Source organism: Mesoplodon bidens (assembly GCF_964165515.1).
Source record: "Mesoplodon bidens genome assembly, chromosome: 14".
NCBI classification, from domain to species: domain Eukaryota; kingdom Metazoa; phylum Chordata; class Mammalia; order Artiodactyla; family Ziphiidae; genus Mesoplodon; species Mesoplodon bidens.
The window spans coordinates 15874296-15946117 of NC_138170.1; the positions used below are offsets into that span (position 1 = coordinate 15874296).

Genomic DNA, 71822 nt, shown 5'->3' on the forward strand with positions numbered 1-71822 from the left:
CTTGTTTGTGCTTCTGGTTCGGACAGCTAGCCCAGAGAGATCCAACTAAAACACAGTGTGGCAGGAACTGTGAGAGAAATGGAGGAGGGCACGTGTGCCAGGGCTTGCCTGGGGGAGTAGCCCTCGCATACCAGCTGGGTTTGCAGTTACTTCCTGGGGGGTCCTGATGACATATCTGCTTTGTGTTCATGTTTCAGCAACCACCTTGGGGCTGAATGTGACAAAGCAAGAAGATGGCCAAGATTAGCACCCAATACTCCCACCCTTCCAGGACTCACCACCTTGTGGTAAGGACCACGGACAGAGATCTCGATAGCATTGAGAAAGGCCTCAGCAGGTAGGATGGGCTTTTAAGTTCATGCCTGGAACAGGTTATTTTCATAGCTGATCTAGACCTGGGGGAAAGACTGCCTTAGCCTGTGGGCAAGCACGGGTTGGAGGGCGGGGTCTGTTCACAGCACTCCTTCTAACTTCATTTTCCATGTCCCTTACTCCTCACAACCCACACTGAAGTAGTTTTTATTCTCATTTTAGAGATGTGGGAAAATGAGGCTCCAAAAGTTATATAACTTTTGTAACTTTTCTAGAAGGCAAGAAAATGAATATTCATATGCAGCAGATTAAATTCTACTGTAAAAATGTCCCCAAACTGCCACACTTTCCCTTGTATACATCAAACATTTATCGGGCTCTGTCTGTGCACCAGCCACTGCCCTGGGCATTGGGGTGGAGTACAGATCAGGTGCACTGTCCCTCACTTCCAGGAGAAGGCCAGGACTCAGCTGTGCTCATGTACCTGGGGGGAGTGGGCCGTGCCTTGCCAGCAAAGCCATCGGCCCCATCAGTGACATCCCGACACAGGCAGCCACATAGAAACCTGGGGCCTTGAGTTCTACTTCTAGCCCTGTTCCTAACTTACTAGTAGACCTGGGAAAACTCACTACCCCCTCCATGCCTCAGTTTCTTCAACTGCAAAATGGAGCAGCAATGGGAAATGGGAGAGTATCTATTTGGTGCAAATGGACTTACATTCTTATGTTTCTTAAATTCTCAGTGAGTTGATTGAGTTGAACAAGAAGAAGCTTTATTTCCAATATTTATGTTATTTTTGTCTCACATATATAACACTTAAAACCTCCCTGCCATGAAAACTGCATATTACCTGATGGCCAGTGCAATGACAGTCCCTCAATCCTCTCATCCCTGGCACTAGGCCCTCCTCCATCGTTTCTCCTCACTAACTTATATATGTCACTTCCTCTCTCAAATGCACATTTGGTTTTTCCTACATCTAGGTGCTTTGTCCCAGCTCCTTAGCAACTCGGCTAATAAGTGATAGACAGCAATTTCCCTGTCTTTGCAAACTTATGTAGTCTTTGGACCTCCACCCTCTGGGATTCAGGCAAAGGAAGGAAATCTCAAAGCATGGCAACAGATATTCCCTCCAACTCTTTTAAGTTGGTGCTCGGACCCAGGAAATTTGATAGACTCAGGGGCATCAGAAATTCTCACCCTACTCAAATTTCTCCCTCCTAACTGGCCGACTGTCAATACTTGTGTTCCACAACTGAGGACTCCTTCCTTTAGGTTAAGGCATTGCCCTTATTTAAAAGGAAGAGGAACACTATTAGAACAGTTGTCTACTATTAAAACTTAGGTGTGCATTAATAGTTTCTTTCCCACATCTGAGCTAATAAAACCCCCTGAAGAGGGGCTTCAAAGAGGATTGTGGTAGAGGGGAGAAAAGTCCCAAGCATGGAGCACAGCAGGAAGTCAGGCTCCCTGGGCAGCATCAGGCTCCTGGGGTCTTGGGCCCAATGGGAGAAGGAAGAAGCTGTTAGGATCAAGAAGAATTTGCAGCAAATGGAACTTTTCCCCATTGCTCCCTTTTGCCTCGAGCAGGACAAAACCAGAGCATCTCGTGGAGCTTCCAGAGTCCCTGGAGTCTCAGTCTGGCTCCTCCTGGTGAGAAGGCGGGCCTGGCGAGTGGGCTGGGGCTCCTGCCCAGAATGCTTGCTTGACCCGACGCCACCATGAGCCAGCTCTGCCCGACTCATCCTGGCTCGGCCTCGGCCGGTGGCCGACAAGCTCCATCTGGCTTGCAGGCCGTTCAAGAGCCTCTGGCTTCCGAGAGCCTCGCTGTGGGCTCACACTGGGTCCGTGCACACTCCGGGGATAGGTTGTCCACACAGCCGGTGCTCTGACGTGATGCTCTGGGACAGTACTCTGCCATCTCACGGGTGGGCAAATGCCCTCCCCTCCCCCACCCCCATCCCCAGGCCAGCGTGGTGACCAACAGCACAGGCTCGGGGTCAGACTGCCGGCTTTGAAAAGTGGCTCTGAAAAGCTGCTCAACAGCTGCAAGCCTCAGTTTCCTCATCTGCAAAATGGACTAGTACTGACCTCAGGGCAGAAATGAGGGTAAAACAGGGTAAAGCTTGGGGCACAGCCCCTGCCACGCAGCGAGCGCTTAATCGGTGCTCACCGCGGGTCTTGGAGATGCTGCCCCTCCTATGGGCCTTCTCTGGCGTCCCAGCTGAAGCCTCCTTCACCTCCTCTGACCTCAGATGGCCCCAGCTGTCCCGACATCTGGAACGGGCCATTTCCTGCCTGTGCCCACATCAGGCTGTCTCAGCCTGACCACTAGCCGAGTCTCAGCAAGTTCCACGTGGGACCATGCCCAGCTACATACGTGGTAAAAGCTTGTTGACAGATTAGTACAGAATCCCGTGGAAACACTTGAGAGGTTTCAAAAGGAGAGAGAGGAAAAATGCCTCCTTCTTGAGAAGCATTATCTCATGGAGGCAGGAGTGGGTTAACAGACAGAAGTTTCCAGAATGGCTCCTTAGCATCACCAAAGATTGAGCATAGGAGTTCAGGCTGCGGGGAGCAGCCTTGGGCCGGAAGGCCGGGTCCAGAGCAGCCCGACATCTGTCGATTTACAGACTAGTTTTCCCTGTAAGATTGATTTGAGCAAAGGACTCTGGCACCGTCACATAAAATTTTTAAAGTTTCAAATCACTATTTGCAGGGAGGAAATGGTGTTTGAACAAATCGTAGATCTTTGCCTTGAAATTCCAATCCTTTTAGAAAACTTTTGGGAGAAATAATCATGAATGTGTGTCCTTAAATATTAATCCCTCTTTATCCTCAGTGATATCACACAGCTGTGCTGGGGACATATGCATTGGTGTGGTCCTTTGCCGAGTGCCCCCCAAAGCAAGGAGTATCATTTCCCCGACCCCTGAGACATCCCGCCTCCCAGGTCTTTCACCAAATTAGAGACCCAGGTTTCTGTTTCTCTTTTTAAATCATTGGGCCTATTTTCCTAGTGAAGAGTCATAAGGAAGGATGAGAATGTTTCCTTTGAACAAAAAAATTAAGTTGATACCTTGAAAAAACCAGAAATAAAAATGTCTTGAATTTTGCTTTTTCTATTTAGATCTGTTTGGTTGACTCAGTTATTTGAGAGCCGTCTGGCATATTTTTGCAGATAATGCAATAGAGAAAGACTTCACAGTCTGCCACAGAGAATTGCAGCTAGGACCGAGGGCACCCCAAACCCCAGATCAATCTCCTAGTGTAGCTATTTTAGGCGAGCTTTTGGGCATAAGGGGTTGTGTCCTACAGAGAAGGAGACTTCTTCATGCTTTACCCTGAACAGAGCCCAAAGCAATTACCACAAAAGAAAACCATTTTCAACCTGCTTCCCCAGGACCCCAAGACAAAAATGCAGTGACTTCAGTTCCCTGGTCACATGTGGCCGGGGCAGTACCTGCCCATCACTCTAGTTCCTCAGGGCTTGAGAGCAGGAAAAGTAAAATAAGGTATCATTTTCTCCACCCTTGTTCCAAAAGGCCACTTCTGTTTCCTCTTATGTCCCCAAAGTCACTGAAAGAAGACACCAGATCCACAGAGCACAAAGTTGATCACCAGTTCCCGTTCTGATGAGAACCTCTGTTCCCTCCCAGTGGCGAAAAAGCTTCACCTTGTGGGCATTAATTCCTCTGTATAAATAAACTCAGAAGATGAGCTTTACAGGTTGAAAATGACCTTGTCTTTCAAAACAGTCACTTCATTTTGTTACACCAGTTGCCCTTGATCTTGCTGGTTGCTAACTTCACAGGGCTTCTTCCTGCAAAGGCACCATCACCACGGAGAACCGGAGACTGTGGGTAGAAGGCAACTTCAGGTTGTCCTGGCCTGATCTGCTTGTTTTACAGAGACTGAAGCCTGTCGAGTCCTGAGCCACCTCCCGGCCGGACGGTACCTGGCCCACACTCTCTCCTGCCTGTGTGTTTCCTTGGGAGGTTCTGGATCCCTGATCTTGCACTGATTGCCAGAAGTTTCTCCCTTTTGGCAGTACCTGTGTGTCCTTGGGGACACAAAATATCACCTCAGACATTTGGTTCCTCTCCTAGCCAATCTCCCCTTCCATTTACCTCATAAATCAGTTTCTCTGAGGAATAACTAATTGGGTTTGCTATTTAAATACCCCCAGGCATTTAACGAGGGTAGAGACTATGGAGATGGAAGAAAGACAGCAGAGTAGAACTCTGGGCATCAAGAAACAAGTGGGGAGATGCATCAAGAAGAAAAGGCCCCTCGGGTCCCTTGAACTTACATCCTATAAGACCCTTCCTATTCTTCACAGCTAAATGTGCCTTTTTGGACTTGGGTGTTTGACCAATACTTAAATCAATATGAAATCAGTTTTTCCTTTGTTTTCTCTTCGAAGACCAGGAAAATTAAACTCAGGGAGGGTAAGTGACCAGCCCACAGTGCACTTAGTTAATAGGTGCTGGGGTAGGGATTCAAACCCAGGCCTCCGGGCTCCCCACTACGCCGCCTCCCCTTCACGTAGGTGTCAGAGGTCCAGGCCACTTGGAGTAGCTCTCACTGCTGCCAGCTGCAGGCCTGCTTTGAAATCTGGGGTGAGTTCTGCCCTTCTCACCCACCCACAAGCCCTGATGTCATGGGCATTGAGTCCTTTGCTGCTGATGCAAATAAATCTGGTCTCAGGATGTACCCCCCCACCCCCCCGCAATGAACAGAATCCAGACTAGGCTGGGCCGCCTGCTCGGTGCCTAGAGCTCCCTGAGGAGGGAGCTGCTGGTGGGGCCAGAACACCTCGTCCTGGGATTGCCTCTAGACCTTCCAGGCACACATTCTGTGGCAGAGCTAGAGCCCAGTTGTTAGTTGTTGCCCACATCCCAACTCCCCACCCCCAAGCATGCCAGCTGCTAGGATCCAGGCACTGGAGAGATGGACTCACTTGTCCCCCTGCCGCCGCCGCCTCTTGTAAGTGACCCGGGTGCCTTGCAACATGCATTCCCACCTTTGTAGTACGCAGAATATTAGAAGCGCAAGGGTATTGTAGCTTCCTAACTGCAGCAGGGCCTCTGGTAGGGTCTCTCACATGTATAAGGATGAGGTGTGAGTGGTCTCTTATGAATATAGAGAATTCAGTTAGGCGGTTTGGAAATTAAAAAGCCATACCCACATTAATGCAGCCAGGGGAATCAGAGCCATGTCTCTAGTGGCATGCCACAGGGCTCAGCTCTCAGCCGTGTCCTGTTCAACTTTTGCTTTAATCAGTGCCATATATGAAAATACAGAAGGCAGATTCATGGAGTAGGTGAGAGCAGGCTTTGAAAGGAGATGGAATGGCATACAAATCTCAGCTTTGCCACTTGGCTGTGTGACCTTGGGGAAGTTACCTAACCTCTCTGAACCTCAGTTTCCTCATACAGTTTTTATGTGGATTAAGTGATAAAATGTATGTGGCTGACATACAGCAAGCAGTCAATAAATGGTGTGTACTTTGGGTATCACATCTGTGAATGAGACGGAGTTGGGAGGACCCTGCATACCAAGTGACCCAGATAAATGGGAGAGTCCAATACTTATTTCCAACAAATCAATGGTACATGCATAAGACAAGGCCTTCTGGCTTAGCAGCAGCACATGTTCTAAGAGATTGGGTTTTGGATGACGGTAGCTGGTGATGGGGCACCAAAAGCATGTCTTGGGCTCCAGTAACAGCAGGGTGGTTCTCAGTCTCTGTGCCCAGTCAGGCAAGAATACAGGAAGCTGCTCACAGGAGAATGACCGTGACGGGGAAGAGACTTGAACCTGCTGAGGACAGGCTGGGTGAGCTGACGCGTCTAACCTGGAAAAACGAGGCAGCACGGGTGTGAGAGCCGTCCCTTCGTGGGAGGCGGGCTGTTAGAAGATGAAGTTGCCTGACTCCATGTGGTTCCAGCAAAAAAAAAAAAGTGTATCCTCGATATGGGGAAGCAGAGGGAGAGAAGAACCTGCTGGCAATCAGGGCTGTGCAGAGAAGACCTGGAGGAGCCATGGAATGGTAGTGAGCTCCCCCCGCTGGAGACGGCAGGGAGGTTGTAGAAAGGAAGAGGCAGCGGCTCGGCGGCTGAGATACGGGATTCTGGCTTCGAATCGCTCACTGGGGAGAGAGAGCGCCTTTACCCTGACATTAATTCTTGCTTGCTTCTTCCGCCGTGTTGCCACCTTGTTAAGAAGGCTGATTAGGCTGGAATAGGTCATGTGATCGAATTAATTTGTCTTGCCTGGGCTCTTCAAGACTCGTAGAATGAAGTGCAGATCCCTGGAGGCCAATGCCTGGATGGCTTTTAATCAGGCCGATCAAACTTCAGCCCTAGGAAGTTTCAAAAGAAAGGGAAAAAAGGAAAATTACACCCCAGCAGGGAGGTCTTATTCCAGGAAGTTCAACCAACACGAGGCTCTGCTGATGCTCAGACTGAGCTGTGGACACCTGTCCTGTGGGTGCTGTTGCTTTTCGCCCTCAATTGCACAGGTGAGGTCCCCGCCCCCCTTGCCTCTGCGTTACAGGGGACACGGGTTAGGGCTCGGCAAAAGGTCACAGCAGAAATGGATTTTCATTTGAAAGCCCTACACAAATGCACGTGGAGGGCTAGGCCAATTCCTTACAATATTGCTGGACCCTCTTAACCAGTGGGCTCCTGCAGTACCTACACACTACGACAGAGGGCAAGGGAAGACCTCTTGAAGGAGGTGGCACTTGATCTGACTTTAGGAGATAGGATTTCAGTATGCAGAGATGTGTGTGAACCACCACCCTTGTTCTGGAATCCTTGCATGGAAACAGCTGCTGTGGCTCCCGGGATCTCCCCCCGACCCCAGTGCTCTAATAAGGACCATTTGCTGCTGGCTTGCCCTTTTCACCTGGGCTATGGGCAGTAGCCTCCTTGTCATAAAGGAAAGGCCACTTTCTCCTGAAAGCCAGGACCTGCTGGCTCCTGCTGGAGTATGAACTGAAGTGGGGAGTTCTGGGGTGAGGATCTGTGATAGTAGCTTTCCTCTTTAAGCAGGGCATCTGACCATCTCAGTCCTCAACGTGTCCAGGAGGTTGGAAATCAATGTCAAGGATGAGCTTGAAATCAATTTCACTTGCTGCATATTTGATTTCCTAGGACCCACTTACCATGTGAGGAGATGCCGTCAGAACTGCAAGAAGACATCACCATGGAGACCAGAGGACTGGCTGAATCCAAGCGAAGCTCCTTCACCAGCCAGGGGCCCGCCAGGTAACCGACCAGTCTCAGCCCTCACCTTGGGAAAGGGCAGACAGAGGCAGAAAGAAGGTAGACAAGTCTCAGGAAGACATGGTGGTTGAGGGTAGGGTTGCAGATTTGGAGAAGAAAGGGGCAGGAGAAGCGGAGTCAGAAATCTATCAGGGAGTCATTTCCTCTTGGGTCAGGTGTTCCGAGCTCAGAGAAGTCTAAGAAAAACTGCCTTTATCTGAAATTGCTCTCATAAAAAGTGATATTGAGGTACTTGCTCAATTCTGGAAGAATTCAAGAAAAAAAAAGCCAACCAGAGAAGTTTCAGAAAAGAATTCAGAAGAAAGATCAGCCAGCCATGGGAGACCGTTGGGTGGGTCACGGTGGCATACAGAGGGCAATCGTGGCTCTGTCGGAAATAGCCCCTGGCAGGTCCTCACTCATATGGGTCTAGACTTCATAGCTTATGTCCTCGCAAAAGTATTTGAAAGATTGACTAGGCTCCAAGCTCTGTCTCCCTTCTGATAACATCTGTCCTCTGGCTTCAGTAGCTGTACCACCTGGAGGAAGTCATTTCACCTTTCACGTCTCATCTAAAGATGCATCTAGTAACATGAGGGCTGCGGCAGAGCCCAGTGCTGCCTCACGACGGGCGCTCAACAAATGTGGGGCTCATTATTTCCTTCCACTGATTTTTTTTTTTTTAACCAAAGCCAGAGTTTCATACAGTCATGTGTTCTACAGGTTTTGCTTAAGAGTATTGCGAAATGTTAATTTATCTATTTATTCTTCATGTTTTTCATTGTGGAGGATTATTTATTTCACTCGCCACTTATAGCTGGGCATTTAAGTGATTTCCAGTGTTTTTTGTCTTACTAATAAAATATCTTACTAATAAGAGGCCTGTTGACCGTAAGAGAACACCTTCAACTAGCTCAAATGAAAAGGGTAGGGCTGGGGCAGGGGCTGGTATAAGCTAAGATCCAGGCCACCTTGTGGAAACGGAGCCAGTGGGGCTGGTAAGGGGCCGTGGGGAAGCAGCTGCCTTCCCTCTCGTTTCTCTAGCAGCATTTCATGATCTGTGTGCTTTTTTCCTGCGTGCCTCCTACGTTTCTGGCTTTCTCTGCTCACACCTGAGCAGGCACAGGCTGAAAACAGCCTTCACCATATGATCTTGAGTTGAAACACCCAACCCCACCTTGGAGTGGTTTTTAGTTCAGAGGCTTGAGTGACTCTGTGGGTCAGTCGTCCATCCCCGAGCCTGTTGGCTGAGGCTGGAGCTCCGGGGAGTAAGACCTTGCTTCTCTCCCTCAGCAGAGGGAAGATGTGGGTGTGGGGAGTGTCAGAGCAGAGAGGTTGGGCTGGGCAGGCACCTTGCCATTCATCTGCAGCAGCCGCTGTAAGCATCTCTGTTCATGGGATGTTCCCTCACTTCAACTTATTCCCTTAGGCTGTGGTCACAAGTGTGTGATGGGGATCAGGGTATGTGACAATTCATGACTCCATGCCAGGTTGCTCAGAACCGATTTCTTGGGGACAGTGGCATGCACAGTGGGTGCCCAGTCAGGAAAGCTGAGCTCCAAGAAACAGTTGAGTCTCACTTTCCGTTACCCCCTGGCCAAGACGGGGAAGCAAGAGGCAGGGCTGAGGGAAGCTTTTTTACAGAAAACTGAAGCTAAGATGAGCTCTGGGCGTGTGGACTGCCTGGTCTCGGGTGCTTGAGGCCCGGGTGGTGTCCGCTCCAGGAGAGAGGTCAGGGCACATTGCAAAGGAACTTCTGCACAGGGCTGGGGGTAAGATAAGAGTTTGTATGAAGAGCAGTTCATAGGACAAGGGTTGGGGAAAGAACCTAGGGTGTATCTGGGTGCTTGTTCCTTTATACTTCGCTCTGGATTTTATCACTATTCGGAAATTGTATTTTTTACTGTTCCTGTGCTTACCAGTCGTAACAAAGAGCTCTACATGGGGCAGAGGAAAGATGAGCAGAAAAGCTTGCTAATGGCCCATTGGCAGGGTCACGCCTTTGATGGAGTCCAGGTGTTAAAGGGACAAAGCCATAATGAAGCAATGTCCCTTATGGAGGAAGCTCCGTCCCAGGTGGCAGAGGTGGAGGGAAGAAAAGGCTCTGGCGAGTGGGGGCAGGGGGTGGCGTGCAAACCTGAGCCCGGCCCTGGGACCCACATCCTGCCGGCATCTCTGCCCCTGCCCCAGCCCTCTGGGAGGGGGCTTCCGTCTCCTTCCGCACCGCCCTCGCTGCGGGTCTGTGCCCTTCCAGGTTGTCACGCCTCATCATCTCGCTGCGCGCCTGGGCCGCCAGGCACTTACGCCACGAGGACCAGAGGCCTGACTCTTTCCTGGAGCGTTTCCATGGATCCAAGCTCAAGGAGGTGTCCAGCCGCGAAAGCCATGTCCAGTCCAACGCGGGCAGCCAGGAGCCGCCAGACAGAGGGAGAAGGTAAGGGGGGCGGGGCTGCCTGCCCCAGACCGAGAGGGAAGCACCTGCTGCCCCTTCCGTGCAGCGTGGATCCCGCCCCCCACCCCGGGGTGGCCGGGAGCAGGAAGGGGTCTGTCCTGGGGGAACACTGCATGCTCTAGGAGTCTCCACACGAGCCCAAGAAGCCCTGCGGGAGTGGAAACCCTTTAACCAGAGCCCCCAGCCTCATGGGCAGCTGACCCTGTCCTCCGCGGAGCTCCCGCTAGCGCCCCCTGAAGTTGGTGCTCAGAATCGCACCCGGGACGCTAGCCTCACCAATCTCTCCGTTAAAGGACCCTCATCCTACTCACCTTGCACTGTGACCCACCTTGCTAAAAAAAATGGGCCTTTTGTACCACGAACCTCAGAGAGTACCTAGATGGTACCCACAATTTTATGGATGGGTATATGTACATTCTTCTGGGGAAAAGGTCCAAAGTTTGGTTAGAACTTTCAAGGGGAACCATCCTCGCCCCAGGTTGGTTTAAGAACCGTGGGGAGCACAGTAGGTGGGAATAGGGTGGGGGATGAGGAGAGTGTCTGCTTTTTAGTAGGAGAAGGGTCTGCAGAACAAGGGCTCTGAGCACCTTGCACGGCCCCCTGCCCGGTGGGGAGCTTGTGGCTGGTGCTGTCTGGTGCCTGCAAGTAGAGAAGTCTGCAGGGGCTGGACTGACACCCCCCAATCCCCCTGCCCCCCCGCACAGAGCTGCTGCCTCCCCTCCCCCCCCTTCTCGTGTTCTTGAGAAGTCACCCCAGCCTCTGGTGGGCGGGGAGACCACTGGCGACCGTGGGTTGAATCCATTGTCGCTGAACAGCAGAGGGTCTCTCTAGGACCCTTGGGGCAGTTGAGGGAGAAGAGGTAACACGTTCAGGGGAAGCAGACCTCCTCTCGGCCTCACAAACAGGAGGACACTTGCTCAGAACCTGTTCTAAGGAAAAAGGGGCTTGAAAAAGATCTTTTGGCTGAATTCTCTAGGTTATGCCAGGGTTTAGAAGACGTAAAGTGTGAAAAAAGAAGCATGATTGTTGCAGAACAGGCAGTCCCTGTATAATTGGCTAGAGAAAATGCTGTCTGTTTTGGAGTCAAAGGAACAGAAGGGCTCGGTTGCGGGCCCCTCGAAAAGGCAAAGAAAGCCCCTGGGGGGTAAAGGCCATGAAGCCTCAGGGGAAACAGATGAATCTTTCTGGAGCTTCGATTTTATTTCCAGATTTGGGGCGGGGGGTTATGTTTATTATAGGTTATGCAGTGCATTGCAAAATGTACAAGATGTACAAGCGTATTTAAGATAAAATATGAGAGTTCAAAGAGATGTCTTGCCAGAGACATTAGGAGACCTACATTAGTCTCTGCTGGGGAAAGGTGTGAGAATCTCTGGCTGAGAGGCGGAGGCCCAGTGGAGCAGCGTTCTCAGGCTCCCATTTCCCATGAGCTTGGACTATAAACCCTCGGGCTCCCTAGGCTGTGGGAAGGGGACCGTGGAGGGCCTGGGTGCTGGCTGGATGTGTGCAGGGCCACCCCAGGTTCCCAGGGCCAGGCATCCCAGGCTGTGAGGGAGCACCAGGACCATGAGGCCCACATGCTGTTCGCTGCTGAGCCAGAAAGACAGGAGGGATAGCAGCTAAGGACGAAGTGGGGGTGGAGGAGGAGGAAAGAGTGGGGGGGGGGGAAGGAGGTTTGCTAGCAAGCCAGCCAGGCTGGTTCAGTTCCTTTTAGGCAAGCAAAGACTTCCATGGCTTAATTGATCAAACTTCTTCTCCACAACTTTAGACTCATGGAGATGAACATTAGACTCTGCCCATTTCCCTATGTGACCAGATTAACGGAGGGTTGACCCCATCAGAACCAGGCCCCAACTATGCCACCAATGCCTGGTCACTTGCTGGAAGGTTCAGAGGGGGCAGGTGAATGCAAAGGTGCAGGATGGGAGCAGATTAATCAGGGAGGCTTCCTGCAGGAAGAAGACTGAATTTTCAAGGCCAAGTCCCATCAGCAAAGCAAAGTGTATGCAGAGATGGGTCTTTGTTCTCCTGTGGGTTTGGCCCGATGAGATTATGGCAGATTATGGTGCAGCTCACAGGCAACTGCACCCCAGAGAGCTAAACTTTCCTCCATAATCTCACAGTTTTGATTCCCCAGGGGATTTTTAGATGATCTGAACCAATCCTGAAACAAGCAGTTAGAGCCACATCCTGGGTGGGGAGAGGGAGGCTTGGGAGGGATGAGCAGAAGTACCAAAAAGGCATTTGGCTGGATGTTCAACATCATAGAACAGGTGCCCTGAGAGTCAGGCTGGAGTGTCACCAGCACCTGGCTCTGGGCCCCAGGGTCTCCTGTCCTGTGAATGGTCTGCAGTCACCACAAACAGGCAAGCTGCCCTCCAGCCCTGTGAGGCCAGGCTGGCTTTCTAAAACCAGCTGTCAAAGATGCGAACTGGCAGGTGAGCTCAGGGAGATCATGCCTTTTCCTAAAGAACATCACCAAGTACCGCCCAATCCAGCTTTCAATAAACGTGCTTGGTTGTGAAAGCAGCCCCCACCTTCTACCAGATTCTCACATAGATCTGGGGTGGCAGGCCCTGCAGTTCTAAGATGAACGTGGGGCAGGGGAAGGGAGAGGATGGGCTGAAACCTGGGGCAGCTCTGCCCAGAGTCCTTTTTTTTAAAATTTATTTATTTATTTATTTTTGTCTGTGTTGGGTCTTCATTGCTGCGTGTGGGCTTTCTCTAGTTGCGGCACGTGGGGGCCACTCCTCATTGTGGTGCATGGGCCTCTCACTGTCATGGCCTCTCTTGTTGTGGAGCACAAGCTCCAGACGCACAGGCTCAGTAGTTGTGGCTCACGGGCCTAGTTGCTCCGCGGCATGTGGGATCCTCCCAGACCAGGGCTTGAACCCGTGTCCCCTGCATTGGCAGGCAGTTTCTCAACTACTGCGCCACCAGGGAAGCCCCAGAGTCCATTTTTTGCCCTGAGAACTGGAAGCGGCCCCTGTGATGGGGTTTCCAAGGGAAGGGCCCTGTGACAGCCACATCTGCAGAGGGGGCAACAAGTTGCTGCTGCTGCTATGTCCATTCTGGTCCAAGGAGCTTGGCCTGTTCACCCAGGAGCACCCGAGGGCAGGCGCCATGCCGGGTGGTCTGTGTGTCCCCCCCATAGCGCCTGGCCCACTTCCTGGCACATGCTAAAACTGGAGGACATTGAGAGGAATCGAGGCTAGGATGCGGGATGGGATTCAAAGAGTTAATCCTCAGTTATTCAGAAGCCTCAGTTTACCCAGGTGTTCATCCTTTCCCCTTCACCAACACTAACTAGTCACAAAAAAATGTCTGTCCCTGACAATAACAATTCCCTCTCTTCAAGCTGTGTGGAAAGGCCCGTGAGACAGGGGATGGGAGTCCCAGAATAACCACCTGGGGGCAAAGGGTCCCCAGCAATTGGACTTGAGTTCAGATTCCCATGCTGTGCTCTCTTTACCTCCCCGCAGTGACTGGCCCCTGGCCAGAAGCAACACCAATGCCTGCAACAGCTCAGAGAAGGAGTGAGTACCTCGGCTCCCTCCCGCTCCCTGCGGCCAACCGCCTCCCTGTAGACACCCCAGCTTTGTACTGCTACTTCCCCCAAACCCCACCAGACCATTCTGGGGTCCTGCTCCTTCCACTGGAAACCCGTCCCCATGGACAAATGGGGAGAGGGACCTGGTCTGTGTGACTTCTTTGGGCAGGTCATTTTATCTGTGTGTCTCTCATTGTTCTTATCTAGAAAGCGAAGGGGTTGGATCGGTAAACATTTTCAGTGCTAACACCTCTGTTGCTATGTATCTGAAGATGCAAAGCTGGAGTCCCTTTACAGAGCAGTGGATAATCTCCTTCATGATGAGAATGCACTTTCCATTCTACATCCTCAAGCTCCTGTGTGCCAGTGAAGTGCCCTTGTCTTAAGGCCAATTCCGGCCAATTTGGAGGGCATGATCAGGACAGTGGAAAGAGGAAATTTAAATAGTTCCGGAGATTAGCCTCTTGAAACCGTGACCCACTGTAATTCCTTCCCACCCCCCGAGGCTGAGGTGGCAGAGCAGTTTGATGTGTGATTCTGGCAACATCACCCAAGAGCCCAAGCAGACAGTGTGCGTATGTGTGTGACCATATTTGTGTGTGAACACGTGTGCGTGTGTGCCCCATTCTCCTTCCTTTTTGGAACACCGTGGGGGTAGGTAGCGGAGGGGGGTCTCAGTTGGAGCTTAGAGGAAAACCATCAATATCGGCCAAGAAATGCCAATTTCTTGACTTCCAATTGACTGAGAACTGTGCCGAGGCTTTTTCTTGTTATTTCCCTTTGTTCTTCTGATAGAACTTCTTTCCATTTCCCTCCGTGAACCTTAGTTGCATTTTGGGGCTTTTTTGTTTGTTTTTTAAATTTTTTTTTTTTAAGGGCTTCAAATGCTTGGCTATCTATCTATCTATCTATCTATCTATCTATTTATTTATTTATGGCTGTGTTGGGTCTTCGTTTCTGTGCGAGGGCTTTCTCTAGTTGTGGCAAGTAGGGGCCACTCGTCATCGCGGTGCGCGGGCCTCTCACTATCGCAGCCTCTCATTGCAGAGCACAGGCTCCAGATGCGCAGGCTCAGTAGTTGTGGCTCACGGGCCTAGTTGCTCTGCGGCATGTGGGATCTTCCCAGACCAGGGCTCGAACCCGTGTCCCCTGCATTAGCAGGCAGATTCTTAATCACTGCGCCACCAGGGAAGCCCTAAATGTATTTTTTTAATTGAAGTGAGTTTACAATGTTGTGTTAGTTTCTGGAATACAGCAAAGTGATTCAGTTACACATACATATATTCTTTTTCAGATTCTTTTCCATTATGGTTTATCCCAGGATATTGAATATAGTTCCCTATGCTATACAGCAGGACCTTGTTGTTTATCCATCCTATACATACTAGTTTGCATCTGCTAATCCCAAACTCCCAGTTGATCCCTCCCCCGTCCTCTCCCCCTTAGTTGCATTTTGTTTACATAAATTGGGACATCAAATCCAGAGACCCAAATGCCAACAGTCAAGAAAAATGAAATGATTTAATCTGCAAAATGATAGCTACTGTGATATGTGTTTGATGCCCTTGGAAACCTGGTGTTGAGTCCCGCAGTCAGGCAAAGGCTCAGGGCACCAGAAACCATAGGTAGAGGTCTTGTGGGTGGGTCTCCAGGCTTCTCCATCCTGGGGCTGGGATGTGGGCAAGGATGGTGTGGATGCCGTCAGCTACATCAGGCTCTTATAAATCTTTTCAGATGGGCTCGTATCATGGGTCCACACTGCAGCCAAGGACTGAGGGACAAAATTGGGGGCTGCCCCCAAATGGAGCCACCTGGGTACAAAGATACAGAAGTAATTCTTATGGACACCTTCCCCCATTCTTCCACCACATTTCTAGCATTTTCACTTAGTCCCATGGGTTTTGAAAATTTCTTTCTCCCGATCAATCTGTTCTCAGCCAAAACCAGCCTCGTTTTGTAGCTCTGTGTAGGTCCCCTGGGGCAGTGCTGGGTGGATTCTGGGGCACAGCTGGATGGCACGGGGTCTTCCCTAGGCCCTCAGCAGGTTGGTAGCCAGAGGAAGGTCCAAAGCTTGTAACCGGGGGCCACAAATCCTGAACAAGGGTGGCAGAGCCTGGTGTAATTAAACTCCCGATAAGCTTGTGGGCAGCGCCCTCTGCTGGTGTCTTGACATTAAGACTTCAGCTGCAGAAAGACCAGTAGATTCAAGAGAACAGAGGATGGGTGAGTGTCCTTGCTCTTCTCATTTAAAGATTCTAACAACTTTTGTTCTTAGTTTATTAATATGCTCATTGTCAAAAACTAAGAAAACACAGAAAAGCACCCACGAGCATACACCCATAAAAAAGTACACTTTATGTTAGCAGTTGAACCCCATTATCAGAGACAACCCCTCTTCACATGTTGGCAAATATCCCTTCAAATTTTCTCTAGGCATATATATATTGAATAGATAGATACATGGATACATAGATACACAGATACATAGACAGATGCAATATGTTTAATATATGTACTGGTTAAGAGCATTTGCATCCCAGCTCAACCACCTAAGAGCTTTGTGACCTTGAGCAAGTTACCTGACCTCTCTGTGCATCAGTTTCCTGACTTGTGAAATAGGGATTGTAATTGGCGTCTTACAGTGTTGTGTTAAGACTAACTGTTCTAATACATGTGAAGGGCTTACAACAGTGCCTGGTTCGTAGTAAATGATCAATGAATATTGACTACTGTGGGAAGCAGAGTAATTTCACTACCACAACCTCACCAAAAATATTTCCATCCTAATCCCTGGAACCTGTGAGTAGATTATCTTACATGACAAAGGAGACTTTGCAAATGTGATTGAATTTAAGGACCTGCAGATGGAGAGATTATTCTGGATTATCCAGGTGGGCCTAGTGTAATCACATGAGTTCTTAAAAGCAGAAGCGGGAGGTAGGAGAGTGAGTCAGAGATATGAGAGGGAAGGAGGAGAGATTCGCAATGTGAGTGGGACCGTCCTGTCATTGCTGGCTTTGAAGATGGAGGAAGCGGGGAGGGAGGCATGAGCCACGGATGCAGCAGCCTCCAAAAGCCAGGGATCCATCTATAGCCAGCAGGAAAACAGGGACCTTGGTCCTGAGCTTCAAGGAGCTGGATTCTGCCTGCAATCCCAGTGAGCAGGAAACATTCTCCCCAGAGCCTCCAAAAAGGAACACAGCCTGAGGGCACCTTGATTTTCATCCAGTCAGATTATACGACTTCTTCCAATCTCCAGAACTGTAAGAGAATAAATTTGGGTTGTTCTAAGATACTACACTTGTGGTAATTTGTTATGGCAACAGTAGAAGATCAATAACACAGCTTTCGATCCCAGAAGTGGAGTGCTGCTGTAACAAATACCTAAAATGTGGAAGTGGCTTCAGAATTGACCCTAGGCAGGATCTAGAAGAATTTTAAGGAGCATGTTTTTGTTAAAAAAGCCTAGATTGCTTTGAACAGGTTGTTAAAAGAAATATGAATGTTAAAGACTCTACCAGTAGCACAGGGAGATCAGCTCGATGCTTTGTGACGACCTAGAGGGGTGGAATAGGGAGGGTGGGAGGGAGGGGATATGGGGATATATGTATATATGTAGCTGATTCACTTTGTTGTACAGCAGGAACTAACACACCATTGTAAAGCAATTCTACTCCAATAAAGATACTAAAAAATGGGGAACAATCATCAGAAAAAAAACTATCCCAGTGAGGGTTCAGAAGGAAAAATGGGGAGCATTACAGAGAAAAACCTAAGTTGCCTACGTACGTAATACCTAAATGATTGAAACAGACTATTAGTAGAAATCTGGACTTTAGGGGTGCTGCTGGTGAGGACTCATAAGGACGTGAGGAGCAGGCTATTAGAACCTGAAGGAAAGGGGATTCTTGTTTAGTGGCAAAAAGCTTAGCAGGATTATGTCCCACAAGTATGGGGGAAGCAGAATTCGTATGCAATGAGCTTGAATATTTAGCTGAGGACATTTCTAAGCTAAGATACTGAGGGTGCAGCCTGGTTTATTCTTGCTGTTTATGGTAAAACTTAAGAAAGAAATTGAGGGAAGAACTGATAAATGAAAAGGAAACAAGACTTGATGATTTGGGAAGTTCTCAGCCTGCTCAAATGGCAAAAGAGAATAAGTTTTAAAAACTCACTGTCAGGGGCTTCCCTGGTGGCGCAGTGGTTGGGAGTCCGCCTGCCAATGCAGGGGACACGGGTTCGTGCCCCGGTCCGGGAGGATCCCACGTGCCACGGAGCGGCTGGGCCTGTGGGCCATGGCCACTGAGCTTGCGCATCCGGAGCCTGTGCTCCGCAGCGGGAGAGGCCACAGCAGTGAGAGGCCCGCGTACCACAAAAAAACAAAAACAACAACAACAAAAAAAACAACTCACTGTCAGGAAAGCATGTCTTCAAGGAAAAAGCTGAGGATGCGGCTGAACTTTTGCTAATAACTCAAAGATCAAAAGTTCTGAGTATTCAGTCACCTAAAAGACCTTCTGAGGAGACCGAGGGTGTGAACCATGGCTCATCTCAACAGAAGCCAAAAATAGAGAGGAGTTTTCTCAGAAAGATCTGTGGATGAGCCTCTGTCTAGCGGAGTGGATCCCTCTGGTATACATGACCCATTAAGCTCTAGAAGATTTTATGGCAGCAGAAACGCTGCCAGCTTGGACCTGAAGGATAGAAACAGTACAAAATGAAGGAAAACTATTAGACCTTTAAATTCTAGATGCAGAAAGCAGGCTGATAAAATACTACTCAGCTACAAACAGGTGCTACCTTTCATGAAAAAGAAAGGATGACTGAGGGCGGAGCCATGAGCTATAGAAGTTTATTCTCAGGCCTTGAAACGTACTGGCCGATGGCCCTGCTGGATTTTGAAATCACTTGGAACCACTGGCTCCTTTTGTCCTCCCATCTTCTCCCTTGCTGAACTAGAATATCTACATCTGGTGTCCTATGCCTGCTCCTGCGTTGTGTTTATGGAGGTGATTCGTTTCTTTAGTTCCACAGGTCGGGAGGACTCGTGTCTCAAATGATTCACACCCAGAGTCCACACACACCTGATTTAGATGATGAAATTTGGGACTTCTGAACTGATGAGACTTAGATGATAATTTTGGACTCTGAGTTGATGCTCTAATGGGATGAGGCTGGGCGATCTTGGAATGGGGGTGAAGTCATTTTGCACATGGGATGCAAGGAAATCTTTGAGGGCCAGTGAAGACTGCAGTAGGTAGCCCGGAGGTGCCCATATGCTAATCCCCACATCCTGTGACTATGTTACCTTACACGGCAAAAGGGACTTTGCAGATGTCATGAAGTTTAAGGACCTTGAGATGGGGAGATTATCCTGGCTTATCAAGGTGGACCCCGTCGAATCACATGCATCCTTAAAAGTGGAGAACCTTTCCCAGCTGCAGAGAGATGGCATCTTGAGAAGGACTCAACCCTCTGTTGCCAGCTTTGAAGAGGAAGGCTGCCATGAACCAAGGATGCAGGAGCCCCTAAAAGCTGGGAATGTCCTCAGCTTGCAGCCAGCAAGAAAATGAGGATATTGGTTCTATAATTCCAAAGAACTGAATTCTACCAACAATCCAAGTGAGCAGGAAACAGTTTCTTCCCTAGCGTCTTCAGAAAGTATTACAGCCCTGCCGACACCTTGACTTCGATGAGACCCCTACCAGACCTCTGACCTACAGATCTGCAAGGTCATACATTTGGGCTGTTGTAAGCCACTAAGTCTGTGGTAATTTGTTCTGGAGGCAATAGAAAACTAGTACAGCTATTATTAGAAAATCTTCTGTAGTCTACTTTTTAACTTAGCAAAATCTGAGGAACATCTTCCCCTGTCACTGAATATTCTTCCACAACCTCGTTGTAAGTGGCCTCGTAGAATTCTGTGGTTGATGAAGAATTTCCTCTGTTGTATGATTAGATTGTTTATGCTGTGACTGTTAGAAATAATGGTGGTGATGATTCTTCTGTATGCATGTTGGCACACACCTTTGATTATTTCCTGGGGAAGTGCTGTGTAAAGTGCATTGGTCCTTTTCAACAAGTGTTTAACTAGCAGACACTTATTTCTCATCTCTTCCTTCCTCCGGGGGAAGGAACAGGGGAATCAGAAGGGCCTGCGGGTGATTCCGGGGGTGCCCTGAGGCAGGCAGGGTCTTTTACCCTCCACCTTTGTTTCCTCGGCTGTTCAGTGGGCAGTAATGTGTGCCTTGCAGGACTACTCTAACCGTTAATAGGTAACCCTTGTAACTGTGTCCAGCCCATAAAAGACATGCAATAAAGAAGGGGAAGCAGAGTAAAGCTGTGTGTTGAGGAAACATCTGCCCTTACAGGCCCTTCCTGCTGATGCAGACAGGAGGGCGAGGCCCCACGTGCAACGCCACATCCAGCAAAGTCTGGAAGCGTCTGAGCGTGGCTGCATTTGCCTCAGACGACTTAAAGACTTGCTGCTGCACAGCACACCTGTGCCTGCCTAAGGGTCTTGCTTCCTTTCTGTCCCTTGGCTTTCCCATCGAGGGCCAGGTTTTCATGTGACCCCAGAACAATGGAAAACCACCCCCTTTCCTCAGAACAAAGCACGTTCCATGTGACTCCCAAAACTCTGAGTGACTTTTCCACCCTAAAGGTGTGGATTTGGGTTTATTTCCCATTACCTCAAAAGTTTCCAGTCTCAAGCTGCTTGTGACCTTCTAAGGACTCACGGAAATAGGTCAGAAATCGTAGAATATTAGACTGAACCATTGTGTACATTTCAATGTATACAATGGATACTTCAGTGGAGGTGGTACCCTCCCCCTTCAGGAATAATAATAATGATATTATTCATGAAATCAACAACCTCATTTCATCCCAGTGTGCTGGAAAGATTGGTTTCCTGCACCACGCCCTCTCCCCCATGTCACTGTGGCCTACCCTCTCCCTGTAGTAATGACCTTGGTATATGAAAATTGCTAAATGTCACCCTGTGTCATCCAGTGACAAGGCGAAAAAGGAGAAAGAAAAAAAGGAAGAGAAAAAGGAAAACCCCAAAAAGGAGGAGTAAGTACTGAGAGAAACTGCCCCCAAAGAGGGGGTTCCATGGTCACAGCAGGCCTGGCTCCACACCACCTGGCCCTGGCCCTAGGGAGGAAAGAGATGCAGTCAGGCCTTAGGGTCAGCCCTGGAGAGAGGGCTGCTTAGGGCTACAGAAAAGGAGTTGGTCTCAGGCAGGGATCAGGCCTGCTGAGATCACGTGAGGGTCTCGTTCTGCAGGGAAAGTAGGGGAACCCAAAGGGGGGCTTGTAGGTAGGCAGGTTTGTCTGCAGCCTCAGGTGAGCAGTTCGGGGCTTCCTTGGTCTGGTGCCCTCCCCTTGGGCATTCTGTTTGCCCACAAGGTGGCCGTCCACTCAGTGGGGTATGCAGAGCCCTTTTCCTGGGTACTGGAAAACACTATATTCACAAACTTTAATCCAAACCCAGTGGCAATGAGTGTTGGAAACGTTCAAAGCCCAGTCAATCAGCAGCTGATCTTCGACTTGCTGAGTTGAGGTGAAAACAGAAAGGCAACTCAGGGTCTCTGGGCGCGGGAGCAGCTCCGCAGGCCTAGGCGGGCATGGGGGGCAGATGGCGTGGGGGAGGAGACGCGTGGACCCAAAGAAAGATCTCCAGTACCGCCTATAAATTCCAATCCTCCGAAAATCCTGAAAATAAACACCAAAAGCACCCTAAGCTATTTCTTCCATTCAGTGTTGGCTGACATAACCTTGATGATTCCCAGGTTGGTGGTTTTTGGTGGAGAGGCAGGAAATGCCTTTAGAACATCTGCACGATGGCAGTTAGTGAGGTGGAGAGAGCACATTCCCAAGGGAGAGCTCTGGGCTCCCAAGTTCAGTCCAGAGAGGAGCTGTCTCAGAACCACCCAGGGCAGTGATTAAATGCACATTTCCAGACCCCAGTCCTGGAGGGGTCTGGCTGGGCCTGGGAGTCGGCATTTTCACAGAGCTCCCCGAGATGGTTCCAACATCACCGTGCTCCATTTTCCTCCTCGGCATCCTGAAGGCTATGGATGATACCCCAGGACATGGGAATGTCATCACTGTGGTTTTGTAGTCACCGGTGGCTTCCTGGGGCACTGAGCTGGGAGAGAAGGCCTTCGGAGTCTGCCCTGCTCCCAGCCTGGGTGGGGGCACCCATACAGGGACACCCATGTGACCCCCCTGGGACTGACAGCACCCTATCTGGGAAGCCATCTCTAGCTGCAGCCCGCAGTTGCCCTGGGGTCTCTAAGCCTTTCCAAAGCTGTAGTCTTCCAATGCACTGTGCTGCTTGTGTGTCGGTGTTTCCAGAAAGAAGAAGGACACCATCGTGGTGGACCCCTCCAACAACATGTACTATCACTGGCTGACCATCATCGCCGTGCCCATCTTCTACAACTGGTGTCTGCTCGTTTGCAGGTAGGGGTGTGGGACGGGGCCTCAACACAGAGCTCTGAGTCCCTGGCAGCCACCATCCAGCTGCATGTGCCTCAGTTCCTCCTGGGTTCCCTGAAGCACTGGTGGAGGCCTGGCTTTGAGATCAAAACCATGGTCCTGGCACCTTGGAGCCTCCTTGATGGAGTCGCAGGAGGAAGATGCAAGGGCGAGCGTTGCTCTTCTGAGGGGAAGTGGGAGGGGTGGGGTACTCCTGAGCTGACCTGCAGGACAGGGATGCAGGCGCCAGGAGACGTTCTCAGGCTGTCGGCTGTGGGCTTTGGGTTTTCTGAGCCGGTTGGGAAGCAGGGTGAGCTGCTGCTCTTGTGAGGGCAGCCGGGGCCTCGGGGTGCTCCCAAACTGCTAACTTGTGGGGATAGATGTGGCTTGTTCTGTTGTTAATCTCGCAGAAATTGTTACATGTTTGTTGGCATTTAAAGGCCCCAGAAAGGGCAAGTTCTCAGCCCCTTCATCTGAGGCCTGGATAAACTGCCCCACGGCTGGGGGAGGGGAGCAGTCTTGTCGCTAATGCTGTGAGGCAATGGGGCCCACTCTTTGGGGTCAGTCCCAGCTCTTCTTAGGAGCTCAGTGACCTTGAGACAGAAAAGCGCCTGAGAGCCTGGGTCCCCTCATCGGGGCTGGGACGCTGATTTTGGGGTGCAACCCTGTGGGCTGGGCTGTTAGCGGGATGAGCTGACCCCAGGTTTGTAGCACAGAGCTGCTGCCCGCCTTGGTCCCTCCCCCCTACACACCTGCCCCTTCTCACACTTGTTTAGGGCCTGTTTTGATGAGCTTCAGTCTGAGCACCTGACGCTTTGGCTGGTCCTGGACTACTCAGCCGACTTCCTCTATGGCTTCGATGTTCTAGTCCGAGCCCGGACAGGTGAGCGGGCCCAGGACCGCAGACCCCACAGCATGATTCGGGGGCCACCTGGGGGCCACAGGGTGGGTTCAGGGAGATCCAGAATGGTAGCCCTTGGAGTTCCTCTTCTTGGACAGTCAGAGGAGCCAGGGCATGTTACCCCATGGCTTTTAGAGGAGGTGTAATGTACTAAAAGTATATTAGTTTCAGAACTACAATCTAAAACGGGGCCTAGGGGGATATGACTTCCTTCAGATTAAGACAGGCTGGGACCTGGGACCCTCTACCAGAGTGCTTGCACTTGCCACTAGACAAACATCTCCTCTAGCACCAGGACACAAAGAATCTATAAAGGACTAAAAATAACTACATGGCATGTGCAGACCACCTAAGCGCCCCCTCCAGCCCAATCCACCCCCATATCCTTTAAGGGACAAGCTCGCCCCCACCCCTCAGGGAGCAAGCAAGGCCACCTGTTATTGTTTTTGCTCCCTTGTGCTGCAGCATGAGTCCCAATAAAGGCCTGAATTCCTCATCCGGACTCTTATCAATTTCTATTGACCAGTGACCCCAGTTGGTAACAAGATCACCTCTAGTTGTGAGTGGGGGCTAAGGCCCCACCCATGCCTCAGTCTCCAAGCTGTGCCTCCTTGGGCCTCCTTTTTCTTTTTTTTTTTTTTTTTTTTTTTTTTTTGCTGTACGCGGGCCTCTCACTGCTGTGGCCTCTCCCGTTGCGGAGCACAGGCTCCGGACACACAGGCTCCGCGGCCATGGCTCGCGGGCCCAGCCGCTCCGCGGCATGTGGGATCTTCCGGGATAGGGGCACGAACCCGTGTCCCCTGCATCGGCAGGCGGACTCTCAACCACTGCGCCACCAGGGAAGCCCAAGGCCTCCTTTTTCTGATTTGCACAAAGACATCACATAAGCTGGTGGAGGCCCTGCTTGTCATTTCCAAGATTTTTAAACTAAAAACTCTGCCATGGTTGTGGATATAAAAACCACTGGATCACAGCAAAACCTCAGGGTGGCTTCATGGTGTATGAGGCATTCCAAGCATGTCTTGTTTTCCCATGAGAACTGCTGCAGAAGACAAGAAGTGTAGGCATGATTATCTCCATCTTACTGCTTTAGAAACTGGGGCCCAGAGAAGCTGAGTGGCCAGCCTAAAGGCCACAGTCACCACCCAGCAAGCCAGATGGGTGCCCGCCCCTGCTCCAGAATTAGTGCCCTGCATCATAACTTAGAAGATCTCAAGAACACAGCTTGAGGCTTGCCTGGGTGACTTGGCCAGTCCTGGTGGCCTGCCACTCCATGGTTACATGAGCCTATGGAGATGCAAGAGCCCCATGGGTGGCTGACTCGTTGGGGGGACTCCCTGCTTCAGTCAGGCTTCAGTGGGACAGGCAGCCCTCACCCAGACATCGACCATCCCTTTTTGTGCTTGGTACTGTCCTTGGCAATCTAAGATTCAGCAGAAGGCTGGGAGAGAGAGGGGGACAGGTGGGCACAGACACCAAGAGACCATGGATCATACTCCAGGAGCAAAAATCGTCAGAATTGAGGCAAGATTATTAAGGAGGTGTTGAGGAGTCCCAAGGCACACGAGTGCAAGGTAATGATCCAGGCACTCAATAAACACGAGTGTAACCAAACAAACGGGGGATGGGGAGCTGGGAAGCCAGGTGTCCCTAACATGTGACAACAAACTTGATGTTTGCTTTTCACAGAGGGGGCAATCCTACCTCTGTCCGGCCCTCGAAGTGTGGCCCTGGACCAGCAGCATCACCTGAAAGTTGTTAGAGATGCCCCAGACCTATGGGACCAAACTCTGGGGACAGGTCCAGCTCTGTGACTTACAGAGCCCTTGGTGTGTTGCTGTTGCTCACCCAAATCTAAAAAGCATTTGTTATATTAGTCTGTCTACTCTTTTGCATGTTTGAAAATGAAAGAAAGAAAGAGGGAGGGAGGGAAAGGAAGGGAGAGTGGGACGAAGGGAGACTGCAGGCCTACTTGGTGGATTTCCCCAGTAATAACACTTCACGACTCCCAGGGTCCAGCCCATCTCCAGACTAGGGTGGGTCCCAGGCTTCATGTGTTTTCAGAGCCCCTTGGGTGACAGTAATGTGCAACCAGGAAGGAGAACCACTGTGCTCCTGGGCAAGGTTTTACAAAGGTAGGTTGCAGGACTTCCCTGGTGGCGCAGTGGTTAAGAATCCGCCTGCCAATGCTAGGGGACGCGGGTTCGAGCCCTGGTCCAGGAAGATCCCACATGCTGCGGAGCAACTAAGCCCGTGTGCCACAACGACGGAGCCTGCGCTCCAGAGCCTGTGAGCCACCACTACTGAGCCTGCGTGCTGCAGCTACTGAAGTCTGTGCGCCTAGAGCCCATGCTCCACAACCAGAGAAGCCACCGCAATGAGAAGCCCACGCACCGCAGCAAAGACCCAATGCAGCCATAAATAAATAAATAAATAAATAAATAGAGTTTAAAGAATAAATATAAATAAATAAAAAATAAAAAGACGGGTCATGCCCCATCAGTGACTTGTAAAGTCAGTTTGCTAGGCCATGACCAGTGTTTTCAATTTTTTTTCATAAATTTATTTATTTTATTTATTTTTGGCTGCTTTCACCTTCATTGCTATGCGCAGGCTTTGTCTAGTTGCATCAAGTGGGGACTACTCTTCGTTGCAGTGTGTGGGCTTCTCACCACGGTGGCTTCTCACGTTGCGGAGCACGGGCTCTAGGCGTGCAGGCTTCAGTAGTTGTGGCTCACAGGCTCTAGAGCACAGGCTCAGTCGTTGTGGCTCACGGGCTTAGTTGCTCCGCAGCATGTGGGATCTTCCCGGACCAGGGCTCGAACTCATGTCCCTTGCATTGACAGGCAGATTCTTAACAACTGCACCACCAGGGAAGCCCTCAAATTTTTTATTGTTAATATTTTCAAACATATACAAAACTGAGGCGGTAGCGTTGTGAGTCCCCACATACGCTTACCCAGCTCCAAATGTTATCAACATTTTGCTCATCTTTTTTCATTTATCCTCCCACTCCCTGTTCTTGGATGGAGTTTTTTAAGGCAAATCTCAGACAGTAACCATGTTAGCATGTAACCTTAACTAGGGGCCCATTTTTTAAGTATAACTTAAAAGTATATAAGTATAACTTCCATTTATCTCTGAAAATTTAATAAGCATTCCTTACTACCATCAAATACCCAATATCCACATTCAAATTTACCTAACTGATCTATGTTTTTAATTGAATAAAATAGATTAGGTCATTGAATAGAAAATACCAGAGTGCATTTCCTGTAGTAATGGTATGTGTGGTTTGTGGAAATTGTTTCTTTTATATATGTACAACCACGTTTTGTGTGGTCTTGAGGTGAGATACCTTTCTGCGGACCATGGTCATAAAAAGGCCTCTTTGATGCCCACGTGATCTATCTACTTCATCAGGCTTCCTGGAGCAAGGCTTGATGGTCACGGATGCCAACCGGCTGTGGAAGCACTACACAAAGACCTTGCACTTCAAGCTGGACATGTTGTCCCTGGTCCCCACGGACCTGGCTTATTTTAAGCTGGGCATGAACTACCCAGAACTGAGGTTCAACCGCCTACTGAAGTTGGCCCGGCTCTTCGAATTCTTTGACCGCACAGAGATGAGGACCAACTACCCCAACATGTTCAGGATTGGGAACTTGGTCTTGTACATCCTCATCATCATCCACTGGAATGCCTGCATCTACTTTGCCTTTTCCAAGTTCATTGGTTTCGGGACCGACTCCTGGGTCTACCCAAACATCTCAAACCCAGAGTATGGGCGCCTCTCCAGGAAGTACATTTACAGTCTCTACTGGTCTACCTTGACCCTGACCACCATCGGCGAGACCCCACCGCCCGTGAAAGATGAGGAATATCTTTTTGTGGTCCTCGACTTCCTGATGGGTGTCCTGATTTTTGCCACCATTGTGGGCAATGTGGGCTCCATGATCTCGCACATGAACGCTTCGCGGGCTGAGTTCCAGGCCAAGAGTGACTCTGTCAAGCAGTACATGCAATTCCGCAAGGTGACCAAGGACTTGGAGACACGGGTGATCCGGTGGTTCGACTACCTGTGGGCCAACAAGAAGACGGTGGATGAGAAGGAGGTGCTCAAGCGCCTCCCCGACAAGCTGAGGGCCGAGATCGCCATCAATGTGCACCTGGACACTCTGAGGAAGGTCCACATCTTCCAGGAGTGCGAGGAGGGGCTGCTGGTGGAGCTGGTGCTGAAGCTGTGGCCTGCGGTGTTCAGCCCCGGGGATTATATCTGCAAAAAGGGGGACATAGGGAGGGAGATGTACATCATCAAGGAGGGCAAGCTGGCCGTGGTGGCCGAGGACGGGATCACCCAGTTCGTGGTCCTCAGCGATGGGAGTCACTTTGGCGAGATCAGCATCTTGAACATCAAGGGGAGCAAGTCGGGGAACCGCAGGACGGCCAACATCAGGAGCCTCGGTTACTCGGACCTGTTCTGCCTCTCCAAGGACGATCTGATGGAGGCTCTCGCTGAATACCCTGAGGCCAAGAAGGCGCTGGAGGAGAAGGGGCGGCAGATCCTGATGAAGGACAACCTGATCGACGAGGAACTGGCCAAGGCCGGGGAGGACCCCCAGGGCATCGAGAAGAAAGTGGAGCACCTGGAGTCCTCCCTGGACACCCTGCAGACCAGGTTTGCACTGCTCCTGGCTGAGTACAGTGCCACCCAGATGAAAGTGAAACGGCGGCTCAGCCGACTGGAAAACCAGGTAAAGATCGGCCTCCCGCCTGACGGGGACGCTCCACAAACAGAGGCCAAACAACAGTGAAGAGGCAGGTGTCTGTCTCCCGCTTCCCAGAGCTGGCTGTCAGTGTGATGCTGCACGGCGCGGGACTTGGCCAGGGTTGAATTCCAGCTTTCCTTACCCTTTGCGAGCTGCATGGCCTCAGTTTCCTCATCTAGAAAATGGGACTCTTTACATCTGCCCCAGTTAAGTGGCAGGTTGCTGTGAGCTCCACAAGAAACACTGCATGGGGCTTCCCTGGTGGCGCAGTGGTTGAGAGTCCACCTGCCGATGCAGGGAACACGAGTTCGTGACCCGGTCTGGGAGGATCCCACATGCTGCGGAGCGGCTGGACCCGTGGGCCATGGCTGTTGAGCCTGCGCGTCCGGAGCCTGTGCTCCGAAGCAGGAAAGACCACAACAGTGAGAGGCCTGTGCACTGCAAAAAAAAAAAAAAAAAAGAAGAAAAAGAAACACTGCATGCAGCAGGGCTTTGTAAAGTGTGAGGTGTCCCCTGCTCAAGAGTATGAAAGTGTGAGCACAAAACTCTTTTAATTTTTATCCACGGGGAATTTTTAGACTTTTGAACTTCTTTTTTTTTTAATAAGTGGACGATGATTTAGTCACCCACCCGCCCCTGCCCCTCACTTCACCCCCTTCTGCTGAGGGAGACGTAACAGAATCTGAAGTACATGTGGTGACTCAAATTCAGTACACGAGACAGTTTGGGGCTTGTTTCTGACTCTGGTATATCCTCGTGTGCTCTTTGGGACCCTAGAAATCCTGGCCATTGGTGCTGCAACAAGCACAAGGGATAAAGCCAGGTCGCCCCAGTTGAGGTCACTTAGAGTCTGAGAAGCAAATCCAGGCTCCCTGCCATCCAGCTGCTGTGAAAACGGAATCTGTTTCATAGAAAAGAGCATCTTCGTTAGGGAAAGAGACATCTCCTAACTTGCCAGCGGGGTTCAAAGACAACCTCTCTCCTGGTATCTGAGTCAGGGTTCTGGGGCAGCCTGTTCTGACTTGGTGGGGGGAGTTATGTGGAGGGGAAAGGCTCCCAGGTCGGAGGTCAGAATGGGGTCCTAAGCCAGACAAGCTGACCACCAGGACTTTTAGGAGATGAGACCCTTAGGCCATGTCTTTGCAAACCGCTCCTTGACCCCTGAAGAGGAAGGAAGCCTTGCTCTCCCTTGGAATTATATCCTGAGGCAAAGCTCTTAGCTGAAAATGTGCACAGTGTAGAACCTAGCTCTTTTTGCCTAATCCAGTAAATAGTATTGCATTAACATTTTATATAAGATCTCTAGATTTGGGTTCTGTTTGTGAATTATTACCTTAATGGTCCATCCTTTGTTTAATACACATTGTAAATTACCCAAAGACGAGTCACTCTCCTGATGCAGAGAAGCCGTATATGTAGGTTTTCCTGATCCTCTTTTCCATCAGTCTCTCTGTCTCTGTCTCCCCTTCTTCTTCCTTCTTTCTCTTCCTTTCCTTCTCCTCCTCTTTCTTCCTGTTCTCTCTTGTTCTCAGACAAGATGCCCCATTTGCTTTGAAGTCTCTGTGGTCCACTGTTATATAATCCATATTCTATATAACTCAGCCCTAATGTAGTTCATCCAAAAGGTGCTGCCTTTTCAAGTATGTATTGTGGATTTACATGGGTCTCTTCTGGTTTTTACTATGGATCATTTGACCATTTTAACTTGCTAAAAGGAATTTCAAAGGCCTATTAAAGGAAAGTGTGATCCAAGCTCATATCAACAGCAAAATGTAACTAGCAACGTGTTATCAAAATACATATATTTTAAAAAGCCTTTTGACTATTAATTTTGCCTACATTCATGTTTGCACAGGAAAAATAGAGACCTGGATTTTAAAAATAACTGAATGACTCCTGCTTCATAGTTTGTTATAAGGGAAGATTCAGTCCTGGAGTATGTTTCTAGGGCGATGAGCCCGGCTTCCCCAAAAGAACGGGCACTGGTGAACAGGGACAGCACATGCTCGATGTGAAGGGGATAAGTACAAAAGCAGGTAAGAAAATGCAACCGAAGCGGCAATGTTTGTCAGAGTGAATGATTCAAAGCATTCAGATATATAAGAAGTGTATCCCAAGCAGGATGCTAAGATTCCTGGCATCATTTGTCCCGGGTCATCATGGGGGGTTGGTCAGGCAATTCAGGAAGGCATGGATGGACAGGAAGCTGGGTAAGCGTTTCCCCAGCTTTGTCCAGTGCTTATGCCCAAGGAGTTTGGGTGGCAAGTTAGAATATGGGCTTTGGGGAATCAGGACTGCTGTCGTTCAAGTCACAGCCCTGCCTCTTGGGCAGGTTATTTTGCCTCACTAGGCCTCGCTTTCCCCACCTGAAAAATGGGAACCATATTGCCTATCTCACAGAGTTGTTGTGAATAAACTTTAAAATAACACAGTATAATGGGGATGGCCCATTCAACTTCTTGCGTGCACAAAAAGTCACATTATTGTCCTAGAGAAATAAATGAATACAATTTCATCTAGTCAAGATGAAAAGATTGTTCCAAGATTGTTGGGAAGTTGAGTCTCGGGTTGTTTTCAGGACTGCCGTTCACTGTCTTGGAACCTGAGACAGGGTTTGTGGTCTCCCAGCCCCTGAAGGCCATTCTTCCCTCTGTACTGGGTTCAGCCATGGGGATCCATGCTGGGAGACAGCTTCTCTTTGTGCCTTTTGTGGGAATCTAAGCTCACTGAGGTCCGTGTGTGTGTGTGTGTGTCTGTCTGTCTCAAGAGAGAGAGTCTCTGAAACAAAAAAGAAAGAAAATGTTGGTGGGCACCCCTCAAGGTATGGACTGATGCAGAACCCTGGGAAGGTGAGAGGTGGCAGGACCTCAGATGACCGGGCTGGAGCTTTTTGACTCTGGGGAAAACAGCCTGGTAAAGAGTCCAATGCCTCAAGCTTGGAAAGTCCCAATGCTTCCAGGCCTCAAGGAACCACACAGAGCTGGGCAAAGGATATCATGGCAGTAACAGTATAAGGAGCATCTGAAAAAATTTGTAACTCAACTGACGCAGTAAGAGAGAAGACTGCTCCATCCCCCCTGAAACACTGGCCCTCAGACATCTGATGCTACCAACTGCCAAAATTAAGCAGGACCAGAGACCTGCTGTAACTTTATCAAGCACACTCTGGTCCCTCTCAGACCCTTCTGCCAGGGTTCTGTCAAACAGAAGGAAGCCAAGGCAGATTCCTTCTCTGGGTCTGGGGCCATTAGTAATACCCTGAGGAAGGAGAGGTGAAATGCAAACCCTGAATGAATAAAATGGAGAAGAAAAATGCTTCTCTGAAGTGCAGGGAGTGATTTTGATTAGTAAAGTTGAAGACTTATTCCTGTAACATAGCAACCACACTTCTGGCTCCCATACACAGGAAAGCTTTCACACGTGTACCCAGAGACATGTACAAATGTTTATTGCAGCATTATTTTAATACAAAAAACAAAATAACCTAAATACCAGAATCTAAGAACACCCTTGCAGCCCACAGTTATTACAAGGGTTGGGGAGCACCCCTCTCCTTTCAATTTAAAGCCGGAAACATCCTGTGATCTCGGTCCTAAATGGGCCCCTCCTCTCCCTCCCACTTTGCACCCTCGGTCCAGCCTCTCTTCTGACATAACACACGAGCAACCCCTGTCCCTCACTGGACACTGGCCTCGCACTCAGCTGCACACAAATGCAGTCAGGGTTGGGGGAGCCTCCCAGAACCACTTCCGAACCCCTACAGTGCTCCCGGAGCCCTCCAGAAATTTTTTTTAAATGCCAAGCAATTGCCAGGCCCCCAGGGTGGGCGCTCCATTGCACCGCTGGGGCACAGCTGGTTCGCAGAGTGCACTGGTACAAGCCCTGGAGCCTGAAAGAATAGAAGGCGCACCCCCGGGCTTCCCAACTCTGCAGCCTCCTCTCTGCAGAGAAGAAAAGCAAGTGGCTTTTGGCACCTGGATTGTGGTTGTCTTCTGTCTGGTGTCTGCCCCCTGGTGGATGAGGCTGGTCTAGAAGCTGGTGCGGGCTTCCACCGCTGGGTGGATCAGGGTCTTGGCCCTCTGGTGGACAGGGTCATATCTAGAGGTGGCTGTGAGCTCAGGAACTCTTCAGGCAGCCCGTCTGCTAATGGGTGGGGCTGTGTCCCTGCCTAGTTAGTTGTTTGGCCTGAGGCTTCCCAGCACTGGTGCCTGTAGGCTGTTGGGTGGGGCCAGGTATTGGGGCTAATGAGCCATAGTGGAAGCCCCAAGGAGCATTGTTCCCACACTAGAATGTTCCCCAATATCGCTGCCACCAGTGTCTATGTCCCCCAGGTGAGCTGCAGCCACCCCCTTGCTCAACCTCTCTGGGACACTCTCCAAGACCAGCAGGTAGGTCTGGCCCATGCTCCTGTCAAATTACTGCTTTTGCTCTGGGTTCCTGTGAGCGTGAGATTTCGTGTGCACCCTTTATGAGTGAAGTCTCTGTTTCCCCCAGTCTTCCCAAAGACTCCTGAAATTAAACCCTGATGGTCTTCAAAGCCAAATCTTCTGGGAGCTCATCTTCCTGGTACAGGACCCCCAGGCTGGGGAGCCCGAAGTGGGGCTCAGAACTCTCAGTCCTGTGGGAGAATCTCTACAATATAATTATTCTCCAGTTTGTGGGTTGCCCACCCAGGGGTATGGGACTTGATTATATCACAAGTCTGCCCCTCCTATCTGTGTTGTCATGGTTCCTTCTTTATGTCTTTAGTTGTAGAAGATCTTTTCTGATAGGTTCTGGTCTTTTTAATTGATGGTTGTTCTGCAAATAGTTGTGATTTTGTTGTGCTCGTGAGAGGAGGTGAACTCAGGGTCTTTCTACTATGCCTTTTTGGTCATTCTCCCCTCATCCTCTCAAATCTGACCTGCACTTTGTCCCTCAACCTTGGATGTGAGCCTGGATATAACTTGAACCTCAAAAATAGTCATGGGCCTTGAACCAAATCCTGGACTTGGACATTGGAAGTAGACCTTTGACCTTGCACCTGAACTTTGAACCTGGAACTCAGACCTAGCCCTAGACCTCGGACCTGATCTTTGGACTATACCTCAGATCTCAACCTGGTCAAAGGCCTTGGCTACTGACCTTGTCTTTGGACTTGGACTTGAACCTGAAAACCAGACACCAGACCTCAGCCATGTACTTGGATTAGTCCTGAACCTTGAATCTGGCCTTAAATCTGATCTTTAGTTATAGATCTGAACCTTGATACATGGTCCTCAAACCTGGACCCTAGACCTCAGTCCTGGACCTAGATATGACCTTCACCCTGGAACTTCATACTGAAACTTGATCTGCCCTTGAACATTGAACCTGGAGCTTGGACATGAATTTGAAATGAAACATGTGCTTGACATTATTATACTTTGGACCTAGGACCTAGAACCTAGAATTTGGAACTGGACTTCTAAACTTGAATGTAGGGACTTCCCTGGTGGCTCAGTGGTTAAGAATCCACCTGCAAGTGCAGGGGACACGGGTTCGATCCCTGGTCTGGGAAGATCCCACATGCTGCAGAGCAACTAAGCCCATGTGTGCCACAACTACTGAGCCCACAGGCTGCAACTACTGAAGTCCACGTGCCTAGAGCCCATGCTCTGCAACAAGAGAAGCCACCGCAATGAGAAGCCCACGCACTGCAACAAAGAGTAGCCCCTGCTCACCACAACTAGAGAAAGCCCGCGTGTAGCAACGAAGACCCACCTCAGCTATAAATAAATATATAAATAAATAAACAAACAAACAAACTTGAATGCGGACCTTTGGTTTAACCTCAGATTTGGACCTAGACCTGACCTTGTTCATAGACGTGGGCCTGGACCTTAGATCTGGACGTGGATACTGAACTTGGACTTTGGACCTGCGTGAAGTCATCAGGGCTCGTGGCTGAACTGTTCTCCTATACTTTGGTAATGAACCTAGACCTGGACCTTGAACCTGTACTTGGATACTGGTCCTTCATCTTTGATCTGGATTTGTCCAGGATCTTACGGTTCACTAGACCAGCCAGTGGTGAAGACAGAAAAAGGCTAACTGATTATTCATTGCTATAATCATGCTTGCTTTATCCAACCCAATGAGAATTGTGGATTCAGTGTTGAAAATAATCAGGTATTTTAAATTTCAGTCCATTTCAAGGTCCTGGGCTCTAGGCATTGATTCCCCCCTGCAACATTGTATTTTGAAAATTTTCAAACATGCAGCAAAACAGAAATAATTGTGCAGTTAAACAACCATATACGCACCACCTAGATTCTACCATTTACATTTTACTGTATTTATTTTATCAGTATCCATCTATCCATTCTTCTATCCATCCATTAATGCACCTAATTTTAAAATATATTTCAAAGTAAATTTCAGCTATCGGTATTCCTCCCAAATACTTCAACATGCATATCATTAGAGTTCTGTGTTTACAGATTTTTTTCTATTGAGGCAAAATGCATGTGTGAACTATGAAGTACACAAATATTAAGTGTATGTCCTCTGAGTGTTGATAAATGTATACCCTGCAACATACCCCTATCCAGATGTAGAACATTACCAGCACTCCAGAAAGTTCCTCACACTCCTTCCCAGGCAACCTCCATTCCACTCTCAGAGGCGACCACCTTTCTGAGTTGTTCCCATCAGAGACTGCTGGTTTTTAAAAAATATCTAACAAAGGTTTTATACTAACCTTTCCTGATATATGGGGCCCATGTGTCAGTGGTCATGGCTTTGAGTGGCTTTTTGTGAATGGTGATGGGAAGTGTGACACCAGGCTAGGTCAGGCCCTGATGTCTCATCAGGAGGATCTTGCATTTGCTAATGGATGCCCTAAAATCCAAGAATGGGGGCTGGCTTATGACCAGAAAGTACTAATTTGCCTTGGGCCGGCATAGAACTGGGATTTCCCAGACCCAGGCTCTAATCAGTTAAGCTAATAGGAAGAGAGTTGGAGACACATGCCGCAATACTCCCTGACACGTGGAAGGCACTTGCTTGGTGTCTGGTACAATATCAGCTGCTCTGCATTTCTTTTATATTCAACCCTTGAAGGCAAGGAGTAGAATCCCCATTCTACAGCCATGGAAACTAAAACTCAGAAAAGTTAAATGTCCCACCCAGTGTCAAATCAATTGAGATAGAGAAAAAAGCACCAAATGTTGGCATTGGATTCACCCATATACATTATCTGTGATCAGAGCATAAACATTTATTAGTATATATTTTGTGGCCAACTTTGGATTCACGATTTTTCTTCTAGCAGGATAGCATGCCTGCTAAACAAAAATGAAGTTAAATGCAGCCCAACAAAAACCTGGACTAATGAGAATTTCACATTCTCTTAATAATTTACTAGGATAATCATAGCATAGAAGGTAGAAATTTATCTGAATTTTAAAATTTTTCTTTGAGCCAGTCATCAGATGAGTCTGTAGCTCAGTTGTCCTCACCCTCATCCCCACTAAGACTTCGGTATGTATTTTATAAGAAAAAGAACAAGAACATTCTTTTACCACAGAGCTGTTTTCAAAAGCAGAAAGTTTAACTACTTACTGATTTAATACTTTGATCTGATCTGTGATCCGTATTCACATTTCAGTGAGTCCCAAGAAGCTCTCCTTTTTCCATGTCCAGGATCTAACCCAGGTACAAATTGCATTTTTTTTTTTTTTTTTTGCGGTACGCGGGCCTCTCACTGTTGTGGCCTCTCCCGTTGCGGAGCACAGGCTCCGGACACGCAGGCCCAGTGGCCATGGCTCACGGGCCCAGCCGCTCCGCGGCATGCGGGATCCTCCCGGACCGGGGCACGAACCCGTGTCCCCCGCATCGGCAGGCGGACTCTCAACCACTGCGCCACCAGGGAAGCCCACAAATTGCATTTATTGTCACATCTCCTTAACCTCCTTTCATCTGGAACAGTTGGCTCCTCAGTCTTTTTTCTGGTCTTTTGCTCCTTTGACAGTTTTTTGTGGTTTTTAAATCTTTCTTTCTTTCTTCCTTCCTTCCTCCCTTCCTTCCTTCCTTTTTCTTCGTTATTGTACACCGGCTTTCTCTAGTTGCAGTGAGCGGGGGCTACTCATCATTGCAGTGTGCAGGGTTCTCATTGCAGTGGCTTCTCTTGTTGTGGAGCACGGGCTCTAGGTGCGTGGGCTTCAGTAGTTGTGGTGCATGGGCTTAGTTGCTCTGCGGCATGTGGGATCTTCCTGGACCAGGGATCGATCCTGTGTCCCCTGCACTGGCAGGTGGATTCTTTTTTTTTTTTTTTTTTGCTTTATAACAAATTTAATCAGTTATACATATACATATGTTTCCATATCCCCTCCCTTTTGCGTCTCCCTCCCACCCTCCCTATCCCACCCTCCCTATCCCACCCCTCCAGGCGGTCACAAAGCACCGAGCTGATCTCCCTGTGCTATGCGGCTGCTTCCCACTAGCTATCTACCTTACGTTTGGTAGTGTATATATGTCCATGCCGCTCTTTCACTTTATCACAGCTTACCCTTCCCCCTCCCCATATCCTCAAGTCCATTCTCTAGTAGGTCTGTGTCTTTATTCCTGTCTTACCCCTATGTTCTTCATGACATTTTTTTTTCTTAAATTCCATATATATGTGTTAGCATACAGTATTTGTCTTTCTCTTTCTGACTTACTTCACTCTGTATGACAGACTCTAGGTCTATCCACCTCATTACAAATAGCTCAATTTCATTTCTTTTTATGGCTGAGTAATATTCCATTGTATATATGTGCCACATCTTCTTTATCCATTCATCCGATGATGGACACTTAGGTTGTTTCCATCTCCGGGCTATTGTAAATAGGGCTGCTATGAACATTTTGGTACATGTCTCTTTCTGAATTATGGTTTTCTCAGGGTATATGCCTAGTAGTGGGATTGCTGGGTCATATGGTAGTTCTATTTGTAGTTTTTTAAGGAACCTCCATACCGTTCTCCATAGCGGCTGTACCAATTCACATTCCCACCAGCAGTGCAAGAGTGTTCCCTTTTTTCCACACCCTCTCCAGCATTTGTTGTTTCTAGATTTTTTGATGATGGCCATTCTGACTGGTGTGAGATGATATCTCATTGTAGTTTTGATTTGCATTTCTCTAATGAGTAAAGATGTTGAGCAACCTTTCATGTGTTTGTTGACAGTCTGTATATCTTCTGTGGAGAAATGTCTATTTAGGTCTTCTGCCCATTTTTGGATTGGGTTGTTTGTTTTTTTGTTATTGAGCTGCATGAGCTGCTTATAAATTTTGGAGATTAATCCTTTGTCAGTTGCTTCATTGGCAAATATTTTCTCCCATTCTGAGGGTTGTCTTTTGGTCTTGTTTATGGTTTCCTTTGCTGTGCAAAAGCTTTTAAGTTTCATTAGGTCCCATGTGTTTATTTTTGTCTTTATTTCCATTTCTCTAGGAGGTGGGTCAAAAAGGATCTTGCTGTGATTTATGTCATAGAGTGTTCTTGGCAGGTGGATTCTTAACCACTGTGCCACCAGAGAAGTCCCTGTGCAATTTTGGGCCCTGAGATTTAAATGGTTAAAGGTTGAACATCAAATTGGGCTCCAAGGATCCAAACAATGAAAGTAAAAAGGCAAACACTGTAAGTCACGTGACTTGTTATCAGAAACCAAGAAACCATGCCATTCTTATTCAAGAGGCTTACACATTTAGCATTTTTATACATCCTGCCTGAGTCTCCCACCCCCCAACAGCTCTATCAGTGTACCCGCCCACCCCCTGTCTGAAAGAGCAATTCTTCCAGTCTTGCTGGTGGTGAGTGCGGTCAGTCTTTAATCACACATCTCCACTATTCATTTCTTATTTTGTGAATGACTTTTTATTCTCTTTGTTCATTTTTCTATTGAGGTTTCATCTGATTACCTCCTACGCTAAATTCCATTCTGACAAAGATCAAGTCTTTCTTTTTTTTTTTCTTATCACAGTATACCCAGCAAAGGGCCAAGCGCAATAATAGGTGTTCTATGAATATGTGCTGAAAAGTTGAAGGGATGAAGCTCCTTAGGGTAAATTCCTGGAAGTGGAATTAGTGAGTCAAAGTGTAGAAATTCTCCAAAAAGGCTTCTGATGCACATTAAGTTGCTTCCCCAAAAGTTTACATCATTTTACAGTTTATAAGAGTAACTGTGTGTTATCATTTTTTTATTCTTTATCAAACTGATAGTTGGGAAATTATCTTATTTTAATATGATTTATTTCACTATAAATATAAATGGATCTTTTATATAATAATTGGTTATTTATAATTCTTTTTAAACCCCTGTTTATAACTCTTCCTATATTTCTGTTTTTCTTCTCTTTCTTATTCATTTGTGAGACAGTATTAGGAAAATGAATTGGTATTCCTTTGTCAACATGTGATACAATTTCCCCTCTGCTTAGTTTTTGTCCACAAAAATTTCTACATTTTTATGTAGTTGAAGTTATCAGTCTTTTATTCGTTTTGGCCTTTATGTCATAGTTAAGCCTTTTCATTCAGGATATAGAAATATCCACCCATGTACACCTCTAGGATTTTTATGGCTTCATTTCATATATCTGAATTCTTTATCTATTTGGAAATAATTCATTTTGGTAAAAGTTAAATGAGGTTGAGACCACAAAGTTCCAGAGCAAAGGTTTTGATGTAGATAAGATACACACAGTGAAGTGGGGAAATCGTAGATGTAGAGCTTGATACAGTTACATGTGGACATGAACTCACAGGCATAGAACAGTTCCAGCATCAGGAAAGACCCCCTAGTGTCCCTTCCCAGTCTAGAACACCCTGAAAGATAACCATTTTGACTTCTATCACTAGAGATTAGTTTTGTCTGTTCTCAAACTTCATATTATAGAATCATATTGTATTTGCTTTCTGTATCTGACTTCTTTTGTTAAACATAAAGTTTTCAAGATTCATCCATGATGTTATATATAGCTGTAGTCCATATTCTCATTGCTGTCCACTATTTCATTGGTTGAATAGAACCTGATTTATTTATCCACGCTGGTAGTGACGGGCTTTGGGGCTGTTCTGTTCTTGGTCATAATGAGTAAGGTTGCTATGAGCGTTCTTGTGGTGGATGTGTGTGTTAATTTCTGTTGGGTAAATATACCTATGGATCATATGTTTTTATCTCATGTTTTCTCACACAGTAATGGGATGGCTCATGAAGTGAGAAGCTCCTTTCAAAAGTTCAGCTACGTTATCACTGGTAGACTTTGACCACCACAGTGTGGAGTTTCAGGATCACTCAGTACCAGGAACTCTGTTTTGGGAAGAATAAAGAATCTGTTGCTGGGAGCTGCATGGCTCTACTTCAAGGCCACTGAAAGGAGGCAGCAAACAAACAGATGCCTTTATTAAGGATTCTAATAGTTATTTCTTTGCCTCTTCTGTCTACTTGCCAAAATGTAAAGATTTGACCATGTAGAAAAAGATAAATCATGTTCCCTCTCTCCTTTCTAAATTATAAAGCACATTCAATTCACTTAAAATATGAGCAACAGAAAAGGATCACAGCCAAATTCCAGGCAAAGTCATTATTAAAAGAGAGAGAGAGAGAGAGAGAGAGAGAGAGAGAGGGAATAAGATAGAGTATAATGTCTCTCTATATAATGAAATCCACCAAAAAAACATGCTTACAAAACAGATGTAAACTGTGACCTGACATTTCAAAATCAGCCCAAAGAGATTAAGAAAATGATGGACACTCTAAAGAACAACATAAAGCAAAATCAGGATTGAAGTGATTGAGGAAAAGGGAGAGTCAAAAAGAGAGGTCATAGAACTCAGAAAAGTATTGGAAATAAAAGAAAAAAATCACTTCAAAATAAAGACTGAAGGGCCTCCCTGGTGGCGCAGTGGTTGAGAGTCCGCCTGCCGATGCAGGGGATACGGGTTCGTGCCCCGGTCTGGGGGGATCCCATATGCCGCGGAGCGGCTGGGCCCGTGAGCCATGGCCGCTGGGCCTGCGCGTCCGGAGCCTGTGCTCCGCAGCGGGAGAGGCCACAACAGTGAGAGGCCCGCATACCGCAAAAAAAAAGAAAAAAAAAAAAAAAAATAAAAAAAAAAAATAAAGACTGAAGTAGAAGAAACACTGAAGCAAATAAACACAATAGATAATGAGAGAAATATCAAAGATGGAAAGGAGGAATACTTTAAAACTCAAAAATAAATGAAAAAATTGAAAAGATTTGAAAGCGATAGATACAGAGGACAAGCAATGAAGATCTAACATGTTGACAAAAATTTCCAAAGAAGTAAACCAAAACTCTGGAAAAGAGCAAACACTATAACTTATAATTTAAGAAAACTTTCCTAAAATAAGTCAGCTTGAACTGTATATTGAAAAAGCATCCTGCATCCTGACAAACTGACCCAAGAAGCTGGCATTGAGACATATTCTTCCAAATCTTATGGATCTTTCTTTAAAGGAAAAGAAAAAAATATTTTAGGCGCTCAAGCAAAAAGACAAAATCACTTGTAGGGGGGAAAAAACAAGGGGGACTTCTATAAAGTAGCACTTGATGCTCGAAGACAATGCAGTAACACATTTAATATATTTAAAGAAAGAAAATATGAGCCACAAATTATATATCCAGCCAAACTGACCTTGAAGTATAAAGGCCACAGATAAACAGTTACAAACCTGCAGCAACTCAGAGAATACTGTTTCAATGAGCCCTTCCTGAGTAATCTCCCAAAGTACAAGAAGCTTCTGAAGATCAAAAGATTGGGAAGATATTGGCATAAGGAGTGTCCATTGCAAAAGCTCAGAAACAACGACAATTCTGTAGTATGAGTATCCATAGAACCCAGATTGCAGTCTTTAAACTTATTTTCACATTTCAGAAACCAAAATGAACCTGGACATTTTGTTTTGCCAGAAAGCTAGGGAGCTATCAAAGACTACTTATTGGGGTTACATCCATAGGACACAGGAGCCGGCCTGAATGAACTTCCAGTGGCCAAAGATGGAAGATTTGAGCATTGAAAAGAAAAGCAACTGCAGTGGTTCGAACTAAATCAAATATATATACATATATATGTGTGTATATATATATATATATATATATATATTTTTTTTTTTTTTTGAGGTACGCAGGCCTCTCACTGCTGTGGCCTCTCCTGTTGCGGAGCACAGGCTCTGGACATGCAGGCCCAGCGGCCATGGCTCACGGGCCCAGCCGCTCCGCAGCATGTGGGATCTTCCTGGACCAGGGCACGAACCCATGTCCCCTGCATCGGCAGACGGACTCTCAACCACTGCGCCACCAGGAAAGCCCTATATATTTTTTTAATCTGTGAGTTGATAAGTATACTAAAAAGTAATCTATTGGTCACCATTGCAACTCGACATTCTGAAAACCGTTGAGGGGAAAGAATCAAGCACTTATCCTGATCTTCCTGTACAAACTGTATTTCAGAGCAGCCTAAACAGTTGAGGAAGGAAAGTTCTTCTTTATAGAAGAATTCCAACTAAAAAAAATCACCTTATGAAATATTGGATCTAGGCAATAATATTAAATGGATGTCAAAACTGCTAGTTGAAAAGTTGATGGGGAAATTTATTGTGGATCAGACTGACAAATCTGAACTCAGTGACCCCCTTTTAACATCACTACAGGTGGCTCAATCAAGCATTATGGGCCCCCTCACTTATGTAATAAAAAGGACACACCACGAGTTATGAAATGTTTTCACCAAAAGTGAAAGGAAGGAAGCAAAGGAAGGAGAAGGGAGGTAAGGAGGGAGAAGGAAGAAAGGAAGGAAAGCACTTCCTCCCTATTACTTCAGCCCCTGATTTATGATAGTCTTTACGGAAAAGATGGCCTTGGAGATGTTCCAAACCCTCAAGCTCTACACCTGGCTCAGGTGAGTGTGAACAGCAGTGTTACAACGATGAGGACAAACAGAGTCCTGGTAGGTACAGGAGAGCTTTCTGCCATGTACTTACCACCACCAGGCTGTTCTCCTGAAGGAGTGAGCAGAAAGCAGCCTTCCAGAAAGCCTGTTCAGAGATTCTCAAAACCATTTTCTCATGGAATGTGTGTGTGAGCTTTGCTCTGAAATTTAGAAAGGGCAGTCTTTTGCCAATCAACAGAAAACAGTAATGGCCTTATTTTTTCATTTTCCTCCTTAAGGTTTGCTGAAACTTTTGCTCCCCGGTACTATTTGTGCTATTCGCAGACAAAATGCCTTAACTATTAGCAAATCATATTAAGATAACCCTAGCTGCTGTGATAAATGAACTCCCAAAGGTTCGTAGCTTGATGCAATACAAGTTTCTTACTCTGCAACAGGGCAATGTGGGTGCTTCTGGCTGGCAGGGATCCAGGCGCTGTCTATTTTGGGGGTATGCCCTCCCCTTGGGTCTCAAAGCTCTGAAGCCTGCAGATGGGGGGCAAGGGAGGTAGGGAAGGCACCCCTGCTTTCATAATCACCTCAGCCTAGAAGAGATGTACATCACTTCTCTTGGCAAAAATTGGTCATGTCTAGACACACAGGAATACAGGGAGGGGAGTGAAAATTATGGTCCTTGACTAGGCAGCCCCTTCCTGGTGACAACTCTACACTCTGGAAGGGAGCACAGTCTTTTAATAGACCTATAGTTGTCCATGCAAACTAAAATTAGCTGAAAAATCCTTCAGAATTCATGTAGCTCACCAGCTTCCTTTTATGTCCTCATACTTGCTCTTGAATTTGATGTATTTCATAGACATATAATAGAGTCAGTCCTATTCTCTGATGACTAAACATGCCAGGGAAACAGGATCACCCTTTATATAAAGGCTGGGCAAGGAAAAAATCAAGTGTAGCCAAAATTACCCTAGGAAATGTTTCGAATTGCCCTCTGTGTACAGTCTAGGATTGTGTTAGGTCCAGCATGCCTGTATTCCCTTCAGTGGAGCAGATTGCTCACTCATTGGCTGGGAGCCAGAGGAAGGCATTGGCTTGCTTTTAGTGACTATATTCAGGACTGCCACATATGGTTTGCTCTAGTTGTGCGATGCTCAACAGTGTCCCTTCTAAAGAGGCATCCTGCCTTGTTAGCATCACAGATTTTTGTATTTATTATGACATATTTCCAGCAGATGGCAGTAGAGGGTCCTTTTTTTTTTTTTTAATAGGAGTATAGTTGATTTACAATGTTGTGTTAGTTTCAGGTGTACAGCAAAGTGAATCAGTTATACATATACATATAGCCACTCTCTTTTAGATTCTTTTCCCATATAGGTCTTTACAGAGTGTTGCGTAGTGTTCCCTGTGCCATACAGTAGGTCCTTCTTAGTTATCTATTTTATAATATAGAGAGGGTCTTGTTCTAATATGTTAAGTATAGTATGACAGTTCTCTAACAGGGTAGGTAGAGTCTTGTCTGGACAGGGCAGCTGTATATCTTTCCCTTCTGTATAACGGAGAGATGTGAGTTCTTAATGGAGTCATTTTTTGACTCCCACAAGGGTGTTGGAGCATACTTGCAGCAGTGATTTACTGGATTCATTTCTGAGTTCTTTTGTATATATTTATATACGAAATCAGTTAGCCAATATCAGTTGTCAATAGAAAATGTAGCTTCTTAAGGTTTACAATGCCACAAGAAAAACTGGCAAATGCAGTGATCATTTCTATAGAAAAGAGATAATGGACACACCACCATTAAAACTGGCAAAGCATTTTATTTCCGTGAAAGCAATAGGTGTATCTGTTTCACAACAAATTAATTTTTCTCAGTGATTTTGAGTTTCCAACTCATTAACAATTCAAAATTTCTATTTTATGTTTGATAATTAGCTTCATATAATTTTTATTAAAAATTTTTTTATTGAAGTATAGTTAGTTTACAATGTTGTATTAGTTTCTGGTGTACAGCAAAGTGATTCAAATATATATATATTCATATACATATTAATATAAATGTATTATTTTTCAGATTCTTTTCTATTTAGGTTATTATAAGATATTGAATATAGTTCCTTGTTTTATACAGTAGGACCTTATTATTTATCTATTTTATACATTGTAGTTTGTATCTGCTAATCCCAAACTCCTAATTTATCCCTCCCCTACCCCTTTTCCCCTTTGGTAACCGTGAGTTTGTTTACTATGTCTGTGAATCTGTTTGTATTTTGTAAATAAGTTCATTTGTATCATTTTTTAGATTCCATAAATAAGTGATATCATATGATATTTGTCTTTCTCTGTCTGACTTACTTCACTTAGTATGATAATCTCTAGGTCCATCCATGTTGCTGCAAATGGCATTATTTCATTCTTTTTTATGGCTGAGTAGTATTCCATTGTGTGTGTTTACCACATCTTTATCCATTCATCTGTCAATGGACACTTAGGTTGCTTCCATGTCTTGGCTATTGTAAATAGTGCTGCTATGAACATTGGGGTGCATGTATCTTTCCAATTATGGTTTTCTCCAGATATATGCCCAGAAGTGGGATTGCTGGATCATTTGGCAACTCTAGTTTTAGTTTTTTAAGGAAACTCCACACTGTTCTACATAGTGGCTGCACCATTTTACATTCCCACCAACAGTGTAGGAGGGTTCCCTTTTCTCTACATCATCTCCTGCATTTATTATTTGTAGTCTTTTTGATGATGCCATTCTGCCAGTGAGAGGTGATACCTCATTGTAGTTTTGATTTGCATTTCTCTAATAATTAGTGATGTTGAGCATCTTTTCATGTGCTTGTTGGCCATCTGTATGTCTTCTTTGGAGAAATGTCTGTTTAAGTATTCTGCCCATTTTTTGATTGGGTTGTTTTGTTGTTGCTGTTGGGGGTTTTATGTTCGTTTGTTTTTGATATTGAGCTGTATGAGCTGCTTGTATATTTTGGAAATTAAGCCCTTGTTGGTTGCATCATGTGCAAATATTTTCTCCCATTCCATAGGTTGTCTTTTTGTTTTGTTTATGGTTTCCTCTGCTCTGCAAAAGTGTATAAGTTTGATTAGGTCCCATTTGTTTATTTTTGCTTGTATTTCTTTTGCCTTAGGAGCCTGACCTAAGAAAACATTGCTACAATTTATGTTGGATCATGTTTTGCCTGTGTTCTTTTCTAGGAGTTTTATGGTGTCATGTCTCATATTTAAGCCTTTAAGCCATTTTAAGATTATTTTTGTGCATGGTGTGAGGGAGTCTTGTAACTTCATTGATTTACGTGCTGCTGTCCAGCTTTCCCAGCACCACTTGCTGAAGAAACTGTCTTTTCTCCGTTGTATATTCTTGCCTCCGTTGTTGAAGATTAATTGACTGTAGGTGTGTGGATTTACTTCTGGGCTCTCTATTCTGTTCCATTAACCCATATGTCTGTTTTTGTGCCAATACCATGCTGCTTTGATTACTGTAGCTTTGTAGTATTGTCTGAAGTCTGGGAGGGTTATGGTTCCAGCATTGTTGTTTTTCCTCAGGATTGCTTTGGCAATTCTGGGTCTTCTTTGGTTCCATATAATTTTATGGTTATTTGTTCTAGTTCTGTGAAAAATGTCATGGGTGATTTGATAGGAATTGCACTAAATCTGTAGATTGCTTTGGGTAGTATGGCCATTTTAACGATTTTAATTCTTCCAATCCATAGCATGGGATATCTTTCCATTTCTTTGAGTTATCTTCAATTTCCTTTATCAGTGTTTTATAGTTCTTAGCATATGTCTTTCACCTACTTGGTCAGGCATATGATTTTTGAATAATGGCCTCATGTTTGTTGTAACTGTTAAGACTGGGAAACAAAAAATCTATTAACTGAAAAAATGTTTGTCGTGTTCTGGCATGTTAGGATGTCTGTGTGGTAAACTGCTCACACTCTGAGATGCTCTTGGGAATCCCTGCTCATTTCAGCAGCAGAAGGACAGGCAGAGTCTCCCATACTGTTCAGAGTGCTTCCCTCCTTTCCTCCCTCCTGCTCAGCCCCAAACTCAGACAGTTGGATTTGCAGAAGCTAAATGAGCAAATGCTACAGCTCCACCATGTTTCCAGATGTTTTGTTGAGAAAGGCTACTGTGTCCAGGGTTCTGGGGCCGCTCTGGTCAGTTAATGCTGTTGCCAACAGGGTGATGTCACAGCTATTGCATCTCTCTGCACCTGGGGCAGGGCTGGGGGCATGGGGTCAGCCAGTGTCCAAGGCCCCTCCAGCTCTGCCCTCCTCTGATCCTACCAGTAGGAGAAAGGGGGACTGTGCCCCTTGTGTTTTATAGGTGGCCCTTATCCTTTGATACTGGAGGGTTCTGAGCTGCCTCCTAAATAAACCACTGTGTGTGGGAGTTGGATTTGGAGACCTAGGGAGACCAGTTGGGAAGCCTTAGCGCTGGCCCGGGTAGGGAGGATGGCAGGCTGAACAATCAAGAAACATTTAAGAGGCCTAGTAGTTAGTAGTATTTTAAAGCCTGGGGAGCATCACCATTTTTAAAGGGTAGGAGAAAGAAGACACACCTATGAAACCTACAGAGAACTGAGGCAAGCACGTAAGTGGTCAGGATGTGGTCAAAGTCAGAGATGGAAATTCAAGGAGGAGGGTGCGATCGATGATGTCACATTCTGGGAAGAGCTGCAAAGTGTGCATTGAATTTGGTAACAGAGGACGTCGGTGACCTTGGCAAGTTCTCTTGTGCTATTTCATTCAGTCTTTCCTTCTGGAAGAGGTAGGTATGATAGCAAAAGGTAGAAAGATACATGCACTAAATCATTAACCATTGTCTCCTGGTAGAATTGTGAATGATCTTTTTGTCCTTCTTTGCTTAACTGTACCTTCCAATTTTTTTTAAACCACAAGCATGTATTACTTTTGTTATTATTTATGAAAAAAAAATAAGAGACATGAAGGAGGAAGAACTCTGGGCCAGGGGCCCTCAGAACCTTTGGTAAGCAACTCTCATCTTCTAATTCCTGTCTCGGCCAGAGAGGATCCTGCACGTCTAATAATCTTTATTCTCCAAGTCTTCTGTTTTAACACTTTGCTTTAACGTTGTATTTGCTAAACCACATCATGAGTACAGAGAATAGATAAGTAGGTAAACATGAATGAAACCATTAAAATTAAAATGATAGACCGTTATTTTTTTTCTGTATGCAAGAATTTCACAATGAATGGATTTCCCAGAACCACAACAAAGCAAGATTTTTGGGAAAAAAAAAAACCTCATGCCCGTGAGTGGCATTGTACTTCAGAAGTTGCCTGTCCCCAAGACAAGAAACCAGGCTTTGTATCTAGTAATTGCTACAATGTGGCAACTGCAGTCCAGAAGAATCTGATGTCAATGACCTTGAATATAACCATGTAACCAGCTCCCCAACTTGAGCAATGATGCTTTAGATGCCGAGGATCAACTTCTTTTTTTAAAAAAATGAGGGGCTTCCCTGGTGGCACAGTGGTTAAGAATCCACCTGCCAATGCAGGGGACACGGGTTCGATCCCTGGTCCAGGAAGATCCCATATGCCACGGAGCAGCTAAGCCCGTGCGCCACAACAACTGAGCCTGTGCTCTAGAGCCTGCGAGCCACAACCACTGAGCCCATGCACCACAAATACGGAAACCTGCACACCTAGAGCCTATGCTCCGCAACAAGAGAAGCCACCGCAATGCGAAGCTCATGCACCACAACAAAGAGTAGCCCCCGCTCTCCGCAACTAGAGAAAGCCCACATGGGTTATGAAAACTTCAAAACTCTTTTGATAGATCCTTCAAAATAATCTGAGTTCTGTTTTACGAAGACAAGCATTTTAAGATGAGAATCTCAAGATGGTCTTTGGAAATTTTTTAAACTTCAGATAGACTTTCAAATATTAAAATTAAATTTTAGTCAATACGTTAATAGACACCTTATATTACCAGTGAAATTGTCTAAGATTAGACAGTTACGCATGACACATTATGAATCATTTGGGTGATATTTTCCCCTGGGGCCTGGTGAACCACTGAAGCAAGCTTGTCATGGCTGCTGGCAGCAGTGGTTTACCCTAGGCCCAGATGAGGAGTCGGCTTTGACAGAATGATTTCATTCTTCCATATATTTCAGGTGGGTATGCAAGATGCATGCTGTTAATAGAAATCAGTGTTCACGGATTTGGCAATGTTGGACTCTCCCATTGTTTAAGTACAGCCCATATCTTTCCTAAGTGCATTGGAGGAGAAATCGTGTGTGTGTGTGATTGTTGTATACAAAGTTTAGATTAATAATCAAGGGAGGGAGGGATCCAGAGGGCACATCTACCAGTACTTGGAGTGGTTTTCCAGGGAAAGGTTAGGCTGAACTGTGCACATACACCCACCCAGGGGATCCACCCAGCAGGGAACATGCCTCAGAGCCAGAACAAGTAACAGTGGGAGGGAACAGCTCTTTTCTGTGCAAACAGCAGCCTTCAGGGTTGGCAGCAAGGTATGGTTTGGCCTTTTTAGCACCCTGCAATAATTAAGTCAAGATGCCAAAGCAAGAATGTGGTTGACACCATTTGTAGAATTTAAGATCCAATGACTGATAATAAATAAACTCCTAAGTGCTTGTCCCTCTCGTGGGAGGGTGGCTTTTGATGATGGTGATGGTCACAAGCACCCTCTCTCCTTCCTCGTCTCTGTGGTGAGGCCACGGTGCGGGCTCACTGACAGACACCGAGGCACCCCTCTGCCTCCCTTGCAGTTCAGCTGATGAGGGGACCAACAGTGGGCAGAGATGTGTGAGCGGAAGTAGCGTGTCTACATGTGCCCACCCCACGCTTTCTTCCTCCTCTGCCTTGGTGACCTACAGGCCTCATGATGCAGAGTCTGCATCTCCAAGCCATTGCTGCAGCCCCCAAGACTGTGATATGAGTGAGAAATAGGCCTTCACTGTGTAAAGCCAGTGACATTTGGTATTTATTTGCAACGTTTTATAATATCTGCCTTTGAATAAGGAAGGAAGCATTTTACTTCCTGTGCCAGCAAGTCGGTGTTATATTTCTATAAAAGTTATTCCCAACCCTACCTCCTGATCCGTGCTGCTCCTAAGGGTGCTGTCCCCATCCCTGGGTCCCTGCAGCACCATTCTGCCCATGGATGCACAGAAAGCCTTGGGCCCCGAGACACACCAGTTATTTTGCCACCTGTGGGACAGCTAAGGGTGAGCGCAGTTTCTAGGAGAGATCTAGGAAGGAGGAAGTAGCTGTCATCATTCCCATTTTCAAATGGGGAACCAAGGCTGAGCAAGATGAAATCACTTGTTCAGAGCATACAGCTTTGAAGCCAGGCAGGGATTCCGGAAGCCTGTATTTTTAACCACTATGCTAAACTGTGCCTCAGGAGTTGGGTCAGCTTGACAAGTTCAAACAGAATATGTCCAGTGCTTTCCTTGCAAAATTACTCTGATTCTGTGAAAAACATTTTTTTTCCAAATTGTGGATTGCAATCCATTATTGGGTCATGAAATCAATCTAATGACAGATTTTAAGAGAATATAATAGAAAATAACAGACTGCATTGGCACCATTCACAGGGGTATGGCTCCATGAAAATTGTGTTTGTTAGACTCACGTATCGTGTGTTTGATTGGGATGTAAAATTCAATCTTTTGCTACAGATTGTAGTCAACAGTCTGACAACACCACAACAATTAGGCCTCAATTGTTTGTGAGTTTAATGGGAAAAGAAAATGTTACATTTGGGGGTAACCTGTGACTCCTAATGGGCCAGCCCTCAGAAATGCCCCACTCTACCTTTTATGTTTTAGAAAACATTGTATTAGTTTCATGTGTACAGAAAGGGATTCAGTTATATGTATAAACATCTATTCTTTTTCAGATTCTTTTCCATTATAGGTTATTACGCGATATTAAATATAGTTCCCTCTGCTCTACAGTAGTAGGTCCTTGTCGCTTATCTATTTTATGTACAGAAGTGTGTATCCATTAATCCCAAACTCCCAATTTATCCCTCCCCCCCTTTCCCCTTTGGTAACCATATGTTTGTTTTCTATGTCTGTGAGCCCCGCTATACTTTGATCCCCAAAGTACAAGGTGAACAAGGCTGCTTTATTTATCCTATCAATGAAGGCACCAATGTCAGCATGCTCCCTGGCAACCAGATCTGCTCCAGCCCCCCAGAACACCCAGATCATTCCCAATGAATTGGCCATGTCAGACAGTAGTCATCCCTTCCAAACAGACCATCCCCCAGGCCTCCGATACACTCACCTTCAGTGTGCCAAGAAATGTTCCCATCTGTCTCTCCAAGTGCCAACCTCACCTTCCCTCACACACTCAGGGAATCCACCATCCACTAGCTCATCTCTCCCCTGCTTAGTCTCAACCTGCTTTGGATGAGATGTTCTGTTTTAGCTAGAGAATAGAATAGAATATGATACTCCTTTAAAGGAAAGCAAAGCAGAGTGAATAGGAAGTGAAATAACAATTCACAGTGAGCAAGAATTTTGACATTGTGTGATATCGACAGAACTGCTTCTCAGACCTCAGTGTGCATGCAAACCACCCTGAGGACCTTGTTTAATGCAGATCCTGAGTCAGTAAGTCTGGGATGGAGCCTGAGATTCTGCATTTGTAACAAGTTCCCTGATGATTCTAGTGCTGCTGGTTCACAAAACACAATTTGCATAGCAAGGGTCAGTCTCCACAATGGCTGGCACAGAATGGGTGCTCAGAAATATTTGCCGAATTAAATTAAATTTCAGGAGAAGCTGATTTTATGGCAGGACTCACCAGCAAGAGCAAGTATGATAGGGTGAAGCAATCAGTTAAACCAGTGGTTTGCAACCCTAGCTGCACATGAAAATCACCTAGGAGGCAGCAACGTGGATGCAACTAGAGATTATCATACTAAGTGAAGTATGTCAGAAAGAGACGAATACCATATGATATCACTTAGATGTGGAGTCTAAAATACGGCACAAATGAACCTATCTACAAAACAGAAACAGACTCACAGACACAGAGAACAGACTTGTGGTTGCCAAGGGGGAGGGGGGTTGGGGAGGAAAGGACTGGGATTTTGGATTAGCAGATGTAAACAATTATATATAGGTTGGATAAACAACAAGGTCCTACTGCATAGCACAGGGAACTATATTCAATATCCTGTGATAAACCATAAAAGAATATAAAAACAAGAACGTCTATATGTGTATAACCGACTCACTTTGCTGTACAGCAGAGATTGCCACAACGTTGTAAATCGACTATATTTCAATTTAAAAAAATCACCCAGGGAGGCTTTTAAAAATCCCAATGCTTGGGCCCCATCCTCAGTGATTCTGATTTAATTGGTCTTGGGGTAGAGCCTGGACAGCTACAATTTTTAAAAGCTCTCCAGATGATCCTAATATGCAGCCAAGTTAAAGAATTTCTAGAAAGAAAATTGTTGAATGATGCTATGCACCAGGCGTTGTGAGCTGAGTGAGGCCCTAACATAGAGTTGAGTGACACCAGGTCCCTGCCCTCAGTGAACTTGCTGACTAATAGGGGAAATAGATCTGTGTGTGACTATAATGCCAAAAGTCGCTATAGTACATTTATGTTTGCTTGTTTTGGAAATACAGATGAGAGAGGAACTGTTTCAGTCTTGAGGAAGTTGGAAGAAAAAAACGACTGCTCAAGAAGTGATGATATTTAAGACCTTAAAGGATGAGTAGGGGATTGTCAGGCAGACAAGGGAAGGAGCTGCCCCAAAGCTTTGTTCTTTCTCATTATTAGCCGTAGGGAGATGATATTTGACCAGGACTCAGGATCCCAAATTCTGGACCTGCTGCCCACTGCTGCTTGTGAGATTTATGAGAAAGACCTCTGCACAGTGAAGAAGGTCAGTCAGTGCCTGTTCTTTCTTTTCAGCAGCTAGGGGTATTTGGAAGACCATATGTAAGCTGTCAGTAGGGTGCAGTCAGGAAAACAGCCCACAACAGATACTCAATAGAGAGAATTTGATAGAGGAACTAGTTACATGATAGAGTTGCTAAGAATCCAAACATAAGGCAACCCAGAGATTAGCAGAGAGCCCAAAAGCTGAAGGGACGTTAGGAGGTGGTGGAATTACCAGAACCCAGGGTCCAGAGTTGTCTAATGGGAGCTGGAAACACAGTAAGGACTGTACAAAGGGAGCTGGGCTGACTAAGGAGATGCAGCCAATGATGCAAACATGACAAACTCTGGTCAAGGGAGATAGGGGATGCCTAGATTCTCCATTCCTCCTGTTCCTCTGTTTCCTGACAGTGCATGCCATTGGGGAAACCCAGCCAGAAGTCAGTTGGCAAAGGAACCTAGGAGGTGTAGTTTTCAGGGGTCAGTCCCTGAAAGGTGGGAAATGAACCTAGATGTTTACAGGCTTAATTGATACATTCTGGACTTCTGGCCCAAGGCTGACACCAAAATCAGACTGAGAAGCCTCTCTGTCCCTTTTTCCTACATCTAACACCTTATCTTGCCCTAGAGCAGAGATGCTCAACTGATATGCTGGAGACACTTCCCTGACGGGGCCTGGGAGGCCAGAATCCCTAAGATGTTTACCTCCAGCTGCAAGAGGCTTTCTTTCATTACCCCAGGATTCTGGAAAATATGTTTTCTGTGTGCCATGGAGTAAAAATATTTGGGAAGCAATGCTATAGGAAGAGGCAAAGAATGGAAGGTTCTGGAGGAAGCCCACACTTAGGAAGAAAAGGTGCTTCTAAAGCAGGGGCCCACCTTGAGGGTCTGCAAGGTGAGACAGTCCCAGACTCATCCAATTGTACTAGCCAGGAGAAAAGCAATCAAAGGAGGGAGCCAGTATCAAAAAGGAGAAGTATGATCAAAATCCACTCTTCACAGAATCCTGAAGATGGAAGACTAAATGAAACCAAAAGTTCTCCCAGCCTCAAGTTTTGAAAGAAGTAAGACACTAACATGTCCTACATCTAGGTAGCTGTTAAGTAGCTGTTCCTCTCAGTTCCTATATGCAAAGAGACAGGAAAGTGGGACCCATACACAGGAAAACAAAAACAAACAAAAAAACAGGCAATAGAAACTGCCTAGGAGAGAGCCTGGATTGTACTTACAGACAAAGACTTCAAAGCTATCATTATAAACATATTCAAAGAATGGAAACCATGCTTTAAAGAAGTTAAAAAAGGGAATTCCCTGGTGGTCCAGTGGTTAGGACTCCATGCTTCCACTGCCAGGGGCCCAGGTTTTATCCCTGGTCAGGGAACTAAGATCCACAAGCTGCATGGCATGGCCAAAAAATAATAATAATTATTTTAATGTAGTGTTGGCCCTTTGGAAAGTAAAGGAAATCTTCAGGGTCCCCAAACAAACACCAAAATTAAAATCCTAGACTTGAGCAAAAAACAAAATGAAAACCAGATTGCTCTGAGGCAAGTTACCAAATCAGTCCAGAGATTCAGGAATTAGGTGGTCAGGAATAAACTTTGGGGCTGAAATTAAAAAAAAAAATGAAAAAAGATTATGACAATGTTTCATGAAATAAAGAATATCAGGGACTTCCCTGGTGGTCCAGTGGGTAAGATTCCGTGCTCCCAATGCAGGGGGCTAGGGTTTGATCCCTGGTCGGGGAACTAGATCCCGCATGCATGCTGCAAATAGGAGTCCGCGTGCCTCAACTAAAGATCCTGCATGCCTCAGCGAAGATCCCAAGTGCCACAACTAAGACCCAGTGCAGCCAAAATAAAGATAAATATTTTTTAAAAAGAATATCAATAAAAAGGCAAAAATTATTTAAAAAATCAAATGAAAATTCTGGGGTTGAAAAGTATAGTAATTGGCATGAAAGATTCACTAGAGGGGCTTGACTGTAAATGCAAACTGACAGAAGAAAGAATCAGCAAACTTGAAGATAGAGCAATAGAGATTATGCAATCCAAAGAACAGAGGGAATAAAGAATAAGGAAAAATAAACAGCACCATGAGAAATATGGGACTCCATTAAACATGCTAATATACACTTAATGGCAATAACAGAAGGACCAGAGAGGGAGAGAGGAGCAAAAAGGGATCTACACATTCAAGAAGATTAACCAACTCCAAATAGAATAAATCCAAAGAGATCCAAACACAAACACATCAGAGTAAAAATACTAAAAATAAAAGACAAAGGGAAAATCTTGAAAGCAGCAGGAGAATGTGACTTGTCACATGCAAGGAAATCCCAATAAGATTAACAGCTGGCTCCTCATAATATGAGTAACATATTCAAGTGCTCCATTTCTATTCAACATTGTAATGGAGGTTCTAGCAAGCACAATTAGGCAATAAACAAGCAAACAAAATAACAAATAAATGGCATTTAGATTGGAAAGAAAGGAAGACGTCTCTGTAGACAGATGACATAATCTTATATATAGAAAACTAAGGGATCTAATAAAAATCTATAAGAACTAACAAATGGGTTCAGCAGTGTTGCAGAATACAAGATGAATATACAAAAATCTACTATTTCCATACAGTAGAGGAGTGAACAAACCAGAAATGATATTAAGAAAACTATTATGGTATTATAAAAAGAGTAAAATAGGAATAAATGTAACCAAAGAGTGCAAACCTCATACTCTGAAAACTAGAAAACATTATTGAAAGAAACTTTAAAAGACCTAAGTAAATGGAAAGATATCCCCTGTTCATAGATCAAAAGACTTAATATTTTAAGAGGGTAATATTCCTTGAATTTACCTATAGTTTCAACATATTCCCTAATGAAATTCCAGCTGGATTCTTTGAAGAAATTAATAAGTGGATCCTAAAGTTCATTTGGAAGTTCAAGGGACCCAGAAGAGCCAATGAAATCTTGAAAAAGAACAAAATTGCAGGACGCACACTTCCTGCTTTCAAGATTTACTACAAATCAAGGCATTGTGGCACTAGAATAAAGATAGACATATAGATCAATGGAATAGAACTGAGAATCCAGAAATAAGCCATCACATTTACAGTCAATTGATTTTTGGCAAGGATGCCAAGGCAATTCAATGGGAGAAAGAATCGTTAGTTAAACAAATAGTACCAAGACAAATGGCTATTTAAAAGAAAAAGAATGAAATCGTACCCCTACCTCATACTAGAAAAAAAAATGAACTCAAAATGGGTCAAAGACATCAATGAAAGAATTAAAACTATAAAACTCTTAGGAAAAAACAAAGGCAAACATTTTTGTGACCTTTTAGTAGGCAATGGTCTTTCACATGTGAAACTAAAAGCATCACCAGCAAAAAGAAAAATAGATAATTTGTGTTTTGAGAATTGTTCTAAAAGCAAATATTGGAAATACTGTTATTTTCAAGCTTGATTTTTGACCAAATGACACAATTTGTACACCCTTTGAGAATATTATAGTGGCTGTCAGGGGGACAGATGTAACTGACAACACAGAGCTTGGTGAGAAAATTTCTATCTGGAAAGTGTAGGTTAAAACACTCATTTTGTTCATTTTTTTTCTATCTGATTTTAAAATAAATTGTGTTTGATTCCTTGGAGAAGAAATGCTTCATTTGCACTAATTCACTGAAGTAACAACCTCAAAACATTAATATCACTCATTAGGCATAGCTGGATCCAAAGCCTGGGATTATGCTGCCAGGGCTCCTTCCCTTGCCTCAATCCCTTGACTGTTTTTCTCTGCTTCCTGACCTCGTTTTCAGTCTGGCCCTCTCTACATAATGGGAAAGAGGCCAGTGTCTGCCAAACGCACACATCCTTAAAGAAGAGAGATAACCTTTTCTAGGGTCCACTAATCAGGTCCCACAGAAGGTCTCTTGTCTTCTCTGGAACACCTGCCCTCGAATTAGAACAGTTCCTTTGGAAAAAGGGATGATGTCCCATGATCAACCAGGCCTGGGCCATATGCCTGTCCTCATTGCACTGTAATTGATAGCAGCCATCAGAGTCTCATTGGACGAGAGATGGACCTCTCCTCAAAAAGAAAAAGGGATTCAGAGCAAGCAGAAACAATAGGTTTTTACTACAGAAAGCACGAGTGAAAAATATGAAATGCTTGAAAAAGTTTGACATGATAGTAATTACTTTTATTCTGATTACTAATTACAGTAGAAGAACAAACAACTTCTTTTCAGTACTGAAGAATAATGAAGTACCTTAGCTTTTATATCCCTTCACAGTTCGTTGAAGTTAAAGAAATCGTGCTATTCTGTATCTCACTTACTTTAAAGGTTCACTTAAGGTTGTGAGGATTCCATACCAGCACCGGTCATGATTACAGAATATTGTTGAGGTTCATTGCGTGTACTTTTCTCTGGGAAATTTTATACCAACAGTTTGATTTAAACTATATACTTGCTTTCGGTCTAGGGGTCTAGACTTCAGTGACTGAGGCTAGTCATGCAGGTGCTGTATGCCTGCATGACTGACCTCCAATATAAACCCTTGACATTCAGGCTTATGTGAGCTTTCCAAGTTGGCAACACTTCACACATGTCGTTGCTGGAGGAATTAAGTGCAACTTGCGCAATGCCATTGAGAGAGTCCACGTGTGCCTGATTTCCTCGGGACTTTGTCCCACGTGCTTTTTCCCTTTGCTGGTTTTGTTCTGTATCCTTTCACTGCAATAAACTGTAACCTTGAGTATAACAACGTCTGGGTCCTGTAGGTCCTTCTAGCAAATTATTGAATTTCAGGACAGTCTTTTGAAGATCCCCAACATAATAATACCCTATTTGCTTTTTTAAATAACAGTTTTTTTGAGATATAAATTCACACACCATAAAAATTACCCTTTTGGAGTGTACGATTCAATGGGTTTTTGTATATGCACAGAACTGTGCAGCCATCACCACTATCTAAATCCAGGATATTTTAATCATCCCCAAAAGACCCTTTACCTATTAACAAACACTCCCCATCCTCCCCTCCTCCCAGTTCCTGGAAACTACATATTTACCTTTGTCTCTATGGAATTGCCTATTCTGGAAATATTATATAAATGGAATCATACAATGTGTGGCCCTTTGTAACTGGCTTCTTTCATTTAGCATATTATTAAGGTTTATCCATCATAGCATGTATCAATACTTCATTCCTTTTTATTATGAACAATATTCCACATTTTACTTATCCATTCATTCAGTTGATGAACTTTGGGTTGTTTCTACTTTTTGGCTGTTATGAATAGTGCTGCTAGGAACAATCCTGTAAAAGTTTTTTCACGGATATGTTTTCAGTTCTCTTCATTACATACCTAGGAGTGGAATTGATGGGTCATATGGTAACTTTAGGTTTAACAGTTTTGGAAATTCCCTTGCTGTCCAGTGGTTAGCGCTTTCACTGCTGTGGGCCCAGGTTTGATCTGGGAACTAAGATCCCACAAGCCATGTGGTGTGACCCCAAAAAAAAAAAAAAAAAAACAAACTCAAAAATTGTTAAAGTGGCTGCTCCATTTTACAATACTACCAGCAATGTACGAGTGTTACAATTTGCCACATATTTGCCAACACTTGTTATTATCTGACTTTTTAAGTCTTGGTCATCTTAGAGGCTGTGAAGTGGTACCTCACTGTGGTTTTGATTTGCATTTCCCTGATGACTAATGAGGTTGAGCATCTTTCCATGTACTTATTGGCCATTCATATATCTTCTCAGGAGAAATGTCTGCTTGGATCCTTTGCCCATTTTCACTTGGGTTATTTGTCTTTTAATTGCTGAGTTGTAAATGTCCTTTATGTATTGTGGATAAAAGTTCCTTAAATATATATGATTTTTTTTTTTTTTTTTTATTGTATGCAGGCCTCTCACTGTTGTGGCCTCTCCCGTTGCAGAGCACAGGCTCCGGACGCGCAGGCTCAGCGGCCATGGCTCACGGGCCCAGCCGCTCCGCGGCATGTGGGATCCTCTCGAACCGGGGCACGAACCTGCGTCCCCTGCATCAGCATGCGGACCCTCAACCATTGTGCCACCAGGGAAGCCCTAAATATATATGATTTTGAAATGTTTTCTCCCATTCTGTGGGTTGTCTTCACTTTCTTGATGTTACCCTTTGAAGCACAGAAGGTTTTGATTTTGGTAAAGACCAAATTATCTATTTTTGGTTGTTGTTGCTTGTACTTGTGTCACATCTAAGGAATCACTCCCTAGTCCAAGTCCAAAGAGACTTATTCTTATGTTTTCTTCTGATAATTTTACAGTATTAGCTTTTACTTTTAAGTCTTTGATCCACTTGGAGTTAATTTTCGTATATAGTGTGAAGTAAGAATCCAATGTCATTTTTTGCCTGTACATACCCAGTTGTCCCAGGACCATTAGTTTAACAGGTTATTCTTTCCCCAGCTAAATTGTTTTGGCATCAATAAATCACGTACATAAGGGTTTATTTCTGGACTCCCAATTCATGTCTATCCTTATGCCAGTACCATGGTATCTTGACTATGTAGCTGTTTAGTAAGTTTTGAAATTAGTCAGGATAAGTCCTCCAACTTTGTTTTCCTTTTTCAACATTGTTTTGACTATCTGAGTTTTTTCCATTTCCATATACATTTTTAGATCAGCTTGTCAATTTCTGCAGAGAAGCTAGCTGGGATTTTGATAGGGATTATTTTGAATTGAAGATCATTTGGGGGGAATATTGCCATCTTATAAATATTAAGTCTTCTGATCCATGAACGTGGGGTATATCTCTATTTATTTAGGTTTTCTTTAATTTCTTTGAACAATGTTTTGGATTTTCAGTACACAAGTCTTGAACTTTGTTAAAGATATTCCTAAGTATTTTATTAGTTTGGTGCTATTATAAATGGAGTTTATAATAAGTGGAGTTTTATTAATTTCATGTTTGGATTGTTCATTGCTAGTTTATAAAAATATTGGTCTTATATCCTGCATCCTTGCTGAACTGGTTTATTCTAATTTTTTTTAATTGATCCCTTAGGCTCTTTTATATACAGGAAGACACTGTCTGCAAAAAGAGAGGGTTTTACCTCTTCCTCTTCAGTCTGGTTGTCTTTTGTTTTTTCTCCTTTTCTACTTGCCCTAAGTGGAACCTCCAATACGATGTTGCATGTAAGTGGAAAGAGGGGACATCTTTGTCTTATTCCTGATCTTAGAGGTAAAACATCCTATCTTTCATCAAATATAATGTTAGCCCTGGGTTTTCAAAAATGTTCTTTGTCAGTTTGAGGAAGTTCTCTTTTATTCCTAGTTTGTTGAGTTTTGGGTGTTGAATTTTGTCAAATCATGTGTTTTTTGCCACTTATTAATATGATGTATTCCCTTAATTGGTTTTCAGATGTTAAACTAAATTTATACTCCTGGGATAAATCTCTCTTGGTCATGGTGTATAACATTTTCCATATGTTACTAGATTCAGTATGCTAGTATTTTGGGGGGAGGATTTTTGTGTATATTCATAAGGAATATAGATTTGGAGTTTCCGTTTATTCTAATGTCTGTGTCTGTTTATGGTATTTGAGTAATACAGGCCTCATAGAAAGAGTTTGGAAGTGTTTCCTCCTCTTCTAATTTCTGTAAGAGTTTGTAAAGAATTTTTAAAATATTTGTTAAAATTCATTAGTGAAGACATCTGGGCCTGAGGATTTTTTTAATGGAATGCTTTAAAGTTATTAATTAAAATTTTTTCTTATTATAGGTCTATACAGATTTTCTACTTCTTTTGAGTTTGTCTCATTTGCTTCTTTCTAAGAATTTCTCAATTTCATCTAGGTTTTGTAGCTTGTTAAGATAAAATTGTTCAGAGTTTTCTTTTATAATCCTTGCTATTGATGCATGGTCAGTAGTGATGTCTCCTCTCTCACTCCTAATTCTAGTAATTTGAATCTTCTCTCTCCTTTTTTTCTTGGCCAATCTAGTTAAAGGTTTGTCAAAATTGTTAGTGTTTTCAAAGAACTGACTTTTGGTTTTATTGATCTTTCTATTTTTTCTATTCTGTATTTCATTTGTTTCAATTCTAACCATTATTATTTCCTTTCTTCTGCTTTTTTTGGGGGGGAGGATTGTTATTTTTCTAGTTTCTTAAGGAGAAAGGTTAGGTTACTAATTTTAGGTTTTTTTTTTTTTAATATAGGTGTTTCCAGCCATAAATTTTCCTCTTTGCACTGCTTTAGCTGCATTCCGAAAGTGTTGGTATGTTGAGTTTTCACTGTAATTTTTCTGAAAATGTTTTATCACTTCCCTTTTGAGTTCTTTTTGACCCCCTGGTTATTGAGGGCTGTGTTGTTTAATTTCTACCTACTTGTAATTTCCTTTTGTTGTTGATTTCTATTTTAATAACACTGGGATCAGAGAACATACTTTATATGATTTCAATCCTTTTTAGTTTATTGAGACTTTTTAATGGCCTACCAGTCTATCCTGGAAAACGTTTCATAAGTAACTGAGCAGTATGTATGTATGTTCTGATATTGTTGGGTGGAGTATCCTATAGATATCTGTTAAGTCTAGTTGGCTTATAGTGTTGTTCAAGTCTTCTATTTCCTTGATCTTCTGCCTCATTGTTATATGCATTATTTAAAGTAGAGTATTGACATCTTTAACTATTACTATTACACTGTCCACCTCTTACTTAAACTCTGTCCGTGTTGTCTCCGGTAATTTGGGTCTCTTTTTTGGATGCATCATCTTTATTATAACTTCCTGATTAACTGACCCTTTTCGAAAATGTCCCTCTTTTTCTGTAGTAATAGTTTTTCTGTTTCAAAGTTTGTTTTGTCTGATATTAGTATAACCACAGTAGCCCTCTGTTGTTTACTGTTTCTATGGTATACTTTTGTCCATCATTTTACCATTGACCTATTTGTACCTTTAAATTTTAAGTTTGTTTCTGTAGACAGCACATAGTTCAGTCAAGTTCTTCTTTTTTTTAAAAAAAAATCCATCTGCCAATCTCTGCCTTTTAATTGGAGCATTTCATTTATTTATATTTAATATAACTTGTGATAAGTTAGGACTTATATCTGCCATTTTGCTCTTTGTTTTCCACATATTTTATGTCCTTTTTGTCCCTCTCTTCCTCTATCACTGCTTCTTTTGTGGTAAATATGTATGTTTTAGTATACTACTGATATTTTAATTCCCTTTTTTTTTTTTTTTTTGTGGTGCGTGGGCCTCTCACTGTTGTGGCCTCTTCCGTTGCGGAGTACAGGCTCCGGACTCTGGATGTGCAGGCTCAGTGGCCGTGGCTCACAGGCCCAGCTGCTCCATGGCATGTGGAATCATCCTGGACCGGGGCACGAACCCGTGTCCCCTGCATCGGCAGGCGGACTCTCAACCACTGTGCCACCAGGGAAGCCCCCTTCTTTCTTTTAATGTTTATATTTATATCTATATCTGTGTATATCTGCAGTTAGTGTTTGTCCTGGGAATTAAATTATCATCTTAATTAACTTAAATCAATCTAGTTTGTATTAATACCAACTTAATTTCAGTGGTATATACAAACTTCACCCCAATTAAGCTGTTTTCTCCCCACTCCTTTGTGCTATTATTATTATACACATTGTACCCTTTTTATATTATGAGCCCATCAACACAGATTTATATTGATTGTTTTATGCAGATATCTTTTAAATCAGAGAGAAGAAAAGCATTTCAAGCTGATTTTTACCTTTGTATTTACCTTTAGTTTTTATTTATTTGTGTGAATTTGAGTTATTCTTTAGTGTCCTTTCATTTCAGCCTGAAGGATTGCCTTTATTATTTCTTATAGGATGGGTCGGCTAGCAGTGAATTCTCTCAGTTTTTGTTTATTTGAGAATATTTTATTTCTCCTTATTTATGAAAGAGAGTTTTGCTGAATATAGAACTCTAGGTTTACAGCCTTTTCCTTTCAGCACTTTGATTATGTTATTTTACTTCCTTCTGACCTCCATGATTTCTTTTTTTTTAAAATAAATTTATCTATTTATTTATTTTTGGCTGCATTGGGTCTTCATTGCTGTGTTCAGGCTTTCTCTAGTTGAAGTGAACGGGGGCTGCTCTTCGTTGTGGTGCGCAGGCTTCTCATTGCAGCACGCAGGCTTCTCATTGCAGTGGCTTCTCTCGTTGCAGAGCACAGGCTGTAGGCACACAGGCTTCAGTAGTTGTGGCTTGCAGGCTCCAGAGCTTGGGCTCAGTAGTTGTGGTACATGGGCTTAGTTGCTCTGCAGCATGTGGGATCTTCCTGGACCAGGGCTCGAACCTGTGTCCCCTGCATTGGCAGGCAGATTCTGAACCACAGCGCCACCAGGGAAGTCCCTTTCCATGATTTCTGATGAGAAAACAGCTGTTAATTTTGTTGAGGATCCCTTGTACTTTATGAGTTGCTTCTCTAGTGGTGCTTTCAAGATTCCTTCCATCTTTGGCTTTTTTTTTTTTTTTCATCTTTGGCTTTTGATAGTTTGATGATTCTGTGTCTAGGGTGAATCTACTTGAATTTATGCTAGTTGGAGTTTATTGAACTTCTTTTTTTTTTTTATTGAACTTCTTGGATGTGTAAATTAGTGTTTTTCATCATACTGGGAAATTTTTAGCCATTATTTCTTCAAATATTCTTTCTGTACCTTTCTCTCTCCTCTCCATCTGGGACTTCCATCATGTGTATGTTGATATAGTAGATGGTGTCCCACAGATCTCTGAGCCTCTGTTCATGTTTCTTTATTCTTTTTTCTTTATGTTCCTCAGACTAGGCTATATCAATTGACCTATTTTCAAATGTAATTCTTTCTTCTGCCAGCCCAATCCTGCTGTTATACCCCTCTAACAGATTTTTCATTTCAGTTATTTATACCTTTTAAATATAGGATTTATGTTTGGTTCTTTTTTTATAATTCCTATCTCTTTTTGTTGCTCTCATACATTCCTTTAGCTTTTGATACGTGGTTTCCTTTGGTTCTTTGAACATGTTTATGATAACTGATTTAAAGTCTTTGTCTAGTAAGTATAACATTTGTGTTTTCTCACATTCTATTGACTACCTTTTAGCCTCTGTCCTTTCCTGTTTCTTTATGCTTAGACTTTTTGTTTGAAACTGGACATTTTAAATTACATAATGTGGCAATTCTGGAAATCAAATTTCCCTCTACCCCAGGGAAAGAGAAGAGGGCCTTTTGTTTGTTTAGTGGCTCTCTTGGGATAATTCTATAAAGCCTGTATTCTGTGTCATTTGTAGCCACTGAAGTCCTTGCTTGGTTAGCTTAATTCCTATCTTTTTATTGATATTCTTTGTGTAAATTGGCTATTATACAAAGATAGTCTCAAATGCTGGGACCAATGTGTCTTCTTTTTTTTAAAAAATTTATTTTTGGCTGCATTGGGTCTTTGCTGCTGTGCATGGGCTTTCTCTAGTTGCGGTGAGCGGGGGCTACTCTTCATTGCGGTGCATGGACTTCTCATTGCGGTGGTTTCTCTTGTTGTGGAGCACTGGCTCTAGGCACATGGGCTCAGTAGTTGTGGCACACGGGCTTAGTTGCTCTGTGGCATGTGGGATCTTCCCAGACCAGGGCTCGAACCCGTGTCCCCTGCATTAGCAGGCAGATTCTTAACCACTGTACCACCAGGGAAGCCTTCAATATGTCTTTATGAAGGGGCTCTGTGTGTACGTCGAGGCATGTCTTTAGTGTTCGGGCAGGCAATTTATAACTCTGCCTGAGCCTTCATTTCTTGCTTGCTCAAAGCCTCATGGTCAGCCAGAAGTGAGAAATTATGGCCTTCTTAAGTCTTTCCTGGACATGTGCATAGTTGTACACGTTTGTCCTTTTGGATTCCAAGAAATATGTCAGGTCTTTCCAAAGTTCCCCCATTCTTTCCTTTTAAGTTAATTGGTGAGTCTCTTGCTACCTCCACCTGGTATCACCACCTTAGGCAGTTTCCCTGTTAAATAATTGCTGCTGATTGCTTTCACCAAATGCTCTGTGGATAGGGCCAACTGCACCAAATAAGCACTGAGTCAGGTCAATTAAAGACAGGCCCTGAGAATGGAGCTTCTCCATTAAGCTGCCAGGCCAGTCACATAGTGAAAATTCCCTGGGTATAGGGTGTTATGAGGCACTCCAAATGCTTTTTTGCGCCTCCATTTTTGCGAGGCCACTGGTTTTTACAGCTACTATGGCAGCAGGGCTGTTAGTTTTCCAGGCTACATATATTCTCCAGTGAAAACACATGTAAATATATTATGGTTAATGGCCCCCAAAGAAATTCTCATGTAGGTTGGTTCTAGTCCCCAAAACAGCACTGCTTAGCTCTTAATGATCATATATAGATGATCTAAGTCAGCTTACTTATTGTATATAGACAATCTAGGTCCACATGTTTATCAGAATCCCTGGAGGGCTTGTTAAAACACAGATTGCTTGGCCCCACTTTCAGAGTTTCTGATTCAGCAGGTCTGGCATGGAGCCTGGGAACTTGCATTTCTAGCAAGTTCTGAGAGGATATTAATGCTGTTGTTTGGGTATCATATGCTGAGAGTTTCTGGAGGATGGGGATATTTTTCCACAAGCACACTTCTAAGATACTTTCTTCTATCACGTTGTGATGCTTAGGGAATGCATAGTACCATATTTACCAACAAACTAGGCTCCTTTTTCTCTCTCTCTTTTTTTTTTTTTTTTGCGGTATGCGGGCCTCTCACTGTGGTGGCCTCTCCCGTTGCGGAGCACAGGTTCCGGACGCGCAGGCTCAGCGGCCATGGCTCACGGGCCCAGCCGCTCCGCGGCATGTGGGATCTTCCCGGACCGGGGCACGAACCCGCATCCCCTGCATCGACAGGCGGACTCTCAACCACTGCGCCACCGGGGAAGCTCCCTCCTTTTTCTCTTGATAATGTTCATTCTACAGTGAAATTGGGGCCCCGTTCCTTGCTGCACTGAAATTGTAATTGATCTTTATAAGATTAACCTGAATTACACAACAGTCAAGTGACAAATGTTATTGGAAGCCTGATTCTCATTCAGTGTTTGTTACTATGCTAAATGAATGAATTGTTGAACTTTGATGTCTATTTTTAAATGTTTGTGAATTTAAATTTGTTACTTTTTTTAAAGCCAGTGATTGAAAAACTCTCTTGGCTTGATTAAAGTTATCATGGCCATAAAATGTATTGTCTGAACGCTTTTGAGAACACTTCTGAGAATGAAAGGGGACCTATTAATAATTTTGCTGGGTAAAAGATGTAAACTGGGGTTGTCCCAGCTAAACCAGGTATATTGGTCACCCTAATTTTAGAAAATAAGGTATAAAATTATTTTTGCATTTCCACAAGTTTGATATTTTGGATTTAATTTTACACTAGGGTTAAAGTTCTGTCAATATTTCTTTCCATTTATCTGAAGAAATAATAGAAAGCTTTTTGTTAGTAAGTTACTTTTCAGAAGAGAAATTAAAAAGTCAGAAAATAAATTAAACTTTAAAAAGTTTCATATTTACTTATTTTTATTCCAGACTGTTGTCTGCGTCTGGTTTTTGGTGACATGGGGAAGCTCAGCTCTAATTCTAAATATTAGAGAATTTTTGTTTAATTTCCATTTCTTACAGGTTAATCTTTTCTTTTTAAAGTAATTTATAAATGTTTGTTTTTATACCTGAGGTATGTGAGCGCCAACTGAGAAGTGTTCTGGTTTATTGAATTAAGTTAGTTTTCATTCAAGAATTTTAAAGAATTTTTTTTCTGACAGAATTTAAAGATGAAGATTAATGTTTATATTCAGTCGGGACTGCGTAGTCCGCACCCGGGGAGCGCGCTAACCGGAGGGCAAACGGCCGGAGCGGTTCCCGGGTCGCGACTCTTCAGGAGTCTTCTTCCTCATGGATGCGTCAGGGCCTCCAAGCCTCAGTATTTGTGAGGGCGAAAATGCCATCGTCCAATTAAAGTGCAGAAGTTCAAGAACTCCTTGCAGACGATTCGATCACAGCTGAGAGCGGGTCTTGCAGGAAGCCAAGAGAAGTCAGACAGCGTGAGCAGCCGCGGAGGAGGACCAGCCGGGTGGGGTCGACCCAGACCGGGGCTCGTGGAGCGCGCATGCGCGGCGAGGGGGCGGGGCCGGGGCGGGGCTGGCGTGGCTTCCCGAGCGGCGGCGGCGGCAGCGGCAGCAGCGGTAGCAGCAGTAGCAGCAGCAGCAGCAGCAGCCGCAGCCGCAGCCGGAGCCTGGGCGGCGGGTTTGGCGCTGCAGCGCTGGCGGCAGGTTCGCGGCTGGGGTGGGCGCCGCGGACCCGGACAAGAGGACGAGCACCTGGAGCCCGGCCGCAGCCCACGACTTTGCGACCCAGCGGCGGCGTTGCTGCTGCGGGGCTCGGGCGCGCGGCCCGGCGGGAGCGAGGACGGCGGGGCGGCAGGGCGCGGGCGCCGCGGGCCGGGACGCGCCAGGTAGGTGGGCCGGGCCGGGGGCGACGCGGCGGCCGTGAGCCGCCGGGGACCGGGATGCTCCCCGGGCGGAGCGGGGAGCGGCGGGGCGCGGCGCGCATCCCGACACCCGGCGCGCCGGACGCGGAAGGCGCCGGCGGTTGTCATGGAAATCGTACAGCCTAGCGGTTCCCTGGCGGTGGCGTCTTTGGAGAATGATCAGACCCCGGCGACCCCTAGAAGGATGACGCCCCGGGCCGCCTCGGGCTGAGGGTAGCGGGCGGCGGGGAGCCGGGATGCGGGACGTGGCGCCCCCGAGGCCAGGTCGCGGCGGCTGCTTGGTGCGTCTCCAGGACTGGATCTAGTGACTCCAGACGCTGAGGCCTCGGGGTGTTTCGGGTGTAAACAGAACCGGGTAAAAATAGACACCTCGGTGTAGGCCCCCATCCTCCCAAACTCTTCCCTTTTCTGCCGGCCCACCGTCCCCGACAACAGTTCTGGCATCTTTGCTTTTGATATTTTCTTTCTTTATGGCTTTGCTAGTCAATGAATTGAGGCCTGGGAAATCTGCAGGGGTTTGTGACCGTCTCCTGAAAAGCCAGTCATGAATGTGTAGGCCACAGGAGATTGAAACACTCAAAACGTCAACGGTTAATTTACGTGTTTGTGGGCGAAGGGAGCGGTGATGGGCTCGGCTCTCCCTCCCCTTGTTGCCTGCCCTCTGACATTACATAATCATGTATTCCTCCTGCCCCGACTTCATCCCTAATGACAGATCATAAAAAAATATTCCTCTGGATAAGAAAAAAAGTATAGGCGGTTGTAAAGCCCATCTTCTTGTGTTTTTGCTTTGCCACTTAATGGGTTTTGTGTTGAGAGGCTGCTGAAGAGTCGAATTTGATTTGCCACCTGCCTCTTAAAGGGGCATCTAAACCGAGGGAGTAGGCGGTGGGGTGGCAGTTTGAATGTTGCAGTGAAATTCTGCCTGATTCATCTCTGTTCACAGTGGATGGGGCGGACTGTGGGCAGTGGGGTTGGAGAGCGAACAGGCTGACTTGGATGTGAATCTTGAATATGCCAGTTGCTAACTCTGGTTCTCAATTTTCTCATCTCTGGAAGGTGAGAACAGAACCTACTTTGCTGAGTTTGTTTTGGAATCTAGATGCTGTTGGCATTGGTAAGTGCCCATAGAGTAGCTATAGATTGTCCTAGCATTAAGCCTAATTTTTCTTTGATTGAAAACAGGCTTTCTTTAACGGGAATTTTTGTCTTTGGATTTAGGCTAGGGCCTTTGTTTGGGGGGTTCTTTGCTGAAATGTTTACTTCTGGAAGAGTCAGTTCACTGGTTTCTTTGAAGAAAGTTGAGATGATGGTGCCTGTGTGGGAAGGTCAGTGTGGTTGTTGTGTTGGAGGGCTGGTGTCAGGAGACCGCGATGCTGGCAGGGGGCGGGGGGGGGGGGCGTTGCGTGCGAACGGAGCCCACAAGGCCTGGTTCCCTGTGGTGTCTTGCAAGCCTCTGTAACAACAAGCCAGAGTTACATTTACAAGGAGGGTTTGCCCTGAAGACAGGGCTTAAAGGAATAAATGCTGAAAAAATACAAAGAGAAAAGAGGGCTGTATTTCTACTGAGCTCGGTGGTAGAATTAGTTGTACTAATCCCACTAGCCAGTTTACTTATCCAACTATTTTTCATTAGGCTTATGCTGTCTCAGAGGGTTTATCTGCTCAGGTGCAAGTCCTGCCTCCCAGCTAGACGCAAAGTCAAGGGTAGACATTATAACTCATTGTTTTTGGAAACTGGATATTTTGTTGTATTGCTGTTAATGCCATTAGTAAGTAAAAAAAATCAATTTAAGGGAAGGATGAAATCAAATAATATACATAAGAGGTTGTAAGCTGTAAAGCTCTAGAGAGACAGGTTGTGTACGATAGAACTATTGACTGTTCAAGTCCCGTTCGCCAGCTGCCTGCCTGGGAGCATTCTCCTCAGCCAGCAAATCTGCAAGGGCACCAAAGGAATGGAACCAAAAGGGTGTGGGACAAACTGATCCCAACCCCCATCCCATGGCTTAACATTTCAAGAATCCAATAAGACACAGTAGAGGGGGAGACTTTGGACCAAGACTGTTTTATCCTGGTTTCTTACGAAAAACTTCTTTAGAGATTATGTATTCCAGGAAGGGCCCTGTAGCATCATCAGCTACGCACAGTGTCAGGATGCAGTGGCTTTCACTGAGGGAAAAATAGCACAAATTTGCAGTGAAGAAGCCTTGATTATGTTGTTGCTGCTTCTGTGGAACTTGGTTAATGAGCTAGTCTTGAGAGATCCTTCAAAACAGCTTTTTCCGGTGTCCTGGAACAGAAGCTCTGTGAGGACAGCATATTCTAGGGAGACCAGTATTAACACCAGGGTAGGCCTGCTTCATTTTGTCTCTCTGTGCTTTTAAGGAAAATACCATTGTGAACTTAATCCCCAGGAATTTACCTGTATTTTTCTATGCATATGCATACCTTGCTCTCTTAAAAAAGTTTTAAAAAATATATTATTTCAGATTCACTGAAAAGTTGAAAGAATAATCCAAAGAGTTCCAAGATGTCCTTTACCCAGATTCTCCAAATGCTGACATTTGGTTTATCCTCTCTCATATTTGTGTGTGTGTGTGATTACTCTTCTCTGAAATGTTTAATGTTAAGTTGCAGACTTGATACGCCTTTACTGCTAAATACTTTATTGTGTATTTCATAAAAACAAGGACATTCTCTTACAAAACAACAGCATGATTATTAGAAATCAGGAAATTAAATGTTGATGCAACACTATTATTTAATCTACAGGTCTTTTTTCAGATCTTGCCAGTAGGCCACTTTAGAGCAAAAGGAAATCCAAGATTCTGTGGTGCCTTAAACCATCCTGTCTCTTTAGTCTCCTTTAATCTGGAACAGTTCCTGAATCTGTCTTTGTATTTCATGACTTTGACATTGACATTTTTGAAGACAACTGCCTGTGTTTTGGATAATGTCCCTCCACTTGGGTTTGCCCATGGTTTCCTCCTGCTTAGATTCCTATTATGCACTTTTGGCAGGTGTGGCATGGGGCGGTGCTGCAGCCGTCTTAGCGTATCTCACGGTGGGAGGCATATGCTGTTGATTAGTCCCATTCACTGGTCCTGTCATCACTTCATTAAGATCCTGTCTGTCAGATTCCCTCACAGAAAGTTACCATTTTTCCCTTTGTTGTTAATATGTGTCTCATAGTAAGATCACTTGAGACTGTAAATATACCGTGACTCCTCATACTTTCACCCACTAGTTTAAGAATCCATTGATGATTCTTACCCAGATCAGTTATGATAGTTGACAGATGGTGATTTTCTAATTCCATGTTTCTTTCTATGCTTATCAGTTGGAATTGTACTAAAAGGAAAAACTTTACTTTCTCCCTCATTTGCTCTTTGGTTTATGTCTCTACACTCATGAATGAATTCCTGCTTTATGCAATAGATTATAGTTTGTTAGGCTCATTATCCATTTTTCTGCTTAAATTGTCCCAGACTTGGCCTGCAGAAGCCCCTTCCAGCTGGCCCTCCTGTCCTTTTGATGTGGCCTCATCATCTTTGAGGACTTCTTTACTTTCTGGCACAAAACCTCCAAGACTCAGCTTGTACTTTCCAGCCCTGGAATCAGCCATTTCTCCAAAGAGTCCAAGTTCATTTTAGTGGAGAATGATCCTGAAAAACCCAGATCTGGGTGCTAGGTGTGCTCGTTGCCGCTTCTGGGCCTTTTCAGTGGACAAGTGTTCTTCATTGTAAACATAAATGGAGACACATCATACAAAATTTTCTCTGATTTACTTTTTAAATTTAATGCTATGTCCTGTGGATCTATAGGCACTGACCTGAAAAGTTTGGTCTGTATTCCAGAGTGAGGGCATACTGTTATTTACTTAACTGTCCTTTATTGATGGACTTCTAGGTTGTTTCCAATATTCTACTCTAAGAATAGTGGGGAATCTGTGAACCACATCATTGTCAACACAAATATTTCAGTCTCCTAGATCCCTAGAAGTAGAATTTCTGGGTTAAAGAGTAGTATTAAATGGATAGCTTTGCCACATTGCCCCCCCCCACCGCCCCTTCCAAGAAGCTTTATCACTCTATGCATTCATCCGTGTGTGAAATTGCCTTTTTCCCTTTAATTTGGCCAACACTGAACTGAAGAGTATAAATCTTGTTAATTTTTGCCAATCTAATGGATAAAGAAGACATTACTTTTTAAATTACCTTTTCCAAATTACCAAAAATATTGAAAACCTTTTCTTGCTAGTTTATATTTTAGCTTCTGTGAATAGCCTGTTCATACCCTTTGACCATTTTTTCTTATTAGGTTATCTTGCTGGGTTGTGGAAGGTAGTATAACTTCGGACTTGATTCTCGGCAGCCTTTGATGTCTCCTTTAAGGGTGATGCATTTTTCATCCTAAAGGAGAAGGAAACTAACATATTCTGAACACCCCTATGTTGCAGGCCCTGGGCCAAGCGTCCATATGCATTCTCAGCAAGGTCCCGGGAGAAGGCCAGTGGTGTTGAGGGGGAGGCTGAGGTGAGACATGATTAAGGCACCACCTGGGAGTGATTGTAAGTGGTTGAACCGGGATTCAGACCCGGGTCTGTCTGGATCTAGTGCCGACTCCACGAAATTACATAGCGTCCTTCACAGGATTTTGTAATGAATGCTTTTACGTGTCAGTGTGGACGTGAAAATCAGTTACCTGGAGTCCCCAGTATCAACAATTTCTGTGTCAGTAAAGGGCTTTTTTACTCAGTCCTGCTTGGTGAGCATACACATCTCTCAAAACCATCTATTTTATTCCTGGAGCTATTGTGGACTCTGCCGTCAAACTTCCTGTGAGCCTCCGACTAGCTGTGTGCCTTTGGGCGAGTGGCTTCATCTTTCTGTGCCCGGTTTTCTCACCCGCAAAACTGGGCTGATGGTAGCAGCAAACCCAGAGGCTTTGCTGGGGGCTTGAGTGAGTTAATACACGTCAGGTGCGCGCAGGGGCGCCTGCCTGATGCCTGCTGAAAACCCAGGGAATGTACCTTAGGATGAGTCTATATGGAAAGCACGTGCGGGAGGCCGCGTGGAACTAGCGCAGCCTCTTCTGGTTGGGTTTAATCTCTTAACCATCCCTCTTGTCATAACCCGGCCGGGAAATGGGAACCCAGGGCCCCTGCATGCTGTGTGCTTGTATCCTCTCTCTACAGACCTTGCTTGTGCCCTGTCACGGGCCTGCCAGCTAGCCCAGTTGGCCCTTCCTGTCTGCCCGCAGCTGCTGACCTGGGGCAGCTGAGACACTGCAGGCCTTTCCCTGTGCGGTTTGCTCAGTGGGGGTCACCTGGGAGGGTCTCAGAAGCAGGCAGTATCTGGTGGGGGAGGGGCATGCTCTGGGGATAAAGAGGAGGTGTCCATTTTCTGGAATGGGGTCAGGAGAACAGACAGGTGTCCTCTGGCCTCCAGGAGGAGGGGAGGGGACCACTGGAGGGGCCCAGCGACCAGCTCCCCTCAGCTCTCTTCCTCAGAGCCTGTCCCTCAGACGCCTAGTCATTCTCCTGACCTCGAGCCCCTGCAGCGCCCCTTGTCTTACGCTTGCAGGCAGGACTCTGAGGCCTCCTGAAACCCCCGGCCTCCCTCTCTGCTTCCTGCCCCACGCCTCCACCAGTGCCCTTGGATGGCTGGCATCAGCGGCCGTTACAGTAGCTGCCTGATAAGACTCCCTCCCTCCAGGATGTGGAACT

General features: G+C 45.3%; 1 protein-coding gene across 1 annotated transcript; it reads left to right on the top strand.

The window, feature by feature from the left end:
• The first annotated feature begins 203 nt into the window (after positions 1 to 203).
• Positions 204 to 28055, top strand: CNGA3 (cyclic nucleotide gated channel subunit alpha 3). The gene is made up of 8 exons (XM_081255026.1): positions 204 to 337; positions 7476 to 7589; positions 9841 to 10020; positions 13521 to 13574; positions 20603 to 20665; positions 21952 to 22059; positions 22851 to 22957; positions 26399 to 28055. Exons 1-8 carry the CDS (start codon positions 234 to 236, stop codon positions 27787 to 27789), a joined length of 2121 nt encoding a protein of 706 aa, XP_081111152.1. The 5' UTR covers positions 204 to 233; the 3' UTR covers positions 27790 to 28055.
• The last annotated feature ends 43767 nt before the right edge of the window (positions 28056 to 71822 follow it).

Coding starts and splice junctions, on each gene's coding strand:
- CNGA3 (XM_081255026.1), top strand. CDS start 234: ATGGCCAAGATTAGCACCCAATACTCCCACCCTTCCAGGACTCACCAC. Junction 7,590..9,840: donor ACCAGCCAGGGGCCCGCCAG/GTAACCGACCAG, acceptor GTGCCCTTCCAG/GTTGTCACGCCTCATCATCT. Junction 22,060..22,850: donor TGGTGTCTGCTCGTTTGCAG/GTAGGGGTGTGG, acceptor ACACTTGTTTAG/GGCCTGTTTTGATGAGCTTC.